The sequence below is a fragment of the Mercenaria mercenaria genome, chromosome 16 (assembly GCF_021730395.1).
Source record: "Mercenaria mercenaria strain notata chromosome 16, MADL_Memer_1, whole genome shotgun sequence".
Taxonomy (NCBI): Eukaryota; Metazoa; Mollusca; class Bivalvia; order Venerida; family Veneridae; genus Mercenaria; species Mercenaria mercenaria.
This window is the reverse complement of record NC_069376.1, coordinates 62,093,849-62,164,333: the sequence shown is the minus strand read 5'-3', so window position 1 is coordinate 62,164,333 and position 70,485 is coordinate 62,093,849. Positions and strand designations below refer to the sequence as shown.

At 35.6% G+C, this 70,485-nt stretch overlaps 1 protein-coding gene and 1 long non-coding RNA gene across 2 annotated transcripts; one reads left to right on the top strand and one right to left on the bottom strand.

Annotated features, from left to right (window-relative positions):
* Window positions 1–1,893: 1,893 nt before the first annotated feature.
* LOC123540511 (uncharacterized) lies at window positions 1,894–10,132 on the bottom strand. Its single transcript, XR_008367528.1, has 2 exons — window positions 9,952–10,132; window positions 1,894–3,522 (listed from the first exon to the last, which is right to left on the bottom strand). It is a non-coding gene; the product is annotated as an uncharacterized LOC123540511 (long non-coding RNA).
* Window positions 10,133–32,665: 22,533 nt separating this feature from the next.
* Window positions 32,666–48,596, top strand: LOC128549753 (protein archease-like). The gene is made up of 5 exons (XM_053527236.1): window positions 32,666–32,793; window positions 33,533–33,614; window positions 35,177–35,259; window positions 38,062–38,114; window positions 41,484–48,596. The coding sequence occupies exons 2-5, from the start codon at window positions 33,545–33,547 to the stop codon at window positions 41,608–41,610; spliced, it is 333 nt and encodes a 110-aa protein (XP_053383211.1). The 5' UTR covers window positions 32,666–32,793; window positions 33,533–33,544; the 3' UTR covers window positions 41,611–48,596.
* The last annotated feature ends 21,889 nt before the right edge of the window (window positions 48,597–70,485 follow it).

Below are 70,485 nucleotides of genomic sequence, written 5' to 3'. Positions count from 1 at the left end.
AGAAATAGTTTAAAACGAATGTTTCCCATGAACCGCTGAATGGAACTTCATCAAACTTTGTCTATAGTATCATTTCCCACATGTGTTCAAAACTTACAGCACTGTCGCCATATGAGGCAGAAACGTTTTCTTTGCTGTTAAATCTAACCATGTTTACCCTGTTGTTTATGATGAGATTGTGCTGAAAATGCGATATGAATGTACTTTTCATCTTTCTGTGTTTCAAAATTGCTGCGATTGAATGGCTGGCATCCAGTGAATTTTTTGACAATATTCTCAATGAATTTACATCCTACATTACCAGTCGTTCAGCTTTAAAGTACATCTATACTAATGATCAATTCTTTTTTTGGTATATTGAATTTACAGTATCGGACAATAGGGGACTTTGCAGAATGTAGGATTATAGCTTACATAACAAAGCCTGTACATAGAAAAGGCAAAGAAACAAAACAATGTGGTATGTGTAAAGTAATTGGTGAATGGTGTGAGCTTAAAAAATGATATACTCTAAGAAATGCAAGAAGTACAAAAATATAAGCGAACATGTACGCTGCATTACTCTGTACACATGATCTGTTGTGAACAAAAATGATTGTTAGGGCCAATATCTCAGAGATCAGAAAATATATTTCGCTCTTTTGACTGAAACTCGGATGAGAAATAACATATGTTTTAATCTTCTGATTTGATTCAGAATGGTTACAAGTTAAGTGTTACTAACATAAATATTTAAAACAAGATGGCTTGTAGAAACACGATCAATATGCGAGGTGTACCCCAAGTTACTGTTCGAAGCTTTGACTATAGTGTTTGGAAACGCGTTTGCAAAAAATTGACCATACACGCACTATCGACTAGTAACCAGTTCGTTGTTGAATATTTTTTCTTCATAGCAAACATCTTACCACATTATGAAAATTTACTTATAATGGGTGATTTCAATCTGCAAATCAACAGTGACAACAATGCTATTACTGACTTCTATAACTCCCTATAGTACCAATGAGCCTGGAACAACAGGTTCGGAATAATCTTTTGATAATCCTGTTAGAGGAGGGTTTTGCTAATATATTGATAACGCTTGTTGAAATCGTCACTCTAGCACACCTGACTCACAGAGAGAATATAGATAATATAAGAAACATAAGAAACAGAGCGGGTGTATCCTCATCAAGATGTGAAAATTTAACAAAACTAAAACTGAAAGCAAATAATTATTTATAATCATATTGTGTGTGTGTGTGTGTGTGTGTGTGTGTGTGTGTGCGTGCGTGCGTGTGTGTGTGTGGGGGGGGGGTGGTGTTTGTTTTCGGGTTTAACGTCTTTTCAACAATTTTTCAGTCATATTAACGACTTGTATCAGTGAGCACAATGTCCAACTTTATAGTGCTGCCTCACTGGAATATCACGCCGTAGACACGTGGCATGATACCCCACCCAGTCACATTATATTGACACCGGGCTGACCAGTCCTAGCACTATCCTCTTAATGCTGAGCGCCAAGCGAGGAAGCTACTAGTACCATTTTTTACGTCTTTGGTATGACGCGGCCGGGGATCGAAGCCACGACCTCCCGCACTCGAAGCAGACGCTCTACCACTAGGCTAACAAGGCGGTATATCATCCACAGCTCCTGGGGACAAATGGTGAAAAACGGATTATCTATATTGCGAAAGTCATGCTAAGTCGCATTAGCGAAATAATTTATGCGATGCAGGGGATAGACGTTGCGCGATACTTTACTATCCACAAGTCGTGCTGGCCTTCGAATCGTGCAAAAACCTATCCAGTCTCGTAGCCGCATTACAGGTGCCTGTGACGTTGGCGTTTCCCTTTGGTTTAGGTAGTTATACAGTTTAGCATCAAGGTTTTTGAATTATAAACAAAAAGAACAAGTTTATAGTATTTTATAATTACAAAGGACATGAAGCAAGAACATGACAAAACCTTCACAGTGCAAGTCAACGTAAATTTACATTTTGTCTACAATCGAGCATTGAATAGAAAAGGAAACAAAATATGCAAACTAAATAGACAAAAACACAGAATGTATTACATGTTTGTATGTGCAAGTTATGCTCCATAACAAATATTAGTAACTAATAGTAATCTGTCACGACACATGATTTGAAAATAAAGTGGTCAAATAATTGAGTATCAGAAAAATTAAAAAATTAAACATCTTCAATGATGCCCATTAAAGTTGTTTTTTTTTTTTGTTTTGTTTTTTTTGTTTTTGTTTTTTTTTTGTCAAATATGTAACCTTTCTTTGGTCAATGGAAGTATTTTTAATAATAAAACACTTTACTTTTACTTCCTGATTTTCAGGGCTTTAAATAAAATGATAACCCTGGCACATCTTTATAATCAAACAGGTTTTATCTAAAGTATTGTACACATACAATATTTTACGCATTTAAAAGCATTAAAACGTCATGATATTTTATGCGTGTCTTAGACCACATACGTTTAAACTGGTGATGTTCAATTTTTTGACAGCGTCTCTTCATCATAAATCGTCAGCAATTATGGAAAAGTGTTCTTGAATCTTTTTTAGTATCATCATTTTTCTTTACATCTGATAACGTCATTTTAGTTTTCGTTGAAACTTGAGTATTGGTGAACCGTTTTGCAGAAATTATCACAAGACAAATCCTTTGACCGATGAGGAAATGAAAGTAAAAGTTTTAAACTGTCGTGATTTCATGAACGTTTTCAAAGGAAACACCAGTTAGTTTTATCAATATATTCCATGATAGATGTTTAGTAATATAGACGCCGACTTGAAGTAAGAAAGTTATTACTATGTATCTTCTGACTAATGTCAACGCATATTTTCGATTAATACCCAAATGCAGTGCCAGACGACTTGCTAGTTAAGGTGAAAAGGAATATTTGTTACATAGAATATCAGCTCAAGTAATAATAAAACAAAGATAAGGGCTTTTAAGGTATTAAAAAGAGAATAGAAAAGATATAAATGAAAAGACATATACATTGTGCTCATGTCTAATACTGGATGGTTGCTACAGTCACACTTAAATCATCAAGTTCAGGGATACTAACCATACGGCCAAGCAGGTTGTTCAGTAGTATAACATAGTGCGGAAAGAAAGAGAATTTATAGTAATCAGATCAGTCTCAATCAAACCAAGCCTTCAACATTTTCATTTTTATGTGGCCTGTCGAGATTCTACATTTTCTGTTGTACTTGTCTAAAGATGTAAATCTAAGAGTGTGCATCCGCCCGGTTAATCCCGATGGCTCTTGGACAATCGCGTGCAAACCCAAGAATATGACGCATAGCCAAGAGATGTGGTATTGATGCAAGTGGTTTGAATTCAATACTCTTGACAAAATTGATGATTGGAAATATGTTACATTCATCAACGCCAAAAATCTCTCTGGCTTCTTTAACAGCCTTTTCAACCGTTGCGCGTCCATGCATCTTTTTGATGTTCGCACCAACGTGTTCATCCAGCAGATCGATTTTTGTCAGAAGTAAGACAATCGGAATACCTGAAACGGTTAAACATATCATAATCCTTTTTTGCACCGAAAAAAACAACATGTTTATTTACGTATTTATGTTTTATACATCTAAAATTTGACATATTTAGAATTATGATACATGACGTGTTGTGTTGCTTTGCTGCCTTATGTTTGTTGAGAACATAAGCGCATGGTTTTATATATACTGTATTCGAGATTCATCTAGTTGTGATAACATTAAATTGTGATGCAAAATTAGAACATGATCCGGAATAAGAGTGAGGTGGGGTGCTCAGTGTTAGGCTGTTAAAGTGTGGGTCCCCATCCACGACTTTTGCAAGGCAGTACCCCGCCTTTTTCTTTCATCTAATATGTCATCATCTGATGTCGTAAGAGCTTGTAACTCGATCCAGTTGCCAATTTATTTGTTTTAATTTTAGCATGGTCATGTACACTGCATAAAAATCAGTTTAAAACTACTGGATATCCATACAATTTGTCGTCTTGAATCAATTCAATGCTACATCACTGCTGCTAAGCCCTTGCGCCTCCGCAAAAGGTGATGCTATGGAAAGGAGCTATTGACATTTCCGTGGTGCAGCTATCGCCGGTTTCAGTTTATTAATATCCACATTCTGTCTTATATTTCGATTGATAGAAATAGTTTAAAAATGGAGAATGTAATTTCGTTAATATGGTATGTACAGTTTGGTGTCGAGAGCTTTTCTCTTGATTCGCACGTATCTACATTTTAATATCTGTCTGTTTTCAAAATAGAATTCGATGCACAGCCATATTATAAGAATATTATCGCCCATGTGAATGGTCTGAATGTGTAAGATACTTACGCAGACAAATATTGAAATATATGATATCTTCTTTAAAAGAAATATGCCAGTATCTTTTGAAAGTGGTGGCGCTAACGCATCAGTGATGCCGCTACTAGTATTAAGTAGTGGTAGCGCTGGGTGTATGGTTTGCGTTTTCTGTTTTCTTAAGACTACCAATTAGCACTTCTAGTTTTATTTCCCACAAAAAAGACAAGAAACTAACAGTTCATAGCTTACCATATCCAAAATAATAATATTAACCAAATAACATCTTTAATAGCTTTTTTTGTCGAGAAATGTATCATTACATATGATTTTTCCGTAGACCGAAGTCTGCATTTTATTAAATCTAGAAACAGCTTAACTCAGAAATGACTGAAACTTATTTTTTAAACTTTTCCCCTTTTCAAATTTTCTAGAGCATATTTTATACTTCCGCAATGGTTCCACCTCATACTTTTTGTTGATTTATCAGTCTAATTAATGGAAAAGTCTTAATTCATGTATACTAAATAAATACCAATAAGTGTTACATTCCTCCATGTCGCTATCATTTTCAAGTTATTCTCCGTGATTATTATCATCATTAGAATCGTCTCATATCTTAAAAGGATTCTTTAGTTGATAGTGAATGACTTGTCAAAAGTTTTATTTTGTTTGGAATGTTAGCTCAGTTTTATCATATACCTTTTTCAACATCGGTAAACAAATTAAACCAATTTGCATGACGATGTTTTATGTTGTCTATTTTCTTGTTGTTGAAATTGCATTTCATGGTATATTAGTGTTTATTCGAAAAAATAATGTTTCCGGGGGAAAAGCTTGGCAAGATACTGTTCTTCTTTAAATTCTTAGGAGTGTGATTAAAAAGTTTATTGTTGTCTAATTGCTCATGCATATGTTTATAATGATTTTAAGACATCAAAATGATAAGGTAAATGACAATCCACGGAAGGATAAGAATAAAACATCTTATTTCTAGTCAGACATTCTAACACAACCCGTCCGCCGCCACAGCGATATCGCTTCTAAATAGCGCCATCACTGATTTGATAGCGCCGCCACTTTTAAAAAATACGCGCATATTTCTTCAAAGATAGATTTCATTAATTCTAATGTTTGCCCGTGTAAGTGTCATGCAGGTTTAGACCATTTCAATGCAAATTGCGAGATAATGTTCAATGATAATAGTATGTCTATGTATTGGAATATAATTGGACTACGTACAGATGTAAAAAAAATACAAACGTGCGAATCAGGAAAAGGCTCTTTACTCCACAATGTACGTAAAATTTTAGCAGAGTTATAGTCAGTCTGTAGTTAAACGATTCTTACACGGCACTTCATTCTACGATATTTGAAATAAGTTTTATAAATGAAAATATAGAATTTAATGTAAATTCTATTCATTTGTTAACATTTTTAAACCGGTGATAGCTGCACCATGCAAATGTCGACTTTTTGGTGGTGGCGCTAGGATTAAGTAACCGTGTATATCCAGTTTACAGAGCAATAGTTATCTTTAACCTACGGTGTTTCGTTAGGGACAGCGTCAGCGCGAAGGCACGACAGTACGATAGCAAAGCACAAAAGTACGCTTGTGATGACACGACAATACGATGGCAAAGTGCGACAGTACGATGATGACTGTCCATCGTACTGTCGCGATTCGCCATCGGACTGTCGCGCTTTACCATCGTAGTGTCGCGCTTCGCCCCTGCACTATCGAGCTTACCATTGTAGTCTCACCATCGTACTGTTGCATTTCACCATTGTAGTGTCACCATCGTACCGTCGCGCTTAGCCATCGAACTGTCGCGTTTCATCATCGTAGTGACACTAGCGAACTGTCGCGGTTCACCATCTTTCCTCTGCTTACATATGGACCGACTTTAAATAAAACTCTGTATTGTGTAATATTGTTAACTCTGTCTAATGATCAAATAATTGGAAATAATGTGGAAATGAAAACAGTTTAAACCAAATAATAGGAACGCCTTTCGGCACTTGTATTATTGAAATGAATATCACCAGACCTGATATTATTTAAATGAAACCACCCGGCAGCTGCTATTCAAATGAATATCACGCGAGTGTTATTCAAATGAAAATCCCCACTACAGAATGTCAAGAAAATGAATATCATCTGGCATGATGATATTAAGAAAATATCATAATTTAATATTGTTTGAAATGTACTGTTCAAAAAATAGTCTTCGTTGCTCTATGGCTGTCTTACATTGTTTACTAGCGAGATAATAAAACTTGATATCAACCGATAGGGCGTTATTTAAACGAATATCACCCGACCAAGTGTTGTTTATGAAAATAAAATATCATTGTATTCAAAATTAACCTCTTTGTGGAAAAATAAATAATAATGTATTTACATGTAATCAGTTGTTTTGTACGATGGTGGCACCACGAAGCGTGAAAATGCCATGGCGCAGCTAGAAAGTACGTTGGCGAAGTACGACAGTGCGATGGTGAAGTGCGAGAGTACGACGGTGACACTACGATGGTGAAACGCAAGAATAATATTGCGAAGTACGACAGAACGATAGTGGCACTACGACGGTAAAGCGCGACAGTGCGATGACAACGGCGAAGCGGGAAATACGACGGACTATCACTGTCGTACTGTCGCGCTTCGCCATCATACTGCCGCACTTCGCGATCGTACTATCAAGCTTCGCCATCGTTCCGTCGTACCTCAGCGTTTCGCGCTCAAAAGGAGAAGGCGCTGGTCCTAACGGAACACCGTATTTCCTTGATTTTTTGTGCGTATCAAATTTCCGGAAGATTTTACTTGCTATGTGGTATTCCAACAGGACAACACATCTAGCCAATTTTCATGTAAACAGACATCAATAGGTCTAGGAAAGTCAATTGTAAAAGTCTGGATAAACTGACTCCTAAACTGACTCCTAAGTCTATGTTCCAAGCCTTAATAGGCTATGGTAAACTGGGAATACCAATGAAACGACTGTAAAATCGCATTGTGAACAGCCTACCCCACTGCGATAAATTTAGGTTTAAATGGAATTAACAAACTATTTATACAACATAGGCGTTGTAGAATAATCTATTACTGTAATGTTTCCCAACTCAAAAACCTATTACGATGAAAAACAGGTCATTAATTTTTTGTTGGGTTTGACGTCACATGGGCAAAATTATAGGTCATACGGCGATTTTCCACCTTTGATGGTAGAGGATGAATCAAGGCCAGGGTTGTGCCTAATTATCTTATAAAATAATTAATTTAATTACAATTATTTTTGGCAATTTTCTCAATTAAATTACAATTAATTACTTGGTTTCTGGGACAAATAATTATTACTACTATTATTCAGGACAAGTAATTTATTATAATTAAATTTCATCAAATCATGTCTTAAAATCTCTTCTTGTATCTTTCGGCAAAAAAAAAAAATGTTATATACAGCCACGTTCACGGTGTGCCTAAGCAAACCATACTTAAAGTATGCTTCCTACAAGTTGGTCTCTGTATATGAAGTGGCACTACTGTATTCACTCAGAAATCACTCTACAATCATTTTATATTGGTAAACAGTACTGGACAAAAACTTGTTTTCCTGCTATTTTTTCAATACATTGATAAACGGCAAGAGCGAATTACTATCAGTTACACTATTTTCATCAATACAATATTTTCTAAAGAAAAATACAAATGACAGCTTTTGTGTGGCAACCACAGATAAAGTTATTACAGACCAGAAATGCACTTTAAAGCTATAAGTGATGAAAGAATACAAAAGGTGTTAACTTGTTATTTTACTGCACCATTGGTATAAATTATGACTACTTTGCAGTGTGAAATTTCACCTGAGCACTAATAGATATGGCCCCATGATTAAGAATAATTAGATTTAACTGACGATAATTGGTCAGATCTGAGTCAGTAATTAATAAATTAAAATTGTTTTAACTGACCTTTGTCTCAATCAATGATTACTTTCAATTATTTCAAATTTATTAATTAATTACAATTAATATAATTAAAATTAGGCACAAGCCTGACCAAGTCACCACTCTGGACATTTTGTCAACACATGCGAGCATTTTGGTTGATCGAACGAACATCCATTAGCCAGCTGGATGATTTTCTCACATGAAGATATCTAAACCTTAAATAAGGCCCGCACCAACATCGGTGAGGAGGGGCAAGTGATTTGAAATCAGCGACATAAACCACTTTTCCACGGCTGTCCCCACATGTCATTGAACATTTATGTATGTTTGTATTTTGTTCAAATTCAAATATAAGCTGAAAACCTCTCATTCTCTGTTATTGCACATTCTGTAGCCAAGTAAACAATATATATTTTGCTGCCATTTTCATTTTCAGTCAGAAGGAAAGCAGGTGAAAATTCCGTGTCCTCTGAAAATGATTTGAGTTGAATATACGCATATTCGACTCAGTAGGTTTATTTGATCTATACCCTAAACAAGACAGTTCCTAACTAAGCTTGACTGATATTCTTCTGTTCTGTTTTCGGGCACTTAATTTTTTCTTAATATCATTTTTTCTTCAAATGCACTGAGTGCATGCGTAAATGGTTCTTGAGGTTAGCTTTTGATATGTTTAAACGAATATTTTCAATAAAACAAGAATAAATACCCAACAGGAAATGCCAAGTTCCAAATATGCGTACACACACAGACACAGACACAGACACACACACACACACACACACACACACACACACACACACACACACGGGGACAATACGAACAAATAATAGAACTCAGTAGGGCACCATACAAGATACAAGATACAAGAAACTTTATTAAACGTCGGATATGAATTTAACAATTAACATTAGCTTAAAGCTATTTTCCGACAAACAAATGATATAGAAATAACAAAGATACCATATTGGAACGGTCAGTAGCCAAAACATTACTAGGAAGCTAAAACCGGTTTAGGGTGTGCTCACTTTCACAATGTTCTTAAGTTACAGGACAATGTTAATAAAAGTAATCTCCGCGCTAGCTTTTATATTCTTCTGATCTATTTCGTAAGGCCCCAAATGTTGATTCTCTTGATGCGCTGTCTTCTGCCAAAGCTTTTTTCATATACATTTACAACAACATTTTGCGTTTTACATGTCATATCGTCTGTTACCATGATTCAACTGGCGAAGATAAACTTTACAAAGTTTTGGGGATTAAGAGATAGGCATGGTGCAATATGAACCAGTTTAAAGCCTTATAAATTTTGTTTGTGGCATTACACGTTCAAAGTCCAGTATGTTCATTCGTTTGTTTGCTTTATATTTTATCTCTGTATTACTTATTTGTATACAACATTACATAAATGCATGCATTGCTATATGATTTCCGTTTGAAGGGGCTGTGCTCATTGAACGAATTTGGTCCATTTTGCATTTTTGTCTTAGTTATATTTGCGTATCATTTAAAAACTTCACAGGCCGCTCAACACGACGAAAACGAAAATGTTGCAGGCCCGCTTTGACTGGGCGCTCTAGCCCCGGTTTGAGCAAAACTTAAGCCTTTTTATTACCTTTACGTGTGTTCGAGAGACACTTATCGGGATACATTCAGTTAATTGATTCTGGCTCTCCTTTTAGATACTTACATTTCGAATTCATCGCGTTAGTAATAGCACGTATCTTGAGCAGATACTGGTCAGGAGTTTGTTCTGTTGAATTCTTATATGTCGTCGTGGTTCTCGTTGGATGAAAGCTTTTTAATGTCGTTACGTCAATGACTAATACTAAACAATGAACTTTATCCTCTTCCGTTGGTGTTCTGGAGTAAAAAGGGATCTCACAGAGATAACATAGAATTTTTTTAATGTTTTGCATGTAATCAGTAGGGCCGGGATGATTTAAAAATTTTGAAACTGGTTAATTGTTTGTATGAAATCGAATCAACGCTGTTTTCTTTCCTGGCGACTGTATCAAGGTACTAGTACTTCCAGCAACTGACTTCATTAGGAACTGGCATGTTTTATTGTTTGCAAACAGTGTAATAATTTATAAGTCATATTTTGGTGTAATTTATCTTAAATATACCATGGCAAATCAGAGGCTATTAATTATGTTGATGTGTTTTAGTGGGTCTTTGTGCTGGTCAAAGAAATGTATAAAGATAGTATGATGCGAGACGTGATTAAAATCGAAAATAGCAGAAGAAAATGAAATGGACCACTATACACCCCGCAATTTGATCAATAAACACATTCAGGTGCGATCCTGTCAAGGATGTAATGTACACATTCAGTAATATACATTTTATTGGGATTGTAGGATGTTTATGTTTGAAAGCGATTAGTGGTTCTGCAGAATTAAAACCTGTTTCACCTAGTAAATGAATCCGATCCGATTAACCAAGTAATCGTCCCAGTCCTAGTAAGCAGTCTGAAGTTCCTTGGAAACTATTTTTCCGAATGCTTTATAAACTCATCACAATCCGGTGTTTTGCATCATAAAATGACCATTCTGGTCAAAGTTCTATATCTTCGACTTACAATTTACAAAATTTTAATGCTTTTTGGTACATGTATTGCTTTAAATTGAACGCAATTATTATGTATACAAATTACATTGACCTAGTGGCCTACTTTCACATTTTTGAAGGTACAGGCTTCAGATTTGGACCACATGCATAGTTCTGTGTTCCAAAATAAATTTTGACTTTGATTTTGACCTAGTGACCTACTTTCACATTTTTCGAGCTACAGCCTTCAAATTTGGACCACTTGCATAGTTTTGTGTACCGAAATGAACTTTTACCTAAAGATTGACCTAGTGACCTACTTTCACATTTCTGTACCTACAAGCTTCAAATTTAGACCACATGCATAGGATTGTGTACCGATACAAACTTTGACATTGACCTAGTGACCTACTTTAATATTTTTGAAGGTACAGGCTTTAAATTTGGACCACATGCATAGATTTGTGTTCTGAAGTGTAATTTGACCTTGATTTTGACCTAGTGACCTACTTTCACATTTCTCGAACTACAGCCTTCAAACTTGATGCACATGCATAGTTTTGTGTACAAAGAACTTTGTGCTTGAAATTGATCTAGTGACCTATTTTCATATTTCTCAAGCTACAGCTTTGGAATTTGGACCACATGCACAGTGTTGTGTACGGAAATGAAATTTGACCTTGAGCTAGTCAGTTAGTCTTGAAATTTGGAACACTCAAAAATGGCACATTGGTGGGCGCCAAGATAACTGTGATCTCTTGTTATCATTTTAACATGTTTGCCCTATTTTGTACCAATATTTTCACTTGCTTATAATTATAAGGACTTTTATCATGTATTAATATATACCGGTCACCGTGGCCCAGTGGTTAAGGCGTCCGCCTCGGGATCGGGAGGTCGAAGGTTCGAGCCCCATGGGGAGCGTTCGTCCGGGGGATGTTTGTCATGGGACTCGTTCCGAAAAGGCCGGTTCGTGAGCCGCGAGCTAGTTAAATGAATGGTTACCGACTTCTATCCGCCTGGCGCCTGGCATAGTGGTAGGAGTTGGGAGGTAATTGGTACGCACAATAAAGGTGTCTCATAAGCCAAATTGGCTGGCCCTTTCAATAGGGGTGACACTATAATAAACAAGACCTTTACCTTTACCTTTATATATGTAACTAATTTGATGCTCACCATTCAACAGAGCTTTGTGTTATATAAATGTTTATGTGATCATGTTACTTTCATTATATAAGTAAATGGCCAGATATGAGAAGGTTTCATTATTGATTTGTCATTGATTTTTGTGTGGGACTGATTATGTAGATTTTGATTGGCTATTGGTGATCACATGGTACCTCTCAAAAGCGTTTACAGAGCAGTCTTCTTTTATGATCACAAGCAACAAAAGCAACTCTAAAATAAATAAACAAGTCTACTATATAACGTTTCACTATACAATTATGTTTGTGTTTTGAATTAACTTTGAATGTACTTTGAATACTTGAATGTTCTGTTTGCAAGCAGAAATGCATAACAAGAGGATAGAGATAAGTCATAATTTGACTACACTGATAAGGTACCATGTGGTTGTTGAACCTAGATGCTGCACTGGTTTATGAGAAAATGCATTTAAGCTGTTATATCATTTTCAAATAAGTAAGCTCAACAAAAAAGAAGTAACTTTGTGGAGTATCATATAATACTAAAGAACATTGAGTCACTGCATGACTGAATTCAAGACTTTTAACATTCGCATAAAACTACAGTAAAATGGTGTTATTATAACAGTTGCTCAATCTGGATCATGCTGTATTCGGCTCAAGTGGATTTTTAGCTCACCTGTCACATAGTGACAGGGTGAGCTTTTGTGATCGCCCTTCGTCCGTTGTCCGTCGTCCGTCCACAATTTCTTGTCTGCACGATAGTGGTTTCATTTATGATTTTATTTTAACCAAACTTGCACGCAACTTGTATCACCATAAGATCTTGGTTCCTTTCTTGAACTGGCCAGATCCCATCATGGGTTCCAGAGTTATGGCCCCTGAAAGGGCCAAAATTAGCTATTTTGACCTTGTCTGCACAATAGCAACTTCATTTATGATTTGAATTTAATTAAACTTGCACACAACTTGTATCACCATAAGATCTTAGTTCCTTTATGATTTGATTTTTACCAAACTTGCACACAACTTGTATCACTATATCTTGGTTCCTTTCTTGAACTGGCCAGATTCCATTATGGGTTCCAGAGTTATGGCCCCTGAAAGGGCCAGAATTAGCTATTTTGACCTTGTCTGCACAATAGCAGCTTCATTTATGATTTGAATTTAATTAAACTTGCACACAACTTGTATCACCATAAGATCTTGGTTCCTTTCTTGAACTGGCTAGATTCCTTAATAGGTTCCAGAGTTATGGCCCCTGAAAGGGCCAGAATTAACTATTTCGACCTTGTCTGCACAATAGCAGCTTCATTTATGATTTGAATTTAATCAAACTTGCACAAAATTTGTGCTGCCATAAGATCTCAGTTCCTTTATTGAACCGGCCAGATCCCATAATGGGTTCCAGAGTTATGGCCCCTGAAAGGGCCAAAATTAGCTATTTTGACCTTGTCTGCACAATAGCAACTTCATTTATGATTTGATTTTAACCAAACTTGCACACAACTTGTATCACAACAAGATCTTGATTCCTTTCTTGAACTGGCCAGATTCCATCATGGGTTCCAGAGTTATGGCCCCTTAAAGGTCCAAAATTGGCTATTTTGGCTTTTGCAGCCATATAGAGACTTCATTTATATTTTTTGTTGTTTTTTTTTATACAAACTTCCAAAATATCTTCAACAACAATAAATCTTGGATTCCATGACAAATCAGTTCCAGTCGTAGGTTCAAGAGTTATTTTATATCTGATTACCTCCCCTGATTGTAGTCAAAATGGATTTATATTAGTAAGTACTTATAGGACTTATTTGAAATTTCATTATTGTCATTAGTTGGACTGAGCCAATCAGATTAGATAACTATGGACTGATTTTATGTCAAATTACCTCCCTTTATTTCAAATTAAAATGGGTATATCTTCGTAACTCATGAAGATACTGATCTGAAATTTCATTTACATTTGTATGTCAACAGATTTATTTGGCAGATCCTTCTTTTGATCACTTACAATAATTTTCTTTCTAATTACTTCCCTTTTACGTTAATATAAATAGCTTATTTTTAGTAACTTTTTTATTATTGGCCGTAGGGAAAAACCGAGACCACTTTTCTGTGGTACAACATGGATGGTACCTCCAATTTTTAGGTGTTTTTTGACATATCTGTACCTTGTAAGATTTTTTTTTCTTTCTGGTTAAATTTCTTTACTTTGTTGTTCCTGTCCTTTGGACTTAGATATTTTTTCTGAGGACCTTCTTGTCCTCAAATGCAATGATAACAGGTGAGCGATTTAGGGCCATCATGGCCCTCTTGTTGTTAGATTGGATCTCATGAGGGGCGCAAGTGCCAAGTGTGATCCAACCCTGCAAAATCTACTTGAGCGGAATAAAAAATCCCAGATCTAGCTACTGTTAATGATAATGACCTTTTTATTGTATACCTCTACCGTTTTGTTTGTTGTCTGTGTCAGGTCATGCATATTAATGAAAGTAGTCCAGCAACATATAATACAAAAGGTACAAAATGGAATTTAAAGGTACAATACGGATTTTTTTTCTGCCTGTTCATATTTAATTGTGAAATACAAGCAGATTTTTATGCCCCCACTTTGGGGGGGGGGGCATATAGATTTGCCCTTGTCCATCCTTCCATCCGTCCGTCCAAGAATGTTGTGTCGCACCTAGCTCCAAAAGTATTTGACGAGAGTCACAAAACTTTACAGGAATGTTGGTCAGCATGTGTAGTTGTGCACCTAGGGTTTCACGTTCGGATTCATTCAGTCGTGTAGGAGTTACGGCCCCTGACTTTGTAAAAATTGGTAATTTTAGTGTTGTGTCGTGCCTAGCTCCAAAAGTATTTGGCGTAGTCACAAAACTTTACAGGAATGTTGGTCAGCATGTGTAGTTGTGCACCTGGGGTTTTGTGTCCGGATTCATTCAGTCGTGTAGGGGTTATGGCCCCTGACTTAGTAAAAAATTGGTCATTTTAATGTTGTGTCGCACGTAGCTCCAAAAGAATTTGACCTAGAGTCACTAAAGTTTACAGGAATGTTGGTCAGCATGTGCAGTTGTGCACCTGGGGTTTCGTGTCCGCATTCATTCAGTCGTGTAGGAGTTATGGCCCCTGACTTAGTTAAAACTTGGTCATTTTTAGCTCACCTGTCACATAGTGACAAGGTGAGCTTTTGTGATCACCCTTCGTCCGTCGTCCGTTGTCAGTCCGTCCGTGTGTCTCGTGCGTCCGTCCGTCAACAATTTCTTGTCTGCACGATAGTTGTTTCATTTATGATTTTATTTTAACCAAACTTGCACACAACTTGTATCACCATAAGATCTCGGTTCCTTTCTTGAACTGGCCCGATCCCATTATAGGGTCCAGAGTTATGGCCAGGTACCATTGGCTCAACATAAACCTAATAACAACAAATGTAACCTATGTAAATGGTTGAGCAACTATAAGAACGCCTAGCCCTTTTCGCTCTCTGGCCAATTCTTTTATGCTCGAAAAAATGAACCAGAAAAAATGAATTTTGAACCCACGAGTGTCACCAACCCCGATGAATGGCGGCGGCTGGTCAGGGACCCATGAGACTATGCAAAAAGATTTAGTAATTGACAGTTAACAACTCAGTATGGCATGCCCAAGTCGCACCCAGACGTAAGAATTTTCCGCCGGTATGACAAAAGAAAGATTAGAAGAGAGAAGATCAATAAAAGAGAAGAAAGTAAAAGAAAATATTTAGAGTTTAAAGTTGTAAGTTATGGTACCGGCTTAAGATAACAAGCTAAGCATTTTCAAAATGACAAACAGGAATATATGTATCTCCTTAACGCAGGCACTTCACATCATTTATAAATGTCACCATGTATATCTGATTTACAAATGGTATAAGTAATCAAAATCATAAATTAGGCAAAAATGTCTTAAAGAGTCAAGTTTTTCAAATAAGCACATTTAAGCATAAGTAAAAGTTAACACTTGTGAATGTTAATGGTCCATATAAACAGATTCTTTGAACTATCACAGAATACACATCCAGCACAGTGTCACAGATACGTATTGACTTTCCATCATATCCTGTGATCCTTCCGAATAAGACTGAATGATATAATCGTCGGCTTCTGAACGTTACTATTATGTTGAACTTCATAAATAGCATTTTGTGCCTTTTCTGTCTGGTTATAACATTTCTTGACTCATGTGCCTTAACATCTGATGCCATAAAAAAGTAAACCATTCTGAAAAAGGAAAAAACTCGGCAGCAAAAAAGTAACAAGAATGGTGCAAAAATAGGCAAGTGTAGCATATAACGTGTAACTACCTTTTAATATTTTCCCATTATAATTATTGATTGAAAATCTATAGTATCATAAAACAAACGAAATAGTATTTAAATTATGCTAAAAAAGGGGTGCGGTGGGCGGGTTGTTCTTAAAACGGCCTCGTGCTGAATGGCAAATCGGAAGCACGGCAAACACGTGACTTTTCTTTTTAAATTATCGTCTGCTACGAAATCTCGCGATACATACCATAGCAACGACTTAGCGTTATGGCAACCGGTGCAAACTTACGTACAAACAAATAAATTGGAATTTAGCCAGAATAAACAAGATTAATTGGAAGGATTAATCTATATTATTTTAACCAAACTTGCACAAAACTTGTATCACCATAACATCTTGGTTCCTTTCTTGAACTGGCCGGATTCCTTTATGGGTTCCAGAGTTATGGCCCCTGAAAGGGCCAGAATTAGCTATTTTGACCTTGTCTGCACAATAGCAGCTTCATTTATGATTTGAACTTAATCAAACTTGCACAAAACTTGTGTCACCATAAGATCTGAGTTCCTTTCTTGAACCGGCCAGATCCCATAATGGATTCCAGAGTTATGGCCCCTGAAATGGCCAAAATTAGCTATTTTGACCTTGTCTGCACAATAGCAGCTTCATTTATGATTTGATTTTAACCCCCAAACTTGCACAAAACTTGTATCACCACAAGATCTTATTTCCTTTATTGAACTGGCCAGATTCCATCATGGGTTCCAGAGTTATGGCCCCTTAAAGGTCCAAAATTGGCTATTTTGGCTTTTGCAGCCATATAGAGACTTCATTTATGGTTTTATTTGATATAAACTTCCAAAATATCTTCAACAACAATAAATCTTGGATTCCATGACAAATCAGATCCATTTGTAGGTTCCGGAGTTATTTTATATCTGATTACCTCCCCTGATTGTAATCAAAATGGATTTATATCAGTAAGTACTTACAGGACTTATTTGAAATTTCATTATTGTCATTAGTTGGACTGAGCCAATCAGGGTAGATAACTATGGACTGATTTTATGTCAAATTACCTCCCTTTATTTCAAATTAAAATGGGTATATCTCCGTAACTAATGAAGATACTGATCTGAAATTTCATTTATGTCAACAGATTTATTTGGCAGATCCTTCTTTTGTTCACTTACAATATTTTTCTTTTAATTACTTCCCTTTTACGTTACTATAAATAGCTTATTTTTAGTAACTTTTTTATTACTGGCCATAGGGAAAAACCAAGACCACTTTCCTGTGGTACAACATGGATCACCAGGTACCTCCAATTTTTAGGTGTATTTTGACATATCTGTACCTTGTAAGAATTTTTTTTCTTTTTGGTTAATTTTCTTCCCTTTGTTGTTCCTGTCCTTTGGATTTAGATATTTTTTCTGAGGACCTTCTTGTCCTCAAGTGCAATGATAACAGGTGAGCGATATAGGGCCATCATGGCCCTCTTGTAATGTTGTGTCGCGCGTAGCTCCAAAAGTATTTGACCTAGAGTCACCAAAGTTTACAGGAATGTTGGTCAGCATGTGCAGTTGTGCACCTTGGGTTTCGCGTCCGGATTCATTCAGTCGTGTAGGAGTTATTGCCCCTGACTTAGGTTTCGCGTCCTGATTCATTCAGTATTATAAGAGTTATGGCCCCTGACCTAGGAAAAAATTTGTGTCCTTTGTCATGTAGTGGGGGCATCTGTGTCCTATGGACACATTTCTAGTTTTAGAGAATTTATATAGGTATATAATAAAATGGAATATTATACACTACAGCATTTGTTCTTTTTTGGCAACGAGACAACAGATGTCTACATGAAAGTGTATACAAGTCACCGGGTGGGATCGTATATGCTGTATGTTATTCACTCTCTCTCCGATGCACCGGTTTGTTAATCCCCTGCCACGAGTGTTGGGGGTATATAGGAATGGTCTCCTTCTGTCCTCCCATCCATCTGTAACACTTTGTGTCCACTCTTTATGGCCTAAACCCCTTGAAGGATTTTCATGAAACTTTGGTCAAAAGATGACCTCATCAAGACGATATGCAGAACTTAATGTGTCAGCCATGTCGGGTCAAGGTTACAACCTGAGTTCAATGGTTTTAGCATTCCATTTTGTGTCCGCCCTGTATCTCCTAAACTGCTTGAAGGCTTTTCATGAAACTTTGGTCAAATGATCACCTCATTAAGACGATGTGCAGACCTCATGTGTCAGCCATATTGGCTCAAGGTCAAGGTCACAACTCCAGGTCAAATGCTTGAGCCTTCCATTTTCTTTCCTCTCTGTATCTCCTATACCCCTAGATGGATTTTCATGAAAATGGTCAAATGATTACCTCATCCAGACGATGAGCAGAACTCTTGAGTCAGTCATGTTGGCTCAAGGTCAAGGTCACAACTCCAAGTCAAAGGTTTGAGCCTTCCATTTTCTGTCCTCTCTATATCTCCTAAACCCCTTGATGGATTTTCATGAAACTGGTCAAATGATTACCTCATCTAGACGATGAGCAGAACTCGTGAGTCAGTCATGTTGGCTCAAGATCAAGGTCACAACTCCAGATCAAAGGTTTGAGCCTTCCATTTTCTGTCCTCTCTATATCTCCTAAACCCCTTGAAGGATTTTCATGAAACTTGGGTCAAATGATCACCTCATTAAGACGATATGCAGACCTCATGGGCCAGCCATCTCGACTCAAGGTCAGAGTCACAACTCGAGGTCAAAGGTTTGAGCTCTTTATCTCCTAAACCCCTAGAAGGACTTTCATGAAACTTTGGTCAAATGATCACTTCATCAAGACGATGTGCAAAGTTTATGAGTCAGCCACGTAGGCTCAAAGTCAAGGTCACAACTCAAGGTCAAAGGTTTGAGCCTTCCATTTTGTGTCCACTCTGTATCTCCTAAACTCCTTGAAGGATTTTCAAATGCATTGATGTTGTCATACATGGACTATAAAATATACTTCATACAACCTCAATGCTTCCGCCCAATACCATCAACCTTTCCACTATCCACAACAGTGGCAGGGGATATAGCTGTCTTTCAGACTGCCTTATTACTATTGAACATCCAACGGTTTGTATGTAGGCCACAAGAGGTGACTGTTCATGCAAATTTGTTACCATAGCAGGCAGCACTGTAAGACCTAAAACATTGGCGTCCTCAACTGTAAGGAGTCCTTTGATAGAATTTCCAGGGACACAATATGCAAGGTACCTTACAACATTTTCTGCCCCGAAAACTAGCCAAGCTAAACCATTTGAACATGTAGCTGAGAGAGGTCTATACAAAGATAGTACAGACCAAGTATTGTGAAGATTGATCAAATGTTTCTGTTTTAAGTTGGAAGCTAATTCATTGAGTTATGATGTAAAGAACACCAGAAATAGAGACCCAGATGAGTAGAACATCTCCCGAAATGATGCACTTAATTGTATTGGTGTCCAAGGTGTTTATCTTCCAAGCACTATAGTGTTTCTACATCTCTGTCTGCACATACCACAAGCATAAAACACAACTACATTTCTTTTCCTAGGTCAATCACCAACCTCATTTGGTAAAGTCCCTAACTCTGACGTGTATTAAATTGTATATAATTATGTCTTCTGGGTTATAAAACTGGGTAATAGCATGAAGTTCCATAACTCTGACATGCATGTTGGCCAAATTATGGTGGTTAAAGTTTTGCATGCAAGTGCATACAGCAGCTGCTATTATTTAAAGGCATATAGCTTTGAAACTTATTTTCTTTTTCTAGGTAAATAACCAACCTCACAAGATCATGTCCCACAACTCTAACTTGTATTTTGGGCTTATTCTGCCCCCTTTTAGACTTAAAGTTCTGCATGCAAGTTACTATCTCGAACACTAATGCAAACACAGGATGGAAGTCGATAGATATTTTAACATTTAGGGTAATATCCCTGTTTCTGGGACGACAATCCGAACAGTCGGGCATTGGCTGTCTTACAAGCAGCTCTTGTTTTTATTTCATGCAACAAACAAACAAAGTAATAATATTATTTCAATAGCAACATAGTCAATCACCTATATGATGATAAAGCTAGAGTTTATTATAACAGTCAAAACATGATCAACAAATAATTATTGACTTCTAATCTTGAACATGGCAATGAAGTTTAGATAGGACAAAAACAAGTATATTTTTGTATACACTGTGCCATTAATTTTGCTGGAAATAATTGAAAGACAAGTGTAATTAATTCTAAGGGCAAAATCATGCACAATTCTTTTTAAGTGATTAAAGCTGGGTATTTGAGAGGTAACTGTCACAACCTTTACTGTATTTTATCTATTTAGTATTATCATTTTTGTTTACCGGTATTTTTGATAGTTCAACTCCTCCTCTGACACCATGGTAAAGCCCGCCCCCTTAGCTCAGTAGGTAAAACGTTGGTCTACGGATCGCGGGGTCGTGAGTTCGATCCTCGGGTGGGGCGTATGTTCTCCGTGACTATTTGATAAAAGACATTGTGTCTGAATCATTAGTCCTCCACCTCTGATTTATGTGGGGAAGTTGGCAGTTACTTGCGGAGAACAGGTTTGTACTGGTACAGAATCCAGGAACACTGGTTAGGTTAACTGCCCGCCGTTACATGACTGAAATACTGTTGAAAAACCGGCGTTAAACCCAAAACAAACAAAGACACCATGGTTGCCAACGGGGGCAGGGTTTTTCCTTCATAATAAATAGGGTCCGTTAAAATCATGCAGTTTTCCCCCAAAATTGACTTTACATCTGGTTTTTATTCCCCTTTGCCCAAATACCGAGTTTTTTCCCAAAATCACAGGCCTGGGTCTCTTCCCCTCCTGGTAAAAAATAAACCTGTTCATCATAGTTGGCATTCATCGTGCAAAAATAAGACATCTGGAAAAACCAGGCCCCAATTTTACGAAAAAAACTTAATTAATTACTTAGTTAAGTCTGTTATTTTAAAATCATGCAATTGCTTAAGCTATTGTTATTTAATGTTGATTTTTTTCTATACCATTTGCATTTATAGCTGAATTAAATCATGGTTAGTAGTATTTGTCTGCAGTACTTATTTCAGTCACGCAAATATGATATTTCTATTTAAACACGATATAACCAGGAAGGTCTAATACTTATCAGTTGTTCCAGATATAACAAACTTAAGTATTTGCTTAAGTATATTTCTTATTTTTATGCCCCCCTTCGAAGAAGGAGGGGTATATTGTTTTGCAGATGTCGGTCGGAATGTAGACCAATCCGTTTCCGGATGATAACTCAAGAACGCTTGGGCCTAAGATTATGAAAGTTGATAGGGAGGTTGGTCATCACCAGCAGATGACCCCTATTGATTTTGAGGTCTGTATGTCAAAGGTCAAGGTCACAGTGACCCTGAATAGTAAAACGGTTTCCGGATGATAACTCAAGAACACTTGGGCCTAGGATCATGAAAGTTGATAGGAAGGTTGGTAATGACCAGCAGATGACCCCTATTGATTTTGAGGTCAGTATGTTAAAGGTCAAGGTCACAGTGACCCTGAACAGTAAAACGGTTTCTGGATGATAACTCAAGAACGCTTAGGCCTAGGGTCACGAAAGTTGATAGGGAGGTTGGTCATGACCAGCAGATGACCCCTATTGATTTTGAGGTCAGTATGTCAAAGGTCAAGGTCACAGTGACCAGGAACAGTAAAATGGTTTCCAGGCAATAACTCTAGAAAGCTTGGGCCTAGTGTCAGGAAAATTGATAGTTAGGTTGGCCATGACCAGCAGATGACCCCTATTGATTTTGAGGTCAAAGGTCAAGGTCATATTGGCCAGGAACAGTTAAAACGGTTTCTGATCTTCTTGTCCAAAACCATAGGGCATAGGGCTTTGATATTTGGTATGTAGCAAAATCTGGTCCTCTACCAAGATTGTTCAGATTATTTCCCTGGGGTCAAATATGGCCCCACCCGGGGGTCACATGGTTTATATAGACTTATATAGGAAAAAACTGAAAAACCTCTTGTCCAAAATCACAGGGCCTAGGGCTTTGATATTTTGTATATGACATCATCTAGTGGTCCTCTACTAAGATTGTTCAAATTATTCCCCTAGGGTCAAATATGGCTCCGCCCTGGGGTCACATGGTTTACATAGACTTATATAGGGAAAAACTTTGAAAATCTTCTTGTCCAAACCACAAAGACTATAGCTTTGATATTTTGTAATGTAGCATCATTTAGTGGTTCTCTACCAAGTTTGTTCAAATTATCCCTCTAGGGTCAAATATGGCCCCGCCCCAGGGGTCATATGGTTCATATAGACTTATATAGGGAAAAACTTGGAACATGTCCATAACTTACATCATTCAAATTTGGACCACATGTATAGTTTTGAGTGGCAAGATGAACCTTGACATGAGCTGACCTTGATCTTGACCTAGTGACCTACTTTCACATTTCTGTAGCTACAGCCTTCAAATTTAGACCACATGCATAGGTTTGTGTACCGAAAAAAACTTTGACCTTGTTATTGACCTAGTGACCTACATTTTTGAAGGTACAGGCTTCAAATTTGGACCACATGCATAGCTTTTTGTTCCAAAATAAAATTTGACCTTGATTTTGACCTAGCAGTTTTGTGTACTGAAATGAACTTTGATCTTGAGATTGACCTAGTGACCTACTTTCACATTTCTGAAGGTACAGGCTTCAAATTTGGACCACGTGCATAGTTTTATGTTCCGAAATAAAATTTGACCTTGATTTTGACCTAGTGACCTACTTTCACATTTTCAAGCTACAGCCTTCAAATTTGAACCACATGCATAGTTTTGTGTACCGAAATGAACTTTGATCTTTAGATTGACATAGTGACCTACTTTCACATTTCTGAAGCTACAGGCTTCAAATTTGGACCGCATGCATATTTTTGTGTTCTGAATTGAAATTTGACATTGATTTTTACCTATTACCTACTTTCACATTTCTCAAGCTACAGCCTTCAAATTTGAAGCACATGCATAGTTCTGTCTACCAAAATGAACTTTGAAATTGATCTAGTGACCTGCTTTCACATTTCTCAAGCCACAGCTTTCAAATTTGGACCACATACACATTGTTTTGTACCAAAATGAAATTTGACATTGATTTTGACCTTGAGCTAGTCTTGAAATTTGGAACATTCAAAAATGGCTCAGTGGATGGCGCCAAGATCACTCTGTAATCTCTTGTTAGGTTAAAGGTCAAGGTCAGATTAAACCAGAATGGTAGAACTTTTGTTTACAGTGAGCATATAATTTCTGTTCCTTGTGCAATTACTGAATGCATCAAGGGGGGCATTTCGTGTTCGACGAGCTCTTGTTATACATCTTTTTCTGTAAACTTAAGAATTAGTGTGCTTTAATCTATGAAATAGTTATGTACAGGTCTGATATAGATGAAAAAGTCAACATTGAAGTCGCATAAAGGGCAAAAACAAGCATTTGAAACAACAGACTTAGCTAAGCAATTACTTAAGTTTTTCCGTGAAATTTGGGCCAGAACATTATATATAGAATGAGTGCTGCAGTCGGGACTATGCTGTTCTGACAAGATACCAATACAGACGGCGGGTAGTTTCTATTATCCCATACAGCCAACTCTGAGAGAAGAAAATATATCAATGTCATCATATGAAATAGAATTTCCTGTATAAATATGGCATAAGTTTCACAACTGCAAAAAAACATTAAGTGAACTAGGTGGAAATCTAAATTTGTGCTTCTTAGAAATTTGTAACTTTTGGACATAAAAAAGACTTTGATATCAATACCTTTTTAATTCAAAGCTTCATGTCAAATACAACATCCCAGCTGAAGATCCTGTTGTAGTATCTCTATTGTACTGACAATGAAAAATATGGGTGTTGAGTACTAGTAAGTTGTAGTACATTAACATATATTTTTTCTGTCATTTGACTTGAAGGGCAGTGGCCTTATCCAGTTGATTTGACCAACAAAATCAGTTTTTGTGCCCTTTCTGTGTAATGCAACTTGTGTAGAATGTTAAAAAGCAGATGTTTCGATCTTTGAACATTTTGAATAGTGTTTTAAACATTTGCCACTGTATGCAAAGGTTTCTACATGAAAGCATTAGGCAGTTTCTGAATAGTTGCAACGCAACATTAAAGGTAGCATATGTTATTCATGTACAGAGAACAAGAGTAAATAATATTTGGTTTTCCTGAATCTTGGGAATAGGCAACAACAGGTTTACAATTCTCATCAACGGATTTAGTTGTAATTATTTTTGACAGGTTCAAAATGTTCCAGTATTTATTAATAGTGTTACCAGTTCTAGTTTGTTACACTGATCTGTCTAGCAATACAGAGTCAGTTGTTAATATGTAGTATAAACGCGTGGAAGAGTCTATTACCAATTTGTGGAAGAGCTGGATCATACACAATATACTATTTCTGTCCCCAACTTGGGTCTTTTTTAAGAGTAATACTGTGAAAGCATTAATATTCGTCAGGAACGGATTTTCATGGATTTCGTGCTTGCATTAATCAACAAAATTAAATCCTAAGAAAGAAAGAAAATAACCACTTATGGTATCTTAACATTAGAACACATGAAATGTGGTCACTTACTAAAACATTTTGAAAATCATTCTATATTCTCAGATAGAAATCACGAATTACACAGAAACATTATTGTATTGTTATTAGTAACTATGAATGACTTATTAGAATCTTTATGGAAAAACATAGCAGTACCTGATTTTTCAAAGGCATTCAACACTGTACTACATGATAAATTACTACAAAATCTAATGAATTACAGCATTCGATGATGTTTTTTTTTCATTGGTTGTCATTCTTTCTGAAAGATAGAATCATGAACGTTGTTACGAAAGGCGTACATTCGGTCATTGTGGAAGCTGAATCTGTGTACCATAAGGAACAACCCTTAGGCCCTCTCCATGTTTTATGTCATACAAATGATCTGCTCACTTAGTGGACTTGGTAAAATCCTCAGTATGTTTGTTTGCTGATGACTGTTTACTATACAGATTCATTCGTTCAAATGACAACCATCTCTAACTAGATAAAGACCTACATGAACTTTGAAAGTGGACTAACCTGTGTGGCAAAAAATATAATGCCAAAAATGTTATATTTTAAGTGGTCGATCGTCAGAAATCAATTTTTATGAACTAGATAAAACCATTCTACATATGAATTCTAATCCTTACCTTGGTTTAACATTATCAAAAATCTTACATGGAAAACAAATATTGACAATATTTGTAAAAAGCAAATTCAGTCTTTGTGTTTTTAAGAGGAATCTTAGGAATTGTGCCCAAGACTGTAAGAAACTGCATAACTGACATGTTGCAAAGACTAAGCCTGGACAGCCAACAGAATAGGAGACGTCGGGTAAGATTAATATTTGTTTTCAAAATCATTAGGGGTATGGTACTGTCAACTGACCAAAATAGTTACTTAACACGAGTGTAAAAGACTTGTATACGTCCTAAAATCATTAGTGACAGTATTCGTTCTAAAATAGTTGCAAACGTTCAGACTGTTACAATGTCCAAACAGTATAATTATTATTTTATTAAGGCAGTGCAGGAATGGAATAAACTTGAAAAGACTGCTGCATGTACAGAGACAGTGGAGAGCGTTAAGTCGGCTCTCATTCCCAAAACCTCATACCAAGAGATAGTCCTGCGTCATATTTAGACAAATGCAGATACAGATACAGATCTCCAAAAGTGAAATTTTACATATTTTCATGAAATCGCCAACGGTCAAAACACGAAATTTCATGACCGCAAAGTTAAAATATCTTACAGTAATACAGACCTGCTCACAGACACAATTTCTGGCATCAACGTACTGGCCACTTTGCTATGATTTTGATACATGTAGTACTGGAACATAATTTTGGACTCATCATCGGAGGAAATTGATCGACTGGCTATATTTACAGTCTGGAGTAAATAAATGATATACATGCAACACAGTCAGGAGGCAGATTATGTAGTAACCGCCAGGTAGTGTTTTCACAAATACATGTATTTTAAGGAAGTTATGCTGTTGAAACAGAAATACGTACATGAATAAATGTTTTCATACAAAAAGGCGACAAACAGTTTTTCAAAGAACAGCGACTGTATATAAATCTGTATATGTTTCTTGGTTGGAAAAAGTTTTTGAGTCACTTTTACAAATTACTTTATCTCTGAATATTCAGGTTAGAATATAACAAATACCAGGGACATAAATAGATGTAATGCATTATTCCTGCAAATACCAGCTCAGTTAACATTTTATCATGCAATTATTGCCTTCTATAAAAAGTAAAGCATTAGTATTTCATTTGTTTTGATACAGTATAAGTATTTTATTGAAAAGTATATGAAATTAATGTTTAATTTCCAGAAGTACAGCATTACATATTAGGACCGTCCCAGCTACAAGTACCTCCTGATGATTCCTGGGGCTGTGCCGGCCGCGGCCATCGTAACCGGAGAGGCTTGGGTTAAAGGGGCGAAAACGTATAGCTGGGTAACACTTTTTCTACTTCTCTCTTTTTTCTAACTATCTATCATTTCCATCTTTTCTCTTGACCAAACCACCCGTCGCGTGATAGTCAAGTGTGACTGAGTCGACGTATGATGTAGATATATGTAGATGTAGACCCTTTCGTGTGCAAATGAAGTACAGAATTGATGTTGCAGTATTTTATTGATGTTTTATTTAGTAGTGCATTAGCTCATTCGCATGATATTTTTTGCACTATTTTTAAACCAATAAAGTACAGTACAGAATAAGTATTTGTTTATAGTGTTTTATATTCTCTTCTTTCATATAAGAGTATGCATATACAGGCAGATGCCGACATTCAATAAGTTTTATTTGCCTAATATATTTTTCCGCGGAAAAGATGGTCGTTCCGAAATTTAGTTAACGGCACTTAAAACATTTCTTACGCACCGGATTTGACCGGAAGTTTCACATGTGTTGACAGAACAATGAAAATTACTTCTTATTTTGAAATTTATTCGAATTTTAACGGCAATTAAAGGCATTGACTTACCTCTGCAACATGGCAGAGAAACGGGAACGAAGTGAAGAAATAGAGAACTTGCAGTCTCGGCCTGACAGCGCTGAGAAACACGCAAGGATTGAAGAGAAATCAACCGAGATTGATGCCACCAGTGAAGAAAAAACGGTGGCAACCTCGGGTAAACGGTGTAATACAGGAGCCGAGGGTGATCATATTGGATATCAGGAAAATGCAAATGACAAATATGAATGTAATTATTTGCATGTGTTTGTTGATAGGGGCTTAAAAGTTGTATATAGTGCTTGTCAAGTTGTCTAGTCTTGATGCCCATTAGTCCAAAGGCAGTGGTTCCGTTTACGGTACTGTAATCCTGGCCTCTGACTCTAGGAAGTTCCATATTCCTAGACAACCCTATGAGGATAGGCTAGGATTATGGAAGTATTAAATAGGCATCAAACATATGGTAGGACATGCCTTTATAAAATGATGTTGTAAACTTACTTATTTCACTTAAAATAACTAATTTTCAATAGATTCGTCATTTTGCATCTATAAATGCGTACTTAATATTAAGCTATACAGAACAAAAGACCTACTAGTCCAAATAACAGGACGTTTCGGGACAGCATGATAACTTTTCACTGTAGCTGGCTCCATCACATCCAAACTTAATCTGCATATTTCTTGATCTTGATCTTGATTGGTTACGGTGAAACATAATGAAACAAATTTTACTCACTGCGTCAAGTTGCTAAGATTTTAGGATTCCCCCCCCCCCCATAAGATTAGTCTGTTTTGCTTTCTTCTTTCTATCAACGGAGTTATAGTTAGGAAATCTGCAATGAAATCTGTTGGGAACATTTTCTGGTACATGTACAAGGTATTTGTAATGATTACGTTTCTGGAAATGAATTTATGTTGACATGAAAGCATAAACTTGCCTTGCTGACATTTTGTAAAATTTGTGTTTTGTTTCTTTAATTTAGTGAAATCGGCAATCTGCTGTTTATTGAAACCAGTGTTAGGGACCTAAGGGTAGATATCTTCTTGCACCAGTCACATATTTTCAAAGATTTAAATCTCTTATTTAAAATTATGAGTTATATTCAACCCATTTGAAGTTTCTACATGAATATCAATGTTTGATTTATTAGAGCAAGTAAGTCTGATCAGTATGTTATGACTTTTTGGGATTTTTGAATGTCTTCGTTTTCCTAACAGTAAAATGCAGATACGGGTAAGGCTTAGAGGGATGACAACTATTAAATATCAGATCATAAGATAAGTCATCCCGATAAGCCAATTGAGTAAGGCTAGGTGCCCATATGGACCCCCTCCATTAAAAGAAAGTTAAAAACCACTGTTTTTAATCCTAAAATGAAAAAAAAAACTTTTATTAAACAATCTTATTCTGCCTAGTCTACAGCCTTGAATAACTTACACTTGGTGACGCCAACTTGTTAGAGTCTAGACACTTGCAAAATAACAGTGACGATTGGCCATTTAGTTGAAAATCAAAAGTAGAAAACCTGTGCCTTACTTGGAGTCTTGGAGTTTAAATGTAAGATATTTAAGGCTGTAGACTAGGTAGAATAAGATTGTTTACTATTTTCTGAATGCCCAATGTGTAATCAGCAGCAAGGTAGCCTGCATCTAATCTCCAGAACCCTTGCACACAATTTAATGAAACTTAACACAAGTCGCTTTGTTTTAGATAAATATGGGACTTTGTGTTTTGTTACTATGCTATATACATAGAGTTTGCATATGCATTCTTGTGCGTGCCTAATCTCCAGAACCATTGCACTCAATTTAATGAAACTTCACACAAGTGATCAGTACCAACCTTTCTTGTGCATGGTGCATGTTAGGTTCTTTCAGAAAATTATCTGCAGAGTTATGGGACTTTGTTTTTGTTACTATACATAGTTTATATATCTACATAAAGTCTATATACATACAGTCCACATAATTATGAAATCTTGTGTGCGTCAGATTGCAATGTACTGTGTCAGTGCATGCGGGGGGTACATTCATCACCTTCAGTGATAGCTCTAGTTTGTTATGTTGTTACATCATTGCATTATAACCAAATTATTTCTGGTTTTAACTGTTCCCCTCTAAACTTTCAAAAGTTCTACAGAGCCTATGTTTATTGTTTCACAAAGTGATGGTAAATGAATTTACCTTTTCTAGAGTGAGGCGATTACTGAAGATGATGATGATTAATGAAGTATAAAAGACTTAGGATCTTTAAGCCAAGACCATCATAGTATTTGATTTACAATTTGACTTACAGTGTACATTGTAGAAAAGTTTACTGAATTCATTGTTTTTTATTATCTCCCTTTTATATTTTTCTTGCTTTTGTAAGTTAATGTGCAGTTTTGATATAAAATCCTTTATGTATACTCTTATAAACTATATACATATTCTAGTTTAATAAATTTGCTTAATTTTCCTTTGCAGACCTTGACCACACAGCAGATGTCCAGTAAGTACAACACGCACAACTATAGTTTACATTGCTAAATATGAAAAATACTGTATAGATAGAGCTGCAATCAGAGTTACTTTATAAAAAAACACTGCCAGTTTTATTAGAGATAGTACACAATAGTTGTGGCTAGGTATACATTTATTGTTAAATACATCCATGAAATTGGATGTAACAACTGCAAGTGATCACCTTGGTCCACAGACATCTATTAAAGTAGTGCACTCTATATCTTGACCAGTTCTTACATAACTTTTTGGGCATAATATCTCAGCCAAGTTCGGTAAATATTTGAATCGTCGAGGTGGCTGTTGAGTTATGGTCCTTGAATTGATAGAAGTTGTGAAAATTGACAGTATCCCCTCTCTTACTGGGGTAAATTGTAGGTCCTATGAAGTGTCACAGTGTTTATGGGTATAATATTTCAATCAAGTTAAAACAAAACCTGCTGGTTTGTCCTAGCTTTGTGTTATTGTTGTTGTTTTTTCTTGGATAAAGAGTCATACCAAAACAATTTAGGTAATTCCAGCTTATGATGGTTGAGGAACACTCGAGGTGCCCCAGCAAGATGGTTATTGTACTAGTTGAAATTGAGAAAATAGGTAACTCATCTGCTCAATAAGTAAATGAAATTATAAGTCAAAACAGAAACTTGCTGTGACGGGCCTTTTTTGTATTAAGAGGCTGTTGCATAAACAGTTTGTTAAGACATCTATTGAATTAAAAGGAAACTGTTTGTTTTTTTCAGGTTGCATGCATGTATCCTTTAAAGATAGTATCACTGTAGAAATAGCACCATAGTAACCATGGTAACAACTTCTTGAAGAGTCTAGCAGTGAAATTGAAAGCAAAGGTACTAGACTAACTTTAAGTGACTCGTTAACATGTCAGGTGAAAAACATTTATCTTTTAAAACTCCACAATAATAATAAGTTTAAAAAAAGCTCTAAGGCCATAAAAAATTTAGGGTAGGGCCAAAAATTTAGGGTAGGTCGGGATACTGGAAACAATCAATTTTTATACGCCCAAAGGGACGTATTATGTTATGACGCTGGTGTCCGTCTGTCCGTTAGCAATTTCGTGTCCGCTCTGTAACTCTTGAACCCCTAGAAGGATTTCAAGGAAACTTTACACAAATGTTCACCACACCGAGACGATGTGCAGAGCGCATGTTTTGGATGTCTCGCCTCAAGGTCAAGGTCACACTTAGGAGTCAAAGGTCATATCAGTTTGTTTCGTGTCCGCTCTGTAACTCTTTAACCCCTTGAAGGATTTCAAAGAAACTTGACACAAATGTTCACCACACCAAGACGATGTGCAGAGCGCATGTTCCGGATGACTTGCTTCAAGGTCAAGGTCACACTTAGGGGTCAAAAGTCATATCAGTTTGTTTTGTGTCCGCTCTGTAACTCTTGAACTGCTGGAAGGATTTCAAAGAAACTTGGCAGAAATGTTCACCACATTGTAACGATGTGCAGAGCGCATGTTCCGGATGACTCGCTTCAAGGTCAAGGTCACACTTAAGGGTCAAAGGTCATATATGACTTTGCTTTGTGTATATTGCTCTGCATTGCAGTGCTCTTGTTTTTATTTGTCAGATCTCTTTTTTGTACTTACAATAATTTTTTTTTTAATTACTTCCCTTTTATGTTACTATAAATAGCTTATTTTGAAACTTTTTTATTATTGGCCGTAGGGAAAAACCGAGACCACTTTTCTGTGGTACAACATGGATGGTACCTCCAATTTTAAAGTGTATTTTTACATACCTGTACCTGATAAGGATTTTTTTGTAGACTTTGAATATTTTTTTTGTGGATTTAGATTTATTTTTTGAAGTTTTCCTTTTGTTGTTCCAGTCCTTTGGGGCTACAACAGTCAAGTTCTTAAAATTTTGCTCCCATCCTATGATGTAAGCCTTCGGGCGTATATTGCCCAGCTTGGCGGGGCTCTTGTTTTTACTCCTTATAAATTACTCTGAAAATTTCAAAAAAAGTTAGTTAACCATTGCAACGCATTTCAGATAATGGAGAAGACCAATGTCCTTTCTGCTTCTTTTTTCACCAAAATCTAACAATAATTTTCATTCGCTTAACCATTTTTAAGTTTCATATAATATTTATATACATTCTTCTTGAAATGAACAAGTTGAAAACCTCCACCCAAACTGTGGATGAGTAGCTTAAAGTGAAAACTTGAGTATTCTTAAAAAAGTTTATTGTTGTATGTAAAGATTATTGTTGGGACAGCCGAAAGCTTGTTTACCTTTCAGCCAACTTTTATTTGCGTGTTAGAAAAAAACACTGCAGATGTTTAATTAGAAAATTTAAAAAATGCTCACCCACTTAGCTCAATAGGGAGAGCACTAGTCTACAGATACAGAGTCTTGAGTTCAGTAACTTGGCTAGGTATACGTTTTCTGTTACGAATTTATAATCAACATTGTGTCTGAAGTCATTTTGTGCCCCTCTCCCCCCTTTGATAAATGTGGAGAAGTTGGCGGTTGCTTGTGAAAAACAGGTTAGTACTTGTGTAGGATCATCAAACACAACTAAGGTTAACTGCATGTCATTACATGACTGAAATACGCTAAACCTTAAACAAACCAACAGCAAACAGAGATAAACATGTAGATCTTTGTAGGCAAGTGGTTTCTGTTTACAGGTAGTCTTTAACACAGGTTCGACAGTAATTTATATGTGTAACTGTTACAGTTACCAGTAAGATTTTAACTGTTCTATATTCAATATTCTGCTCCTGGTGTATAATATTAGCAAACTTATTTCTCTTTTTTTAACGTTGTAGAAATTTATGTAAAATATTGAAATCTATGTAATATTTTGAATATGTAAAAAGTAATAATTTTATAAAATGGCTATTCTAAGGTAGGTTTGTTGATTGACTTTTCAACAGTATGAAATTTAGTTTCCTTGACATCATCAAGGGGGTGAAAGCTTAAAAGAAGCATTTGAACAGGTGAGTGAAAAATATTTAGATTTGTTTTTAATTGAAAGTGTATATGACAACTCTCATACTAACATGTTTTTTGGTTCACAACACATTGTTCAAGGGATGCTTCTTCAAAATATGTTAAAAAAGATCATAGTTTTCAAAATAAAACGTTATATTGATTATTTAAACCAATATCAATGTGATAGATGTTTTAGCTCGATTATTTGGAGAAAAGTGACCAATGTTCTACTCACCTTTGGGTTGACGTAACATCCTGTTTAAGTTTTGCATGCAGTGCCATCTTTCAGTATACTGTTTCATGTATTTGATTGAAACTTCACACAAGACTTCCTGTCATCAGAGCTACTTACCTAAGTAAAGTCAGTAACAATTTCATGTGTAAGAGCTTACAAAATTTCAGTGGTTCTACCCAGGTTCCTGAAGTAATACCCAGATGGGCAGCTGAGGTCTTTGCCCCTGTAAATACAAGAAAGTTGCCATACAACATAAAACCGTGTACATGTAATTTGATTCGAACAAAACATTTATAATACTATGTAATAATAATATCTACACATTTTACTGAGTTTTTTTGTCTCAAACTGAGATGATTTCAAGAGCCTTCTACCACACATGGATGTGTTTATTTAAAGCAACAAGTTGTATTCTTGTAAAATGAAAATGAATTTCTGGGAAAATAATTCAGTAAAAATTAAAATAGTACATTCTATATTGAGCTGCAATAGCATCATTTATATTGCAGGTAGTTGTATCAATGTTTAACTATATGACAACAGATTTCTCAACAGTGGAGATGTTAGAAGAACAGGAAGTAGAAGCAGAAGGTATTTATACAGATATAAATGTGTAGATATCTTAATCATTACACTTGAAGAAGAAATTCATACAGTCATGCCTTGTTAATCATTTTACTGGGTGAATGAAGTAGTTTCCGTAGCCCTTGCTATCAATTTTAGCTCCCCTCTCACATATTGACAAGGAGAGTTTTTGTGATCTCCCTTCATCTGTTCGTCTCTCGTCCATCCACAATTTCTTTTAAACATGAAAGAGACTACATTTTGTCATAAATTTTAATCAAACATATTTACATTTTCCCCATTCTTAGTACATTTATTTCGTATGAACAGCATAAGGAAAGGCGCGAAAGTTACGTCATCGCAGCTTAGTGATAACCGACTACTGTTTTGACGACGTCCGCGTATAGTCAGGGAGAACGTTCCTTAAATGACATTGCAGATGTTCCATCTAGTGAACAGAATGGCCGGGAAGCTGATTTTAATGTTAAATGCCACAAATTATGTGCAATTATAGTATTATATTGTTTGCAGATGGAAAGGAAATATAATGTAAATATAAGAAATGAAACGTTTATTTTCGGTGTTCATGTGAAATGAATGACAGAATAGGAGTGGCAAATTAAACATGAATTGCTAGCGTGATTCATGGATTTGCCGATACTATTCTGTCGTTCATTTCGCATGAACACGGAAAAGAATCATTTCATTTCTTAATTGCACACAACGTGTATTGCCATAATATCTCGGTTCCTTTCCAAAACTGGCCAGATCCCATCATGGGTTCTAGCGTTATGGCCCCTTAATAGGCCAAAATTTGCTATTTTGGCTTGTGAACACGTTAGAAACCACATTTTGCAATCGATTTTAATCAAACTTGTACACAACTTGTATTGGCATAATATCTCGGTTAATTTCAAAAACTGGCCAGATCCCATCATGGATTCCTGAGTTATTTGCTCTTTTAAAATTTGCTATTTTGGCTTTTGCAGCTGTATAGAGACTTCATTTATGGTTTGATACAAACTTGCAAAATATCTTTAACAACAATAGATCTTAGATTCCATGATGAATCAGTCAGATCAAACCATAGGTTCCAGAGTAACTGCCCCTGATTGACCCCTGAAAGAGCTAATATTTGTTAATTTTTACCTTGTAAACACGGTAGAAATGACATTTTACATTCGTTTATAACCACACTTACACACAAGTCACAATAAGATCTTGGTTCCTTTCGAAAACTAGCTAGATACCCTCACGGGTTCTAGAGTTACTGCCGCTTAAAGGGGCAAAAACTTTTAACAAATCTTTATGTCAAAAAAAACACTGACCCTATTTCATATATATATTTTCATAGTGTCATCATCTTCTATCAAATTTGTACATGCAAGCTTTGAAAGTCAGTTATGGTCATCTTGTTTATTTCCCAAGAGAAAGCCATGCCAAATATGGCCTTTGTTCAGTGTGTAACACACTTTGCTTCGACTTTAGATGGCTCAATTTGTAACATATTTCTTCCTGTTTGCCAGTTCAAGCTATGTCATATTATCTTCCAGTTTTCCAGTTCGGTCAATTGCAGGTTTATTTTTCAGGTGAAGATTTAGAGTCTATGCTGTTCCACTTCATGGATGAGTGGTTATTTGTTTTTTCAGCCGAGCCATTTTTTATTGCAAAGGTAAGTGTCACAGATAAAGACAGATATTGAAGTTGTTTTGCTATTCAGTTTATCCTAACATAGTTTTAAAATATGTTTTGATGTTCTCACTTATGGAGAATCTGGCATTTACTTGCAGAGAAAAGGTTAACACTGGTTAGGTTAACTGCCCACAATTTCATAACTGAAATAGTTGAAAAATGGTTTTAAACCCTGAAAAAATCTACTTATTTCACTGTGATTTGTTTGAACTTTTAACTATGGTGTCCATCGTCTGTCTATCAACAGTTTTAATATTAACACTTTAGAGATTTTTTTTGTTTTTAAAAGCAATCCTCATGAAATCTACTAAGAATGTTCTGTGAAATCATTGATATTTGTAGGGGACTAATATTTTTGGTGTGTCAGTCCCAGTGAACAAATTTCCCATTCATTTCACCTCAGATATATGAAATGCACAAATTCATATCGCCATTTGATAACCCATTTGGGAAAAAAATATGAAATTTCATGACAGTGAAATTAAATGATTTTTTCAGTATATTACCTCAAGATCTGAGTCAATTTCGATAGTGTGCAAAATGCTCCAGTAATATAAATATTGGCCCTTGAATTAAGTCAAAATTGATAAATGTCACATTGTTAGCATATAAGAGGAAATTTTCATACAAATCGGATAGAATACATGTGGTCATAAGATCTTGCACATATTTTGAGAACGAGCTACCCCAGAGTTATTATGTCTCTCCCCTCCCATCTTGCACATATTTTGAGAACGAGCTACCCCAGAGTTATTATGTCTCTCCCCTCCCCACCCCCCACCCCCCCCCATTTTGTTTTTGCCCTGTCCGTCCTTCCGTCTGCCCGTCCGTCCGTACGTCACACTTCATTTCCGGGCAATAACTGGAGAACCATTTGACCTAGAACCTTCAAACTTCATAGGGTTGTAGGGCTGCTGGAGTAGACGACCCCTATTGTTTTTGGGGTCACTCCGTCAAAGGTCAAGGTCACAGGGGCCTGAACATTGAAAACCATTTCCGATCAATAACTAGAGAACCACTTGACCCAGAATGTTGCAACTTCATAGGATGATTGATCATGAAGAGTAGATGACCCCTATTGATATTGGGGTCACTCCGTCAAAGGTCAAGGTCACAGGGGCCTGAACATTGAAAACCATTTCCGATCAATAACTAGAGAACCACTTGACCCAGAATGTTGAAACTTAATAGGATGATTGATCATGCAGAGTAGATGACCCCTAACTATTTTGGGGTCACTCTGTTAAAGATCAAGGTCACAGGGGCCCGATCATTGAAAACCATTTCCGGTCAGTAACTTGAGAACCACTTGACCCAGAATTATGAAACTTCATAGGATGATTGGTCATGCGGAGTAGATGACCCCTAACGATTTTAGGGTCACTCTGTTAAAGGTCAAGGTCACAGGGGCCCGAACATTGAAAACCATTTCCGGTCAGTAGCTTGAAAACCACTTGACTCAGAATGATGAAACTTCATAGGATGATTGTTCATGCAGAGTGAATGACCCCTATTGTTTTTGGGGTCACTCCGTTAAAGGTCAAGGTCACAGTGGCCTGAACATTGATAACCATTTCCGATCAATAACTTGAGAACCACTTGACCCAGAATGTTGAAACTTCATAGGATGATTGAACATGCAGAGTAGATGACCCCTATTGATTTTGGGGTCAGTCTATTAAAGGTCAAGGTCACAGTGGCCTGTTCATGTAAAATCATTTTTTGGAAATAACTTGAGAACCACTTGACCTACAATGTTGAAACTTAATAGGATGATTGGACATGCAGAGTAGATGACCCCTATTTATTTTGAGGTCACATGATCAAAGGTCAAGGTCACAGGAGCCTGAACAGTAACTTGAGAACCACTAGGCCAAGAGTGTTGAAATTTAGCGGGATGACTGGACATGCCAAGTAGATGATCCCTATTGCAGCCAACCATCAGTATCTCTTTGACTTTCGCTCCTGAACCCTATTGACTTCTTGCCTATAGGACTTTGCATTGGGGGAGACATGCGCTTTTTTTACAAAAGCATTTTCTAGTTTTCCTTGAATCTGACAAAATTGCCAAATTAAACATTGTAAATACATTAGCAGCCACAGCAATCTTTATGAACGCAGAATATTTATAGATACTAGATCCCAGCCAAGTTTAATAATGTGAAGGATGGCTTAGTAAAACCAGACTTGTGGCCCGTAAATAAGTCTAGATTATATTGTTTCACATTAACACATTTTCTACTTGGTCTGTGTAAAACCTTTTAAGAATATTTGTCTTTATGAAATTTAGATCAAAAACTAAGTCGCTAGGTCCAGTCATAGAAAAACCTTGTTAATTTTTCAGATGATCAAATATTTTTTCTGCCAAATCTGCATGGAACCTAGTCAGTATGTTTGTCTTTTAAGAGTCTAGGCCAAATTTGAAACAGAGTCTTTTTGATCAATAAGGCCAGATGGTCAAATTATATAAACGCCTTGATAACATGCTATGGTCACTATATCTACGTGGAACCTGATCAAAAGGTTTGATTTTGTGGAGAATAGGATAGGTTAAAAACTATGCTGTTGGGTAGCTAAAAGAATGTCACTATTTTAAGAGAAAAATCTTGCTAACTTTCTAGTTTTAGAGGTGTTCGAGTCATGGAATTTGGGTGAGCAATATAGTGTTATCACTGTCCTCTTGTTTATACTTGACTTTATGCATTTGATTTTGATATAGGATATACTGGAGACAAATAAAATAATCTTTATTAAACAGAAGTTGTATTTCTTTCTGTTTCAGAAAGTAGTCATTACAGAATTTGATAAAGAAAATTTCAAAATAAAATCAATAGGGTAAGTAAGTTTATTTTTCAGTTTTAAAGGTGGTCAATCACATTTAATCAACATTTAATGACATTTTTTACTTTTTGTATATTCTGGTAGAGAATTATTTAAGGAACAAAAAGACCAATTACATAGAGTTAGATTCCTATTTGAAATGTATATTTTATTATTTTTATAAAATTTTGTAATTACTCCCCTTTAATATGAAAATATATAAAAAGCTGGGTATTTCTTTTTATTTCGATACAATGTCTAGTTTTACATTTGCATTTGATAGACATATCAACTATTGAACAATCTGAACCAAAATGCAAGTTTTAAAGCTGTGTGTAGCTTCTGAATTCATTTATTTCCAATCTATCTTGGTTGCGCAACCAAGATAGGCAAAGGGAGGTAATAATAATTTTTCAAACTTGCGTTTCTAATGAATTCCATCTAAATACATAATTTTTAATGCAAATACTTTACAAATGTATTACAATATGTCTAATATTTATACATTTCCTTAGGCAAAGTATGTTTATCAAATTTATACTTATGATAAAATAACTCTTATCTTGGTTGGGCAACCAGGATAGGAAAATGAAATTTTAAAAATACCTCCAGTGAAAATCTAATTTGTATTAAGTGTTAAGTGAACATAAATGAGTGTAAATGATCAGATGCTAAAGTTTCGAACAAATCCGTTACATGGCCAAAATCTGATTATCCACCTTTAAAGACCTAGGAGGCATTAGGGTTTGAACTGTCTATCCAAGTGTATATTACACTTTCTTGTGTACTCAATTCCTCCTACAGTTTTCATCCAGTTCAAATGAAACTATTTTATCATCTATTGAGAGTGGAAAAGTACATATTGTTAGGACTTTCAATTTCTGATTACATTTATTACTAGCCCACCAGAAAACAAAGGGCTTGAGGTTTACAGTTGTGACCTCTTTAACTGCCTGGCATTGGTCTGTAACAGTAGCAGCCAGGCATTTAATTCGAAATTGAATATTTTTTCAAATGTTTTAGAAGACTTATTTCAGCTCAGTTGTGAAAAAACTTCCGAGTTATTTGAATTGCTCTCTTGTCTGCTGTCTGATAAATGCCAAAACTGTCATCAGAGTGTTTAATGTCAACTTGTACCTATATCTTTTCCATATTTATACTTCTAAAATGGAAAAAAAATCCTGTTTATTTTTAGCTCACCTGTCACGAAGTGACAAGGTGAGCTATTGTGACCGCTTGATGTCCGTCGTGCGTCGTCCGTCAACAATTTGTAAAAAAATCTTCTTCTTGAAAACCACTGGGCAGAATTACACCAAACTTCACAGGAATGATCCTTGGGTGGCCCCCTTTCAAAATTTTTCAAAGAATTGAATTCTATGGAGAACTCTGGTTGCCATGGCAACCGAAAGGAAAACCTTTAAAAATCTTCTTCTCAAAAACCAGAAGCCCTAGAACTAAGATATTTGGTGTGAAGCATTGCCTAGTGGACCTCTACCAAGTTTATTCAAATCATGACCCCGGGGTCAAAATTGACCCCGCCCCAGGGGTCACTTGATTTTACATAGGAAAATCTTAAAAAATCTTCTTCTCAAAAAGCAGAAGCCCTAGAGCTTAGATATTTGACATGTAGCATTGCCTAGTGGACCTCTACTAAAGGTGTTCAAATCATGACCTCCGGGTCAAAATTGACATGTAGCATTGCCTAGTGGACCTCTACTAAAATTATTCAAATCATGACCTCCGGGTCAAAATTGACCCCGCCCCAGGGGTCACTTGATTTTACATATTAAAATCTTCAAAAAAATTCTAAAAATAAACCAGAAGGCCTAGAGCTTAGATATTTGACATGTAGCATTGCCTAGTGGACCTCTACAAAATTCGTTTAAATCATGACCCCCAGGGTCAAAATTGACCCCGCCCCAGGGGTCACTTGATTTTACATAGGAAAATCTTAAAAAATCTTCTTCTCAAAAACCAGAAGCCCTAGAGCTTAGATATATGGTGTGAAGCATTGCCTAGTGGACCTCTACCAAATTTGTTCAAATCATGACCCCGGGGTCAAAATCAACCCCGCCCCAGGGGTCACTTGATTGTACATAGGAAAATCTTAAAAAATCTTCTTCTCAAAAAGCATAAGCCCTGGAGTTTAGATATTTGACCTGTAGCATTGCCTAGTGGACCTCTACTAGATTTGTTCAAATCATGACCCCGGGATCAAAACTGACCCCGCCCCAGGGGTCACTTGATTTTACATGTGAAAATCTTCAAAAAAATTCTAAAAATAAACCAGAAGGCCTAGAGCTTAGATATTTCACATGTAGCATTGCCTAGTGGACCTCTACTAAAGTTATTCAAATCATGACCCCGGGGTCAGAATTGACCCTGCACTAGGGGTCACTTGATTTTACATATGAAAATCTTCAAAAATTTTCTAAAAATAAACCAGAAGGCCTAGATCTTAGATATTTGACATGTAGCATTGCCTAGTAGACTTCTACAAAATTTGTTCAAATCATGACCCCCGGGGTCAAATTGGCGCCGCCCCATGGGGTTACTTGATTGTACATAGAAAAATCTTCAAAATTTTCTAAAAAAAAAAACCAGAAGGCCTAGAGCTTAGATATTTGACATGTAGCATTGCCTAGTGGACCTCTACAAAATTTGTTCAATCTTGACCCCCCAGGGTCAAATTGACCCAGCCCCAGGGTTACTTGATTGTGCATAGGGAAATCTTCATAAATTTGCTAAAAATAAACCAGAAGGCCTAGATCTTAAAGCTTTAGCTAAGAAATTTGTTCAAGCAAGCAACTCTACTCAGGTGAGCGATATAGGGCCATCATGGCCCTCTTGTCATTAGATTGTGGAGATATTGATGGTATTTAACACATTATTTGGCACCATATGGGTACCAGGAAAGATTGCCAGAATATTTGATCTACTATTTCATATAAAAGCATTTAAGAACCATGATTTTATATTTTAAAAAATGGCTTTGCAGTTAATTGGCATACTCTGAATCAGATATTACATATTATGCAAAATGACTCTTTAGACATCTTTTATTCCACAGGATACGTAACCTCTTGTTGTTCTTTAGTATTAAAACTTTGTTTGAAATCGTGCTGACATACTTTTTGGTGGCGTACATGGGTCAATTGATAGAGCTTCCCTTTTTCATCCACTTTTGTGTCTGTTTTACATGCAAGACATATAAGCATTGATATACTCCACATAGGATAATTTACTTGGGTGTTGCCATTAAGAAATTATTTTGCAGGCATATTACCGCATTGATGTATTTAGATATAAAAAAACATGGTTCTGCTATACACTCTTTCTTAAATAAAAAGCAATGTACAACTATGTTAAATACTATATTTTCAGTTACGGTGAAGAGTTTGACATTCAGAAACATCCGCAAGGTACAGAAGTGAAGGCAATCACCTATTCTAACATGCAGATATATGATGACGAAGACAGACATGAAGTATTTGTGATCATTGATATATGATAGTGTACAATAGTTAACTTTCTACAGTAGGTTGAAAGGAGTGAGTTATAGCAAAAAGTTTTATGGAAGTGAATTATCATCTCATTGTGAAAATCATTTTATGGCATGATGAAAGTGAATTATGGTGAAACACTGGTGTAATTTTTATAACAAAATGGGTTATAGTGAAAATCAAGAATATTTGCTACAACTTGGAAAAAATTGCTGTGAAAATCAAGTATATATTCGTTACAAGGTTAGAATAACATACCTATTATTGTGAAGTCGTTAACCAAGTGGATTTGTTTTAACATATAAGAAATGAATCATCATTAAAACTTGTTTGTAACAACAAAGTTAAATGAAAGTCTAATCTTAATTATCTGCTACTGTTGCTGTGACAACAGTCACAGCTTAACCATCTGTATTCCTTAACCAAAACAATGTGGACTGGACTGGAAATAGTGTGGTATATAGGACTTACTGGACTTACAGAGTTGGGAGGTGTATTGGACTGATACTGATGTTTTTACTAAGATCTTTGATGAAGAAAGTTAAACGCACTTTTGAAGCAGAAGCTAGTTTGCTCAGGTTGATTGATTCCATACATTTGTTTGCCTATTTGTCTTTTTACCAAACTTTTATAGTAAAATAACTATATACGAGTTCGAAGCTAAGCTATTTTTATCTTTTTAATTACACCTCCAGATACAAAGTATTTGGGGGCTATGTTAGGAGTCACGGATGTCTATCATTCTGTACATTTTTCAGCTCCATATCTTCTTAACAGCTTGGACGACTGTCATAAAATTAGCATCAGTTGTAACTCTTATCATGATGATGTGCAGAGCACATTACTCTGGTCACCAGGCCAAAGGTCAGGGTCATACTTTAAGGTCAAAAGGCCATATTGTCTAAACCACTTTGAAGATTTTCATAAGTCTGCAGGTAACATCAGTTGTTTACCTCAACAAGTTGATGTACAGAGCACACAACTAAGGCCACAAAGGTCCAAGTTCAAGGTCATACTCAGAGGTCTAAGGTCAAAGAGCTTTAACGTCATGTTCTCTCGGTATCTTAACCACTAGGAAGATTTTCATAACACTGTTTTTAACTGAAAACCTCATCAAAATGACATACACAGCAAACAACCCTGGTCAGAGTCAAAGGTCAGGGTCACACTTGGAGGTCAAAGGTCATGTAGCTAAAATTCTTGTCCGCTCCATATCTACTGGAGGATTTTCATGAAATTAGCATCAGTTGTTAAACTCCTCAAGAGAATATGCAGAGTGCATAACCCAGATCATAAGGTCAAAGCTCAAGGTCACAATGGATGAAAGATAAAAAATACCTTAGATTTGTTTGCTTCATATCTTCCTAACCACTGAAGGGATTTTCATAAACTAGTGTCAGTTGTTAACGTTTCCAAGACAACTTGCAGAGTGTACTACCCAGATCCCAATTGAAGGTTACACTTGAAGGTCAAAGGTTATGATCACATTACTTTCTTTGCCTTGAATTAAATCTGCAGGTATTAAATGCCTCTTGTGAGAGCTCTAGTTGAATTGTGTTTTATGTAAACGCTGTTATAAAGCACTTGAACCTAATTAAAGCTTTGTTGATATAGACCACCTTCAGACAACAATACTATAATTTTCATACACTGCTTGTTGGTCTTCCAGTGTCCAGACATAGAACTTCAACCTGAACCAAGTACACCAGAGCTGCATTTTCCATGTGAACAAGTAGATTCTAACATGTGTGACAACTACAGTGTCCCACATGTTACCATGGCAGTGTTGACAGCTGCTCTGCACTCTCAGTTCTGTGACCAGGCAAACTGTTCAGAAACGCATACTTAACCTGTACACTCAATAAGTAGCAAAACAATCTAAGACACTAAAAGGAACATAATCCCAACCCTCAAGTTATTGATAAGAGTTACTGGTTGAGTCAATCCAAAATGCTGAGTCTTGTCCAAACCAATATATGTTCTACACTGAATTGGGTTTGGAGCATGAAGTTCCCTCGAGATAATTTTTTCTAAGTACCAAATTGTTTATAAAAATACAGCAAATTAAAGGCCAATGTCTTGGCTCAATGTTGATACTATCTTCATTCTTTTGTCACCAAAACTGACTTTAGAATTGATGGAAAAATCATCAATACGGTTGCCATTTCATGGTATTAATGTCTGCCATGGAAACTGAAGTCATATGAAGTTCTCAATGGAAATGTTTGTTAGTCCAAACATTTGGTGCCTATGAAAATGTACTAAAAGGCTACCATGGTAGGATTTACTGGTCCTAACCAATATACAAAAAAAATAGTGTCAATCATCCAGTGGATTTTAAAGAGAGTCTACTATAACATTAACTGTAGATCAATAAAGAATAAAGTAACAGATATGCATCAGGCTATTTTAAACACGGAAACTTGGCTTAATGCGTGGATGATAGAAAAAAATTACCTGAATGGTGGGATTCTCACTGCCAACAGCACAAAATCAGTCTTACCAATAGGAAAAGGTAAAAATAAGCTTTATCTAAAGTTGCAAAGTGATCCACAGAGAACATGAGCTATAGAGCTACAAACATTGTATCCAGTGATAGATATTAATCTGGGATTACTTCACCTCCTGGTACAACACTTTATGAAATGAGTACTAATCAAGTGAGCTACCAGTACAATTTTTCCTGTCTTTGGTGTGATGCAGTTTGGAATCGAACCAGGTCAAAAAGACACAAACACGTGACATCGCAACACTTCGATAAGACAACGCGAAGTGACACTGTGATATCGTGCTATTGACACGTGACAATACAGTGTGACATTGCAACATTATCCAGTCACATTATGTTTGGCATTTTTGTGTGTCGTATTACATTGTCGTGATGTCACTTCACATTGTAGCATGTCGTCCTGTAAAAGCGACGAATGACATTAATACTGGCAGGAACAGGATTCCATAGAATTTACTATGTAAGCCATTGACATTTAAGTCAAAATACAGATGTGTAAAGGACCTAAAGCAAAATACAGATTGCACATATTTTTAACGTGATTATTGATATTTTAGAATATTTCATAGCAATTGTTTGTTTTTAGCTCACCTGTCACAAAGTGACAAGGTGAGCTTTCGTGATCGCGCGGTGTCCGTCGTCCGTGCGTGCCTCCGTGCGTCCATAAACTTGCTTGTGACCACTCTAGAGGTCACATTTTTTGTGGGATCTTTATGAAAGTTGGTCAGAATGTTCATCTTGATGATATCTAGGTCAAGTTCGAAACTGGGTCACGTGCCGTCAAACACTAGGTCAGTAGGTCTAAAAATAGAAAAACCTTGTGACCTCTCTAGAGGCTATATATTTCACAAGATCTTCATGAAAATTGGTCAGAATGTTCACCTGGATGATATCTAGGTCAAATTCGAAACTGGGTCATGTGCCTTCAAAAACTAGGTCAGTAGGTCTATAAATAGAAAAACCTTCTGACCTCTCTAGAGGCCATATATTTCACAAGATCTTCATGAAAATTGGTCAGAACGTTCACCTTGATGATATCTAGGTCAAGTTCGAAACTGGGTCACGTGCCTTCAAAAACTAGGTCAGTAGGTCAAATAATAGAAAAGCCTTGTGACCTCTCTAAAGACCACATTTTTCATGGGATCTGTATGAAAGTTGGTCTGAATGTTCATCTTGATGATATCTAGGTCAAGTTCGAAACTGGGTCATGTGCGGTCAAAAACTAGGTCAGTAGGTCTAAAAATAGAAAAACCTTGTGACCTCTCTAGAGGCCATATATTTCATGAGATCTTCATGAAAATTGGTCAGAATGTTCACCTTGATGATATCTAGGTCAAGTCCGAAATTGGGTCACGTGCCATCAAAAACTAGGTCAGTAGGTCAAATAATAGAAAAACTTTGTGACCTCTCTAGAGACCATATTTTTCATGAGATCTTCATGAAAGTTGGTCTGAATGTTCATCTTGATGATATCTAGGACAAGTTCGAAAGTGGGTCACATGCCATCAAAAACTAGGTCAATAGGTCAAATAATAGAAAAACCTTGTGACCTCTCTAGAGGCCATATTTTTCATGGAATCTGTATGAAATTTGGTCAGAATGTTCATCTTGATGATATCTAGGTCAAGTTCGAAACAGGGTCATGTGTGGTCAAAAATTAGGTCAATAGGTCTATAAATAGAAAAACCTTGTGACCTCTCTAGAGAACAGACTTGTGAATGGATCTCCATAAAATTTGGTCAGAATGTTGATCTTGAGGATATCTAGGTCAATTTCGAAAGTGGGTCATGTGCCTTCAAAAGTAGGTCAGTAGGTCAAATAATGAAAAAACGTTGTGACCTCTCTAGAGGCCATATTTTTCATGGGATCTGTATGAAAGTTGGTCGGAATGTTTATCTTGATGATATGTAGGTCAAGTTTGAAACTGGGTCAACTGCGATCAAAAACTAGGTCAGTAGGTCTTGAAATAGAAAAACCTTGTGACCTCTCTAGAGGCCATACCCTTGAATGGATCTTCATGAAAATTGGTCAGAATGTTCACCTTGATGATATCTAGGTCAGTTTAGAAACTGGGTCACATGCCTTAAAAAACTAGGTCAGTAGGTCAAATAATAAAAAAACCTTGTGACCTCTCTAGAGGCCATACTTTTCATGGGATCTGTATGAAAGTTGGTCTGAATGTTCATCTTGACGATATCTAGGTCAAGTTTGAAACTGGATCAACTGCGGTTAAAAACTAGGTCAGTAGGTCTAAAATTAGAAAAATCTTTTGACCTCTCTAGAGGCCATATTTTTCAATGTATCTTCATGAAAATTGATCTAAATGTTCACCTTGATGATATCTAGGTCAGTTTCGAAACTGGGTCACGTGCGGTCAAAAACTAGGCCAGTAGGTCTAAAAATAGAAAAACCTTGTGACCTCTCTAGAGGCCATATTTTTCATGAGATCGTCATGAAAATTAGTGAGAATGTTCACCTTGATGATATCTAGGTAAATTTAAAGCAGGGTCACGTACCTTTGAAAACTAGGTCAATAGGTCAAATAATAGAAAAACCTTGTGACCTCTCTAGAGACCATATTTTTCAATGGATCTTCATGAAAATTGGACAGAATTTTTATCTTGATAATATCTAGGTCAAGTTCAAAACTTGGTCACATGAGCTCAAAAACTAGGTCACTATGTCAGATAGTAGAAAAAACGATGTAATACTCAAAACTGGGTCATGTGGAAAGAGGTGAGCGATTCAGGACCATCATGGTCCTCTTGTTTGAAATTTTAATGAAGCTATTGTTGTCATATTTTTAGCAAATTATTCACGTTATAGGTATGACACTATTTCTGTCGAAATGTATTGTGTTTGTCACCATATAAGTCTGTCTGTCTCTCTCCAGATCAAAATCCGCCCTTTGCTCTCTCCCTTTACCCCTTTAAAGCATTTCAAGTGTGCTTGTTGAGACGACGTGCCGTTTGCAACATTCAGAAATTTCGGTACTAGGTCAAGACCATATGCTAAAATTTTCATACATACCATACAAGATAAAGGTCATACAAATTACACAACATACTTATGGTAATGTTATCAAATCAAATAGTTGTGATCCCACAAAATATACACACATCGAGTTGAAATACCATATTAAGGGGTATTTCTGTATTCACACTTTCTGCATACAGTTAACTAGCAAATTGTGTTTAGAATAGTTGTATAGGGTGTTGAAAATTATATTTAAACAATAAAGTTGAGTATAGACTCGTCAAACATTGTTTACAAGCTTCTCAAGATACAATGCTGTTCGGTATAATACCTTTTCATTATCCGAACTACTGATTTTGAATCTCACTAAATTTCTCACTTTAAAAAATTACGTAACAATATTAATGTTACTTCTGTTATAACAAAAAATGACAGCTACGAGATTTGAAAGGGGTCTTACTGTGCCTACCAGTTTCAACGTGCAACTTATGGCTTGAACAATGAAATTTTGACATTGCTTGTCTGTACTTAAATGGCAGATTTATTGTAAGGTAACATTCTATATTTAATAAAGTTTTAAAATATTTATAATGGTGACATCTGCTTGATTCACTTCCACGACAGTTCATCGAAAGACACTTCGTCGAATATGACAATTTGCCAATACGTTATTTAGTCAAACTTGATATTTAGCCGAATACGACAGTCGGTCTACTGTATTTTTCGACCAAGTTGGTCGAAAACACGTCTTGATTGGTATTGGCTTGATTCATCGATACACTTTCCAGTTCTATGAGTCTTTGACGAAAAGAACTTACGAAAGAGTTAATATCTCCAACATCATGTGTAACCCAATCATAACCAAATCCATACAAAAATAACAAGAGTTGGACCTGAGTAGCCCAGGTGATTCTGCCTAAATTATCTAAGGATTTTAACATTATAATAACACCATTTAGAGTTTTCCTTATGTATTAGTTTACACCACTTGTTACTACTGTATTTCACAACTCGTTCAATTTTGTTTGTGAGAGATTTTTCCCAAGGGTGCCATATAGAAGAGCAGTATTCAAACTGTGGGTGGATATAGGTGATGTAAGCTGTTTCGCTTGGATGAATCTAAGCGAGTTGTTTGCTTTTGATGTGATGTTATCAATATGTTTTGACCAACTGAGATCTTTACTATTTTGACCCCGAGGTATTCATCATCATCATCATCATCATCTTTAGTAATCACCTCACTCTGCAATATCATTTGGCTTTAGTGCAAGGGGCTTATGAACATTCTGGCCAATCAGAATTCATTTATTTATAGTCATGTGACAAAGTTGTTTAAATTCAATGTTTACTTGTTTAGTGATTATATGTGTAATAGAAATTAATAATAACATAATTATGGTAACTGCAGTGTACCATGTAAGAATTCATTATTTTGTGAAGTGGCTGCTGATTTCTCTGATGGATTTGTGAAATGATGAAAAATAAAATATGAAATGTACATGAACCTTGCATTTTGAGTTATGTTTTTCTTGCTAATCCAAATTAATAGAAAATTTTATGATTTCCTTTGAACAAAAATGCGTGATTGCTCTGCTCATATTAGTCAGTTTGTAGACAGTTTGGTTTCTGATCATACTTCTTTGTTCCAATTAAACAGGTGCAACCAGATTTAAAGACTGATCCAGATTGTAACATAGTATGGACAAAATTAAGCATTCCAGGGGTCAAAACTATTTATTTTATCTGTATTTTACAAAATGATCAAAATATCCTGTTGTCCTTGTGGAACTGTCTACAGAATGTACCATGAAATAGCATAGTTTGGATACTAGGCGATTTAAACATGCCTGGTTTAAATTGGACGTCTGGTACAGTTAGCGATTCTTGTAAATTTAAATCATTATATGAACAATTCTTGGAAAATCTTACAAATTTCAACCTGGATCAAGTAGTAAAAGAACCCAAAAGAGAAAACAATGTTCTTGATAAATTCTTGACAAACCAACCGTCTCAAGTTCATTCCACCAAAACATTACCTAGTCTTGGATCGTCAGATCATAATACTGTACTGTCTTTCATGAAATGAACATCAAAATTGGCAGACTTTGTCAAGTAAAACGTGAAATCAAACAATTTAAAAAGGTTGACTGGGATTCGTTCAAGTCTGATCTCAATGAAATGTTTTTGTTAAACTCTCATCTAATGACTTAAACATATTGTGGGAAAAATTTAAAAATAAAATCAATGAACTAACAAGTAAATATATACCAACCAAAATGACTAAACCCAGAAGTGATCTTCTCTGGGTAACAAAAAAGATCATTAAAATGATACATAAAAAAGATCATTTACACACTAAATGTAAAAACGCTAAAGGAAAAGAACATTATAGCAAAACGAGACAGCAACTTACTATTCTTAAAGCCACTATCCAAAGAGAAATACGCAAATCATATTGGGAATATTTAGAATCGGTAATCTTTTCTAATGACTCAGAATCTGATAAAAACAAAAAAAATCTATTCTTTCGTAAAACATAAAAAACAGACAATTATGGTGTAGCACCTTTAAAATCTGAAGGTAAAACTTACACCAAACCATATGATAAAGCAACAATTCTAAACAAACAATTTGAATCTGTTTTCTCAAAACCTGAACCAGTCAGCCTTAAACAACTGCGATTAAACCTCTTTGAAAGTGACAAATTTCAACAAGTTAATAAAATGTCCGACATTGATATAACTGTAGAAGGTGTTTTGAAAATGCTCAAGGATCTAAATCCAAACAAGGCGTCTGGTCCGGATCAGCTGTTGCCAAGATTACTTAAAGAACTTTCTATCGAAACAGCTCCTTTTCTCACTAAAGTCTTCCAGAACTCACTGAGAACTGGTATAGTTCCAGAGGACTGGAAAACTGCTATTGTTGCACCTGTATACAAAAAGGGTCCTAAATATAAAGCCAGCAACTATCGGCCAATTTCTTTGACTTGCATAGCTTCCAAACTAATGGAGCATATCATGTTCTCAAACATCATGCGCCATCTCGACAACAACAATCTTCTCACACCTTTCCAACATGGCTTCCGTTCTAAATATAGCTGTGAGACTTGACTATTATCCTTCACCAAGAAATTTTTGACAATCTCCAATCTGGAAAACAAACATCTCATTGTAATGGATTTCTCGAAAGCCTTCGACAAAGTCAATCATCAACTTCTCCTCTATAAACTTATGAAACTTGGTGTTAACAAAGCAGCTATCGTGGATTCAATCTTTTTTTAGTAATCGTTCTCAATCTGTAGTAGTTGAAGGCTCAAACTCTGATTCTTTACCAGTTCTTTCAGGGGGTTCCCCAAGGTTCAGTGTTGGGTCCTTGTCTCTTCCTTTGTTTCATCAATGACCTTCCCGACTCTGTTAAAAGTAGAATACGCTTATTTGCAGATGACACCATCATATACCTCACTATCGACTCATTAGCAGACTCTTACAAACCTCAAGATGATTTGACAAAATTAGAAGAATGGGAACATAAATGGTAGCAACAGTGTCATTGTAATAGATTTACTCACAGGTTTCAATTAGTTCATAAAATGATTTTCATTTCCGTGCACCGAATCCAGGCTTTATTCTACGTATTCCGGATAAATGACGTTATGCCATCACTTCTGGTTTATCAAACGTGCAGAACTACCTTAATTAAATCGATTTTCAAATTATGTTGTGAAAGAAAGTTTAATAAGTTTGGCCAAAACTTTTGAATATATGAACAGTCCCAGAATAAATGTTGGAATGTTTCTACATGCATGTTACAAAAGTCACAGAGACTGGACTGAGAAATATTACATTTATGTAGAAATTTGTTGGTAGGAATAATCCGCATAACATATTTATATTGAAATACTCTCAACTTAGCCTCAACAGTAGTCTTAAAGGGTATCATATAGATACTCTTCCAATTTAAATTTACAAACCATTTGTCCCATTTTTGTTCTGCTGTTATGATTTTATTGCTTTTATTATTAGCTCACCTGTCACAAAGTGACAAGGTGAGCTTTTGTGATCGCGCAGCGTCCGTCGTCCGTCCGTCAGTCCGTGCTTTCGTGCGTAAACTTTTGCTTGTGACCACTCTAGACGTCACATTTTTCATGGGATCTTTATGAAAATTGGTCAGAATGTTCCCCTTGGTGATATCTAGGTCAAGTTCGAAACTGGGTCACGTGCCGTCAAAAACTAGGTCAGTAGGTCTAAAAATAGAAAAACCTTGTGACCTCTCTAGAGGCCATATATTTCATAAGATCTTCATGAAAATTGGTCAGAATGTTCACCTTGATGATATCTAGGTCAAGTTCGAAAGTGGGTCACGTGGCCTCAATACTAGGTCAGTAGGTCAAATAATAGAAAAACCTTGTGACCTCTCTAGAGGCCATATTTTTCATGGGATCTGTATGAAAGTTGGTCTGAATGTTCATCTTGATGATATCTAGGTCAAGTTCGAAACTGGGTCACGTGCGGTCAAAAACTAGGTCAATAGGTCTAAAAATAGAAAAACCTTGTGACCTCTCTAGAGGCCATACTTGTGAATGGATCTTCATAAAAATTGGTCAGAATGTTCACCTTGATGATATCTAAGTCAAGTTTGAAACTGGGTCACGTGCGGTCTAAAACTAGGTCAGTAGATCAAATAATAGAAAAACCTTGTGACCTCTTTAGAGGCCATATATTTCATGAGAACTTCATGAAAATTGGTCAGAATGTTCATCTTGATGATATCTAGGTCAAGTTCGAAAGTGGGTCACGTGCCATCAAAAACTAGGTCAGTAGGTCAAATAATAGAAAAACCTTGTGACCTCTCTAGAGGCCATATTTTTCATGGGATTTGTATGAAAGTTGGTCTGAATGTTCATCCTGATGATATCTAGGTCAAGTTTGAAACAGGGTCATGTGCGGTCAAAAACTAGGTCAGTAGGTCTAAAGATAGAAAAACGTTGTGACCTCTCTAGAGGCCATACTTGTGAATGGATCTCCATAAAAATTGGTCAGAATATTCATCTTGATGATATCTAGGTCAAGTTTGAAAGTGGGTCACGTGCCTTCAAAAAGTAGGTCAGTAGGTCAAATAATGAAAAAACGTTGTGACCTCTCTAGAGGCCATATTTTTCATGGGATCTGTATGAAAGTTGGTCTGAATTTTCATCTTGATGATATATAGGTCAATTTTGAAACTGGGTCAACTGTGATGAAAAACTAGGTCAGTAGGTCTTAAAATAGAAAAACCTTGTGACCTCTCGAGAGGCCATACCCTTGAATGGATCTTCATGAAAATTGGTCAGAATGTTCACCTTGATGATATCTAAGTCAAGTTTGAAACTGGGTCACGTGCCATCAAAAACTAGGTCAGTAGGTCAATTAATAAAAAACCTTGTGACCTCTCTAGAGGCCATACTTTTCATGGGATCTGTATGAAAGTTGGTCTGAATGTTCATCTTGATGATATCTAGGTCAGTTTGAAACTGGGTCAACTGCAGTCAAAAACTAGGTCAGTAGGTCTAAAATTAGAAAAATCTTTTGATCTCTCTAGAGGCCATATTTTTCAATGGATCTTCATGAAAATTGATCTGAATGTTCACCTTGATGATATCTAGTTCAATTTCGAAACTGGGTCACATGCGGTCAAAAACTAGGCCAGTAGGTATAAAAATAGAAAAACCTTGTGACCTCTCTAGAGGCCATATTTTTCTTGAGATCTTCATGAAAATTAGTGAGAATGTTCACCTTGATGATATCTAGATAAAGTTCAAAACAGGGTCACGTACCTTCGAAAACTAGGTCAATAGGTCAAATAATAGAAAAACCCTTGTGTCCTCTCTAGAGACCATATTTTTCAATGGATCTTCATGAAAATTGGTCAGAATTTTTATCTTGATAATATCTAGGTCAAGTTCAAAACTGGGTCACATGAGCTCAAAAACTAGGTCACTATGTCAAATAATAGAAAAAACGATGTCATACTCAAAACTGGGTCATGTGGGAAGAGGTGTGCGATTCAGGACCATCATGGTCCTCTTGTTTTCTAAATATTTATTGTACAAAAGTTTGTTAGGTTTTTTCAATTGCATTATTTTATTAATAAGATAGTATTCTTCTCCCACGTTTTCATTTATCTATTCTGACTTATTTTTTCTTTCCAGGCAGAGGGAATGTTTAATATCAGGTAATGGTAATGAAGATAACATTTATTTCCAGTTCCATAAAGAGTTTGAAATTCCTCATATTTATAGAATCGTTTGTTTTCATAGCTATACAAATCTTTGATCATTTTTACCCCTTTCTCCACAACTATGTTTTTTATAGAAAATAGTTTTGCCTGATATTTTGATCAATGAATTATTCCATATATTTTCTGTGGATACGTTTTTAATATTTTATTTCAAAATTAATTATTAGACCAACTTGAAATAACGTCTTTAAGGAAGGTGTTCTTGATTTTAGAAGTAATATCGGAGTAATGAAATTGCATGCAAAAAGCATTTTTCCACCTAGTTCATTAATTTCCATTAAATAAGACGTTTTCCAAGCATCTTTATTGTCCGAGTTTAAAATTCGTTTCACCCAGCTGGCTTTTATCGCATTTACAAATGCTTGCACATCAATCATTTTTAGACCACCATCCTTATAATCTTTTATAATTGTTTTTTTTTTCTAGATATTTTGTCTGGTTTCTGATGCGCAGGCTGGTCTGGATCCATGCTGGTCGTACATGCAAGTGATTTGGTTTTCTCATGGTGCGGCTCAAATAGAAATGAGGGGAGAGTTCTTCAGCTTCTCATTATTGCCCTCTGCAAATGTTAGACTGTCTCATTTGAATAAGTTTCATTGTGTGAATCATTGAAAATTGCTCATTAAACATATTGGCAGTTTCAAATGGATCAGCGACAACATCAGTTGAAATTGACGATGTTTGGACTTAAGAACTAAATCCTTACATTCCATGTAGACTAATCCATAACTGTTTAGGGTTAATCTTACTGGGATTGATAGTCTCAATATAATAATTGCGTTTGGAAAAGAATAGAAGTGACCTAACTGTTTGCTTCCACATTTTTGTAATAAACTACATCCGATTATGTAAAATTAATACTTAAAACCAATTAAGCATATAGCTGTAAAATAGCTTCGCATCCGTTAGCTGCAACAAAAGTCCTTATAACTTCGTGTCTCTGAAGTTACATTCCTGACCTAAGAATCTCATTTCTTCTATTTCGCTATTTTTTTCTTTGTCCATCTTTTTAGATATTAACATAAATAATAACAAAGTTGTTACAGTTTAGATTTTACTTTATACATGAACAGATTAAATTTTACATCCAAAGATGTCATCTTTTTTCCAACCTACTTTTATACTACAGTTTGACAAAATGTCTCTACCCTATGGATAAACGAAGAAACTGCAAGTAAAAACATATGCGGTGGACTATCATTTTGTTACTGTTGAAATGGGCTTTAATATAGTTCCCTACCCAATTCTCTGTGCTGATGTTTCAAATAAATATTGTTTAAATCAAATTAAATACCGACGATGTTTCAATGTATCTGACGACTTTTCAATGTATCTAATCAAGTTCTGGCGATTTCTCAATGAAATTTAATCAAGTTTGGCGATTTTTCAATGTAGCTATCAAGTTCTGGCGATTTTTCAATGTATTTAAACAAGTTCTGGCGATTTTTCAATGTAGCTAATCAAGTTCTGGCGATTTTTCAATGTATTTAATCAAGTTCTGGCGATTTTTCAATGTAGCTAATCAAGTTCTGGCGATGCTTTATTTGCAACGATGCGTCAGTGTATCTGATCAAGGTCTGAATATATTTCATTGTATATTATGAAGTTCAGACATTAAGATATACAACGTTCAAATGATTCGGGATGCAATTAATTACATATGTTTATCTTTAGTGCAATGTAAATTAATTTACTTACATGTTTTTAAAATTATGTTAGTTCAACTCAAATCATTCTACATATTCATTAACCAGGAAACAGTACCACGCTTGCAGTATTCACAGACGACATTTAATGCACGATGATTTGTGAACAATTATGTAATACGTTTGTAGTATTTTCAGCATTTCACGACGGCTCGTTTTCCCATTAGATCTACATAAACAAACTACCGTAAAGCGACTCTACATACATAAAGTCTTATCAAATTCGTACAAGATGCCCTTAATGTGAACAACATTCTGGTGTCTGACTTTTTTGCATTTAGTATCATTGCAGTAACAACACTGTGCCGAACGAAATAAAGTCGAAATGATGATGGAAATAAGCAATGTTTCGAACGGAGTAAAATCGAAATAATGCAGAAAATCAGCATTTTACGCGAGAATTTACAAATTAAACTGTTTTGTTATTTTTATATTTGTCAGTGATACATTTTACATCAAAATTTAAGTAAATGATAATTTTTGAAATGTTTATTTTAGTTGTGAGATAGCCGCTTTAACAACTGTAATTTTCTCACCATCAGTATACGGTGGCGGTCATGCTGATGCTTTAAATGACAATAAAATTCATATTGTATCTTGTTTAAGCGGAACGATAAATCTAGTGTTACAGCGATAGTGTATTCAAGACAGGGGTATTGTAGTTCCGGATACCTGGGGTAATATGAAAAAAATATGAATATGTTTTTGTTATAATGTTAAACACTTGGAAATTTGTGAGGAGTTGACTTACGCACAAAATGGGAAAACGTCGCCGAAATGGAATGGAGAATGGGATGGTAGGCCGCAGAATGACGGTTGCGTATCCAGGGTAAGTAATTAATGTGATAAGAGTCTACTAATAAATTGTTGGTTTTTTTTTCCATACATATTTGTATCAAACTGCATTTGCGTAAAGGTAAAACATGCATTTAAATGTGCAGTCACGATCGAGTGAGTATTTTATACCAGAATTTTATATATAAAAAAAATATTAAATACAAAATTATATATGTGGATATTTTAAAATTTTCAATTCCATTAATAAGTTTCAGTTTCACGAAATACAAAATTTTATTATACGTATATCACCTTAAGACGCGTCACAGAATAGCTGTATCCCTTTGTATTTCCAACTGTACGTATTCCTTTCTCTTTCCAATTGTACGTATTACTTTGTATTTCCAACTGTACGTATTCCTTTGTATTTCCATGATTTTGCATGAAAAAAAAAGAGAAATACACGTATCTCCTTACAAATTGACAATGACATATATCAGGCCAAGACAATATGGTTAATGTCTAAACATTTTGAATGTGGCTGTATGCATAGTATAAACTAGGAGATCAAACATAACATCTCCTTTCTAGTTTACATACAAAACTAATCATAGGTTTCAAAACTAATTTAGACATATACTCAGATATATATAATCAGTTTCCACATATACATGTAATACTCTTTAAATCTTGAACACAGTTTCTTAAACTGGCCAGTTATATGTAACTGACTTATTCTATTTAATATTGTTTCAGTTCTGGTGGCTTAGTTTGATATTTCTTCAGATCAAGTCTACTATTTATTTTGACAACTTCATCTGTGGGTGTTTGAATGTATATTGACCCATTAAAGGTCCATGATCCTTTGACATTGGTGTTGTCATCCTTTTTCATCTGCCTTGCCTACGTAGGCAAGGTCACTTCTGTGTCTTGTTAAGTCTTCATTTTTTGTAGACATTTTCACCTAGTTTCTTTAGAGCTTTCTGCCTTTAAGGAATTCTATCTTTGCTCTGTAAGTGGTAAACTTGATTATAAAATCTCTGTGTTTGTCTTTTTTCTTTGCACCAATTCTATGTGAATATCTATGTCAGCATTTATTATGTTGACTTTTGACTTTGCAGCAAGTGTAGTTACTATGCTAGCTGTATTTTCATCTGTTTCTTCTTTATAATTGCATATTCTTACACTGTTTTTTTCTGCTGTATTGCTCTGCTTCACTTGTTTCTGCTGTAATTCAGTGTTTTGCATTTTCAGATGTTTTATTTCTTCTTTAAGAATATCAATATCTTTTTTCCATGACTGATGTTTTTTCATCTACTTTCATACTTATCAGAGTGTATATTTTCCTCTTTCAAAGCTTCTTTGGGGAAGGTTGGCTATTCTCACTAGATCATTGTCAGATAAACTTGTGGCTGTATATTTGGTTGGATGTAGAGGAGAGGTCCATTAATATTGGGGCTGACAAATGTGGCATCATTGGCGAGCCCATATTGAAAACATGCTGTGGTTGCTGTGGGCACACAGGTACCTGTGGCCCTTGTTGTTCTGGTGCCTCACCTTGTGTACAGTTAAAACTATCCTGATCATTCATTGTTTCTCTACTTTGTACAAACTGATCTTTTAATTCAGTGTCACAAATTTTAGGTCTATCAATTTCAGTGTCAGATCTATCTGGACTTTGCGAGTAGTATAGGGGTCTCTTTGGGGTCACGACTGCGCATGCGTGAGAATGACGTCATGCGCGGCGGCCATTTTGAATTTTATTTTTAGAATGACATCATCTTCCTATTTTAAGGATGACTTCACTCTGCTATTTATATCTCCCAGAAGTATATAGAGCTGACTTATATACCTATCTAGGCGGTTTACGCACATTGAGGCAGGTGCTCAGCCCTAGACGGGAATACTAGAAAACAAAAAATTTCAAGAAAATCGGGGGGGGGGGGTCACATTTGTTTGAAATCGGGTGTTTGCAAGGATACTTCTTGTGGGTTGTTGTATTTTGGGGCAAAAAAGGCCCAAAATGCACATCTTACGTATAAATTTAAAATCTACACATTTTCCCGTCTTGGAAAAATTATCGGACATACTGGGGAAACTGTGGAGAAATGTCCAGGTTTTCCAAGTACTTTCCAGGGACAGCTTTCCAAGTTCTTTATCATGACTCAGGGCTTCTAACGGGCCCAATCGGGAAGCTGCATTTTCGAGTACCTGCCGTCTCCATTTTGGTAAAACTAAGTATTTTACAAAAAACATACTGACTTTAGAAAAAAATATCTACATTTCAGAAATCAAATTACGATTTTTCACTGCAATGCTCAAGTGACTAAAAACAAAAAACTTCAAGTTTTATTGAATTGTCCGGAAAGTTCTGCTGACAGTATTATTCAATACAAAGAGTTAAAAAATTTTATACTTCTTTTTTCCCAATAGAAATACAGTGACTTATGGATTTTTTGGGGGTTCCTGTATAGTGAGCAAAAATTTTTTTACAGGCAATATAGCTTTATTGATGTGAGACTTTGCAGTGCCAAACTATATGATTTAAACATTTAAAATACATTTTTGCCAGTTAAAAGTGACTGATTAAAATTTTTTTTTAAACATATAATTTGGGGAACAAAGATCAATTACACAAAAAACAATGATGAATCATTCAAAAAAAAGTACATAAAGTCATCTTTTTTAAATGTCATTTTAATAGCATTTATTTAAAAAAATTTTTTCCCTTACGAAATGACAAAAGATGCTAACATGCCACAAACATACCTAAATATGTAGGAAGTATTCGGAAATTTTGACTTACCCCCGCGACTGTTTGTATAGTTTCATATATATTCGCAGGAAGACCAAGATCGCGACATATCACAAGAAGAATTTTGAAATTGTTTTAGTCTTCGAAAGAGCAGGTAACAAGATCAATTAATTTGAAACTTTTATCTGAAAGGGTTTCACAGAGAGTCTTTTTAGTTAACTCAACCAGATATTTTGGACATGTCTAAAGGGGAAATAGGTAGCATTAAGACATTTTCATAGTTTAAATGGAGACCTTAGGGGTGAAGGGAATAATTTCTTTTTTGTGGGGTCAAAAAATTTATGTTTGTATCTAACATATGCCCCTGAATAAACATAAGGAATTTTAAAAATGAAATAGATGCTTAAACTTTTGCAGGCTGAACCAAATATCTAAAAGGAAATATAAAAAACAATTTCAGTTTTTATAAATTTTTATAAATAAAGTACAACAAGGCAGTCTGAAAAACGCTTATCCCCCCCCATTGTATGGGTAATGAAAAGGGTTTTTGGTATTTGTGGACTATTAAACATTCAAGTTTGACCTTACCCTTAGCTGACGGAGGGGAATTTTTAAATCACACAATCCTTGATAAGGGGGAAAATTACAGTCAAGTCGATAAAAATCTTCAAGGGGTTTTTGGAGATAAAGAGCAGCATAAATGCACGATCAAACCTTTTACGTGAGGTCTGCCTTGACCCTTTAGCAAACATGGCCCACTCATTAATTCTGACATTATCTTTATGGGTGATCAATGATCTAATTTTCTGAAAACATTCACAGGGTTTTGGAGATACAGCGCGAAAAAAAATGGAAGGCTCAAACATTTGACCCAGTTCTGTGACCTTGACCTTAAGCTGACATGGCTGACTCGTAAGTTCTCACGTTCTCACATCATTTTGATGAGGTGATCATTTTACCCAAGCTTCTTGAAATTCCTTCAAAGGGTTTAGGAGATACAGAGCGGACACAAAATGGAAGGCTCAGACATTTGAGTTGTGACCTTGACCTTGAGCCGACATGGCTGACTCATAAGTTCTGCACATTGTCTTGATGAGGTGATCATTTGACCCAAGTTTCATGGTTATCCTTCTAGGGGTTTAGGAGGTACAGAGCGGACACGAAATGGAGGCTCAAACCTTTGACCTTCGGTTGTGACCTTGACCTTGAGCCAACAGGACTGACTCATAGATTCTGCACATCGTTTTGATGAGGTGATCATTTGACTCAAGTTTCATGAAAATCCTTCAAGGGGTTTAGGAGATACAGATCTCAAATCTTTTACCTTGAGTTGTGCCCTTGACCTTGAGCTGACATGGCTGACTCATGAATTCTTGATGAGGCGATCATTTGACCTTTGTTTGATGAAAATCCTTCAAGGGGTTTAGGAGATACAGATCGGACACAGAATGGAAGGCTAAAACATTTGACCTTAAGTTGTGACCTTGACCTTGAGCAGGCATGGCTGACTCATGAGTTCTGTACATCGCCTTGGTGAGTTGATCATTTGAACTAGGTTTCATAAGAATCCTTCAAGGGGATTAGGAGATACAGAGCGGACACAAATGGATTTATTTATTTTGTTGGGTTTAACGTCGCACCGACACAATTTTAGGTCATATGGCGACTTTCCAGCTATAATGGTGGAGGAAGACCCCAGGTGCCCCTCCGTGCACAATTTCATCACGAGCGGGCACCTGGGTAGAACCACCGACCTTCCGTAAGCCAGCTGGATGGCTTCCTCACATGAAGAATTCTACGCCCCAAATGAGGTTTCGAACCCACATCGATGAGGGGCGGACACAAATGGAAGGCTCAAACCTTTGAGTTGTGACCTTGACCTTGAGCCAACATGACTGACTAGTAAGTTCTGCACATTTTCTTGATGAGGTGATTATTTGACCAAAGTCTCATGAAAATCCTTCAAGGGGTTAAGGAGATACAGAGCAGACACAAAATGGAAGGCTCAAACATTTGACCCAAAGTTGTGACCTTGACCTTGAGCAGGCATGGCTGACTCATGAGTTCTGCACATAGTCTTGACGAGGTGATCATTTGACCCAAGTTTTAAAAAATTCCTTCAAGGGGTTTAGGAGATATAGAGCGGATATGGAATGGAAGGCTAAATCATTTGACCTTAAATTGTAACCTTGACCTTGAGCCAACATGGCTGACTTATAAAGTATGCATATTATCTTGATGAGGTGATCATTTGACCCAAGTTTCATGAAAATCCTTCAAGGGGTTTAGGAGATACAGAGCAAACACAAAATGGAAGGCTCAAACTTTTGACCCTAAGTTGTGACCTTGACCTTGAGCCGGCATGGCTGACTCATAAGTTTTGCACATTATCTTGATGAGGTGGTCATTTGACCCAAGTTTTATAAAATTCCTTCAAGGGGTTTAAGAGACATAGACGGGACATGAAATGGAAGGCTAAAACATTTGACCTTGAGTTGTGACCTTGACCTTGAGCCAACATGGCTGACTCCTGAGGTCTGCACATAGTCTTGATGAGGTTATCATTTGACCCAAGTTTCATGAAAATCCTTCAAGCTAGGAGATATGGAACGGACACCATCACCACCACCACCACTCATTGCGGGGCTTTGAAAAATTTAATCCCTGATACCTGTTTATTTATTTGTATTCGCCCTTTTTCTGTGCATGCTATTTTGGTAGTCATGGTTTTCAGCTAGTTGATGGCATGTTCGCAGCAACTAGTTCTTGGGATGATCACAGCAACTAGTTCGCTGGAAGCTCACAGCAACTTGTTCGTGGCAAATCTAATTTGCATGTGAAAAGTGAACACCAACGAACATCCAGCGAACATTGCGTCAGTTGTATCAAAATAATATTTCCGTAACGGTTGTGATCAGAGTTAATTCAGAGTTAATAAATAGTAAATAACTATTTTAAGTTTCAAGTTATGTTAATAGGGAATCGATCCCTCTACGGTAACATGCGATATATACCGAATGAGATATACTATCAAACTAAAAATGTGGTCTTCCGGCACGTGCAGAGCATCTGACTTCCGATTTTTTGCAAGAATACGCTTTTTCCTTGTGCGTAATAAGCGTCCACATAACTTGTCCGAACCACAACGTGTTGCACATCAGTACAAATATGGACAGTATTGTTTTTTATTCCAAAATCTACCTTTAAATTGATACAAACGAATATTTCTGGGCAAGTTGATGGACTGTAACGATTCCTGATTGAGGCATTGCTTTATTTCATATTAGCTTTGATAGTAACAGAGATATTTGACTTAATCAAAAACTTTAACCAAACATTCTAAGTTAAAAAAGGGCATAACTCTGTCAAAATTCAAATCAGAGTTATGGGGATTGTTTCTCCTGGTGTGGACTTTGATAGTAAATAACTACGTTAAGTTTCAAGTTAATAGCTTTAATATAACAAAGACATTTGACTTGATCAAAAACTTTAACCAAAAATTCCATGTTAAAAAGGGGCATACCTCTGTCAAAATTCAAACAGAGTTATGAGGATTGTTTCTCCTGATGTAGACTATGATAGTAAATAACTATTTTAAGTTTCAAGTCAATGGCTTTGATAGTAATAGAGATGTTTGACTTTATCAAAAACTTTAACCAACTGCGATGCCGACGCCGACGCTGGGGCAAGTGCAATAGATTTACTTTTTCTTTAAAAAGTCGAGCTAAAAATCACATTTTGGGTCAGGCAAAAAAAATGGGTACATTTTGACTTTCACAAGTGTGTATAATACATTTTGACTTCATGTGGGTACATTTTTACTTTTTTTTACGTTTTGACCTGCATCTGGCCAAACATAATAGGTAGGTCGGGATACCAGAAACAATTTTTTTTATGCCTTAAATTACTTCTCATAGCAAAGTTTCACTAATTTCTACGCAACATGTTAACATCAGACTTCAAGTTACACATTTTGAAAATTCCTATAATCTATTTGTAAGATCAGTTGATCTTATTTGCTGAACTTCATCACAAAGTATTCAAAGTCTAAAGCTTACTGATTTCTAAAATTCCTCAGGAAATGACAGAGTTAATTTGCAGAGTTAAACAACCAGAAATTTTTCAAGTGCTACATTTTCACAGTGTCTGTGAACATTCCATGAACATTTTGAAACATGTCCAGAAAGATTTCCAGAGATGTCCATGGAAATTCTTCACAAACGCTCTGGACATGTTATATAACAGGTAACTTTTCATTGAAAATACCTACTTTCAATTGAAGTTTTGCATTTGTCCGCAGTTTTTCCATAGTTACTCTGTAATATCTACAGCCATGAAAACAATCAAAATTTAAATATTATACTGTGCAGAATAACAGATAAGTTTTCAGAGTGAGTTGGTTATTACCCCATAGTTCTAGTTTGAAAACAGAATTTGGTATTCTTAAAAACACATACCCTACAATCCCCAGATTCAAATTTGGCCTAAAGATCATTCTTAACAATTTAAGTTTCATGAAGATAGGGTCATAAATGTGGCCTCTACAGTGTTAACAAGCTTTTCCTTTGATTTGACTGGGTGAGCTATTTTTGACCCCACATGACCCAGTTTCAGATTTGACCTAGAGATCATCAAGACAAACATTCTGACCAGGTTTCATGAAAATAGAGTCATAAATGAGGCCTCTAGAGTGTTAACGAGCTTTTCCTTTTATTTAAATTGTTGACCTAGTTTTTGACCCCCGCATGACCCAGTTTTAAACTTGGCCTAGCAATCATTAAGATAAACATTCTGACCAAGTTTCACGAAGATAGGGTCATAAATGTGGACTCTAGATTGTTAAAAAGCTTTCCCTTTGATTTGACTGGGTGACCTATTTTTGACCCCACATGACCCAGTTTCGAACTTGACCTAGAGATCATCAACAAAAACATTCTGACAGGTTTCATGAAGATAGAGTCATAAATGAGCTAGGCCTCTAGAATGTTAACAAACTTTTTCCTTTGATTTGAACGGGTGACCTAGTTTTTGACTCCGTATGACCCAGTTTCTAACTTGCCCTAGCAATCCCATTCATACCCCACCCTGCTCTTATGCCTATGCATTGTAATAGATTTTGTTTTTCTTCTTCTTCAAAGTTCTTCTTTTATAGTAATGGCAAATGCTCAATATGATACATTATGGCCATGCGTTGGGGCCACGGTGGGGGTTAGAGAAAGTAAAAGACTGTCAGGTGCTTCCTAACAGTTAAGGTAAAAAGAAGGTGCAAAAACCTAACAATGGCCTTGAAATTTTTCAGAATTGCACTTCTAAATTGTTTGATGAAAATCATGTATACCGGTAATTCCCTATTCAGCCTGTATTTTCAAGTGAATTAAATTATCCTAAGGTGAACAGTGTGAGCCTTTGTGGTCTCTATTATTAATTCTTAAATTCATAAAGGTAAACAATACCCTGAATTTCCCATAAAACATGTTTCTTTCATACCTATAGATTTTGACCATATTTCATCCCTAAATTCTATAGCCAGTAAATCTGGTAAAGCCATTGGGAGGCAAAAGTAAAATATAATTGTAACAGCATACCTTATTTTTTTCCTATTACACTGATGCAACAATCTCAAAATGTAATTAGTCAATTTTATTAATTTACCAAAAATACTAAATCCAAAATAACCATCTATGCACAGCAAGTAGAGAAGTAATGTTTGTGTACACTGTAAGTCATGAATAAGTCATGAAAATTTTAACACATAACTGTTCATTTATTGGTCATCCATGCAAATGGTACAAAGTATGTCCAGAGGGTATATAATAGCAGCTAGACTGAATGAATAATAACTATTATAAATATAATATGAAAGCCCTACCCCTACAAATGTGAAACCAAAATTTGTAGTCCTGCTTGGCGCCAACCTATACTGTGTTGGTGTGCCTTAAAACCCAAATAAATAAATAAACTACCTCTACAAAACAAGGTTTTGAGAGTATATTGAAATCACTTTATAGTTCGTCTATTGATATGTCACAAATTACCAGTAAGAGGTCATCCATTTTGAGGGAGTTCTATGGAAATAGTGATTTTTATAGAAAAAAGTCCAGTTTGATTTGCTTGAAGTTAGTCTTGCTTTTATATAATTGAATTTCAAAATAAAAATATGTAATGGCATATTTCTGCCAGCGAGGTAGCTATTGTGATTCTTAAAAAAGTTACCTTGATAAAGCGAAGTTTTCTGAAAAGATGATTTATCTCAATAGCTGAAAGTTTCCTGGAAATATTGTTGGAAAATTTACATTAGTATCTCAATATCAGTAAGACAGCTATCTTAACACTTTGAGCAATTATCTTGATTTTTCTAACTTTTCTGAATACTATCTCAATACCTAAAGTTTCCTGGAAATAAAAAGCATATCTTGAAACATAATTATTGCATAATGTTTTTAGAAAAATAATTCACAAGTTTTTTAAGATATGTTTAGAATGTTATCCAAAATTGCTCACGCATCTAGTGCAGTTTCAAGCAAAAACTTTAAATTTTTGCAAAAATTAAATTATAAATAATATTTTTGCTGAAAAATATATTTCAAAAAAATGTTTTGCTGAAATTATTTACAAAATCCTCAAGTTTCCCGGGGAATAATAAAGTATTTCCCCATAGCTAATCAGTGAAAGAAAAAGTATGCCCACGGAACAATCAAAGTTTATCATTACAAGGTGACACAGGACCTAGCCCCATTTCCCATTTAAGGTTTGACCTTTTTACTTGCTGTCAAACCCGACCCGTAAACCATTTAGACAACATTGCCGTTAACAAAATAAACAACAAACACATTTAAACACAAAATTATTAAATCACGTATTCTGTTTTCTCTGATTGGCTGAAAACGGTCGAAAAGTAACGAATCATTAACAAAACTTTGGTTTATAAATTGAATAAAACCGTGCTGATAGTTTTGACAAAAATCCAGTTGATTTGGCCTAAATTTTCCTTAGATTCTTTAATTAAAGTTACAAAATTTATAAAGACTGACTTTACATTTGTCATTTTATACAATTTTGACATTGTCATAGATGGTCCAAGATTACAACCATCAAGTTATAAAACCTTCGCTCTTAATCTTTGAATAGAAATCTTTTCGGGTTGAAAATCCTGATATCAACCTATGAAAATGTCGTTAATGTTTTGGTAGCATGAACACTGTAAATAACACTTTTATAATTTCAGATGTAAATGTTATAATACCTTACATGCCTGATTTCTATAATGATTTCAATTTTGATTTGGAAAAGTATTAACTGTTTAAATACTGGTTACCAAAGAGATACTGACAAAGTGAACAATTCAATCTTGAACACCTGCACTTCTTGATCAGCCTTCACATTTTCGTTTCATTCATTCATTCATTCACTTATTGAAAACCGATATCACCTGGCATATTTAGGTCAACAAGCAATATTGCCCTTTAACTGTGACCCCTGTTTTAATTATAGTAGTGCTTAAACTGGCCATAATAATGTCTGATTATTTTCTGTGCTCATGTATTATGCCAAATCATTTTAAAATTTCTGAAACATTCAATGAACTAGTACTTAAACCTGTTTGAAGCATTTAAGCATTTAATCTTTTGAAAAGTTTTTTGGACATTTTCGGTATAAAGTTCCGAACTTGAACTAACATCTGCCAATTTAGAACAAAATCCCATTGGTTCAGAAAATGATTTCTGGTCTTTTACTGAAATTTATTCCTGCAAGATAAACAGTAAATTAAGGATATTCCAGTTGAACCAATTTCTAAAATACAAACCATTAATCAGAAATAAGTTAAAATGTTTATTGTTCTGATTTGCTAAAACGTTTCAAAATATAATTAATACCAAAAAACTATGCATATATTTCATTAAATTCAATAACATTTTTGTTTCATGAGAAAACCAGTATGTCCTGATTTGTCTTAATTTACTTTCCCCTACCATTTTAATTTAAAATTTTAAAGCACGGACCTTAATACATAAAAAAACAAGTTAGTTGACTGTGGTGAGTAACTAAGCATTTTATAACAGTGATCCCTTTATACATTCACATCAATATTCTCTTGTATTAATAAATGTTAGCATCAGAATAAATACTGGTTCAAGCCTTTAAAAACCAAGATCTTTTGATAGCCCCCTCACTCTTATTCATACATGATAATAACTTCAATATTACACTGATCAACAAAATATATATTCATTATTTCCTTATGCAAATCAATGTGTTCATATCAAACTTTGGCTGCCATTAACTGGCAGAAGGGAAATGCCTTCGAAATGTCTTATTAATTGGGAAAACTGCAAATACAAATCTATCAGGCATGTTAGAACCGGACAGTTTTATTCCAACAATCTTTTTATTAGGCAAACAGGAAATTCGTATCAATGGATTTTTAAGTATGGGGTCTCTTCCCTTGCTCTGTTTAGATCCTTCTTTTTAGTACTGGTTATTGTACCCTTGAGACTGCCCTATGTAAATTTTCTTACATGAAGGGAGCTATATTTTAATAATGTACTTAAACTAATCAACTAGCCTGAACCCTTCCTAACCTTCTGACATAAATCTTCTAATTGGGTACTTTAAATTGGACCTAAAAGTTTTCTCCCGAACTTTACTTTTCTGGTGAAAGATTTAAAACAAATTTAAAGTTTTCAATTAATTCTGTACAATTTTACTTGAAATAGTTTCAAAGATTTAAAATAAATAAGGATTTTAAATAAAAGTCTATCAAAGTGAAATGAAAAGCAATAGTTAAGAAAAGTTTCAGAATTCAAGTTTTCACAAATATAGTTTTCAAAATTTTCTAAATTATAATGAAACTGATTTTTTAAAATGTCTGATTTTTTCTGAATTATTTTGAACATTTCTGAAAAAAAATTAATATTCCTGAATCATTCATTTTCCCAAATATTTGAAATTTCTAATTATGGCCAACTGCCAAAATCTCATTGATGTCTGAACATTTTGATTTTATCATTTTGAATTGAAGAATATTCCTAAATTACAAAGGAGAGATTTTCTAACAATTCAGAAATGTTAAGCAATATTCAAGATACAGTTTACACAATTTCAAATTCTTTCTGAGGAGTATCATCAGTCTTTTTTAATGAATAAATACATTCAAATACTACAAACATATTTTTCACACAGAAACTTTTCTTAGTGTCCCTTTGTGTTTGAAAATGTGTCAGTCACATTTAAGCAGATTGGCAAACGTTGCGAAAGGAAACTTAAGTAATTGGAATTACCAAATCAAAAAGTCTAAAAAGGCTTATTAGAACTCTTGCAAAAAACTGAGTTGCTCATAAAGGCCAGTGAAAATTTTTTCACAAGCCAGCTTAATCACTTGCCACTGATAGTATGCTATGGTTTGTACTGGTTAATTGTACCCCTTGTAAGCTTTTATGGAATTAATCGTCAAATACTCCTTTTTAGCTAACCTGTACATATGAAGGTGGGCATTTTTTCCTAGCCCCTAAATACGTCTGACTCGTCCCATTTCTTGTTTCATGATATACTCCAAATTTGCCAGAATTTGATCTAACTTGTAAACTTGTAAAGGGAATGATATCTTTATTCCATTTGAAAACTGGCAAGTATCCATCTGGGTTCTAGATTATGTCCTTAAAGAAGTCCAAATTTGCTATATTGTTGCCAAGCATTTTTGTCTGGCAAATTAGAATTCTCAGAATTTATTCAAAACCAAATTGTCACATATTGTAACATAAGAGCTGGTTTTAAACTGAATAGTCAATCCCTTTTACATTTCTGTTATGACCTGAAGCAAATTAGCTATTTTGACCTTGTTCCAATGCAGCTTTTTTTATGATTTGATGTACTTCCGAACTTCCAATTTGTTACACCAGTAATTGATTTCTTTCTGAATTGGCCAGAAGCAAGTATCAGAATCTAAGTATGGCAGAATGGTCAAATACTATTTTGAACTTGTCTGCACAATAGTCAGCTTTAATATTCAGTTTATTTGAAGAACTTCAACAACTTGTTCCTAAATCTTGAATACATACTGAATGCCAAATCCAAAAAGTTAGAGTTATCCCAGAAAGGCCAGAATTAGATATTTTGACCTTGTTGATCAATAGCAGCTTCAATTTGATTTTTAATTTAATCAAACTTGCAAAAACTTGGTATCACTACCAAATATCAAGTCCTGAACCAACCATATCCATAATTGATTCTAGAATTATGGCCTGAAAGCCTAATTAATATTTTTGAAACTTTTTTCAACAAACTCTTATGATTTGCTTGATAGATATGGCAAAGAGATACGGCAATAACATTGTTAGACCTTGTAACTTGAGAGGAATTAATTCAAATTCCCCTTTTTTTTAGCTCACCTGTTACAAAAGTGACGGGGGGGCTTTTTTGATCCCTTCGTCCTCTGTGCCACAAATTTCTTGTTCAAGATAGAGACCAATTTTGCAAGCAATTTTGATCAACTTGTAAAAACTTGTATTGGGGATATTCCGTTCCTTTTGAAAAATGGCCAACCCATCATGGTTCTAGAGTTTTTGCCCCTTAAAGGGCCAAATTTTCATTTTGTGCGCCAACATTTTTTGTCGGCATGATATGGGTTTCATTTATGATTATTTTAAACCAAAAATGCACACAACCCTTTTATCACCAAAGTCTTGGTTCCTTTCTTAACTGGCCCAACCCTTTTTTGGGGCCCCCGGGTTAAAGACCCCCAAGGGCCAAATTAGCTATTTTGACCTGTTTGCACAAAAGCACTTTATTTAATTTGATTTTCACCAACTTGCACACTATTTGTATCACCAGAAGACTTTATTCCTTCCTTGAACTGGCCAATTTCCCTTATGGGGTTTTGAGTTTTTGGCCCCGAAAGGGCCAGAATTACTTTTTGACCTTGTCTGCACAAAACAGCTTTATTTATGATTTGAATTTGACCAAAATTTCCACAACTTTTATCACCATAAGACTTGGATCCTTCTTTAACTGGCCAATTCCAAAATAGTTCCAGAGTTAGGCCCCCCAAAGGGCCAGAATTACTTTTTGACCTTTTCTGCACAATACAGCTTCATTTATGTTTGAAATTTATCAAACTTGCACAAAACTTTGTCACAACAAAATCTCAGTTTCCCTTTTTTGAACCACCCAACCCATATGGATTCAAGTTAGGGCCCCCGAAAGGCCAAAAATTTAAATTTTTGACCTTGTCTGCACAACACACTTTATTTTTGATTTTTATTTTAAAACCCAAAATTGCAAACAACTTGTATCACCATAAGATCTTGGTTCCTTTCTTCAACTGGCCAGATTCCATTATGGGTTCCAGAGTTATGGCCCCTGATAGGGCCAGAATTAGCTATTTTGACCTTGTCTCACAATAGCAACTTCATTTATGATTTGAATTTAATCAAACTTGCACAAAACTTATGTCACCATAAGGTCTTGGTTCCTTAGTTGTTACTATAAATAACTTATGCCTGTGACCTTTCTCATGTTGTGGGGGCATCCGTGTCTGTGACACATTTCTAGTACCTTTTTTTAGCTAAATTACCAAATTCACTGGGTCAAGTCCCATTACTCTGACATGCATTTTTGCCAAATTATGCCTCCTTTTGGACTTAGAAAAATCCTGGTTAAAGTTTTGCATGCAAGTTACTATCTACAGATCAAATGCAGATATTGAATTGAAACTTTACATGTGTCTTCAGGGTTATAAAACTAGGTTATAGCATCAAGTCCCATAACTCTGACATGCATTTTGGCCAAATTATGTCCCCTGTGAACTTAAAACTTCTGGTTAAAGTTTTGCATGCAAGTTACTCCAAAACTGATGCAGATACTGGATTGAAACTCAATAGATATTCTA

Coding starts and splice junctions, on each gene's coding strand:
- LOC128549753 (XM_053527236.1), top strand. CDS start 33,545: ATGTTTAACTATATGACAACAGATTTCTCAACAGTGGAGATGTTAGAA. Junction 35,260..38,061: donor AGCCATTTTTTATTGCAAAG/GTAAGTGTCACA, acceptor TTTCTGTTTCAG/AAAGTAGTCATTACAGAATT. Junction 38,115..41,483: donor TTCAAAATAAAATCAATAGG/GTAAGTAAGTTT, acceptor CTATATTTTCAG/TTACGGTGAAGAGTTTGACA.